We start from the raw sequence: 72089 nt of genomic DNA on the forward strand, positions 1-72089 counted from the left end.
CAGCCGCAGCCTCCGTCCGTGCGCTCTGGACACAGACGCCAGACTGAAGCGCTTTACGCACGGCGCGTGAAAGCCGAGTGGAGGATCAGAGGAGGAGAGGCTGGGCGAGCTGAGGGAGGATGAGGAGCTGAGGAATGCCTGAGAGAGGTGGGGGAGAAGGAGAAATGGTTTGAAAGAGAGAGAGGAGAGAAGAGAGACTTATTGGGAGAGGGAGGAAGGACAGGAAGCTGGACTGGAGGAAGAGGAAGAGAGGGAGGAAGAGGATGATGGCTGCAGAGGAGGATTTCACCAGAAAGTCCATAAAGTAAAGAGTGTGTGTGCGTGTGTCTTTGAATGTGTATTTGTGTGTGTGTGTGTTTGTGGGCGTGTGTGTGTTTTGTGAATGTCTGTGTGTCCGTGATTTTTGTTAGTGTGTGTGTGTGTGTACACTGTGTGTGTTTTTTTGCATGTGTGTGTGTGTGTGTGTGTACAGTTTGTGTGTTTGTGTGGGTGTGTCTGTGGTGTTTGTATGTGTGTGTGTGTGTGTGTGTGTGTGTGTGTGTGTGTGTGTGTGCAGGAATCAAGCAGCACGAAGCTATTTTCCAGAAACATTGTGGATTATATGGAATCAGGTTGCAGCAGAAAACAGACTGTTGGATGAAGAGCTGCTAAACGTGTTTATTAAAATCACAAAGTTCCACTAAACTCCACCGGACTCGTAACATCCAGCGAGCTGATCGCTGCCTTTCAAGACAACCCGTCCAACTCCACCGGGAGCGTCCCAGAGGCGTCTCTCCGCTCTGCTCGCCGAGTTGATTTATGACAGATTTTGAGCCAGACAGGAAGTTAGCCACAGGAACACTGCAGAGAGTCCGGTAAATTTTCAAAATAAAACCCCCTGTGCAGACTCCCGATTACATAACAGCAAACACAATTAAAACCGACAATAACTTTGAACTAAGAAGCTCGTTCACCCACGTTAGGCTCACAAACATCAAGGAAAAATAACCAAATCTGCAAAATCTGAGCATGTCAACAAAACCAGGCAGGTAAAACGCTGCCGGTGGAGTCTGAAACCGCGTGGCGGACAGACAAAAACACGTCGCAGACTCATGCACGTCTCATGGAGACGTGCTGGTGGAGTCTCGGGGTTACGCTGGACTTTGTTGTGTTTAGATTCAACTGTGCTTTAAACAGAATGCCATTGTTAGCATGCTACAGTTAGCATAACATGCAGGTTAAAACACAAGCGTGCTAGCGATAGCAGGATGTCACGGAGGTGCGATGAGTAGTCAGACGATCAACAGAACCATAACCCACCTGAAATATTCTGCACCAACAAACGCTCCTGGCACTGCCGCTAACGTAACTTCACACCTTTTTATGGCCGTTTTCAGTTTGTGCTTCAGAGGAACCGGAGTGTGGGTGCTAAAAACTTCTGACAGAACTCATTTGGAAACGTCGATGGAGGCAAAATCTGGCAAAGTGTCATGAAAACAGACTCAGCCGATGAATCGTGACGTACATGAACCACTGTAGCCTCCTCTTCTGCAGCCTCCTCTTCTGCAGTGGTATAACGGCACCTGATTGGAGAATTGGCGTCACTTACTGTTTATCTCAGTGAACCAACTCCTCATGTTCACATAACACTTGTGGATGAAAACTTGCATAAATTAGCATTTTCTTTTGCCAACTTTCTGGAAATTCTGTTAAATTTTGCCCCAAATTTGGATGGAAAGCTGCTTCCTGCCTGTGTCCAGCCGCACAGCCAACAATGTTGAACGAAGCCAGCAGATTTTACTAAATATAATAAATCTTTGAGTGCATCCATGGAATAAAATGACGAGAATAATTACACATCGGAATAAAAGAAAAAGAGCATTCTGTTGTCATTTCTGCCCCAGTTATTCACCTACCTCAGCCACGGTGCAGCACACTCCAGTTAATACAGCTCACGGAAACAAAATAAATGATTTTCTGGGTTCATTGGGTAAATAGTTCTGTGCAGTAAAATAACTTCCAGCCATGCATGAAAGTAATTTGTCCTCATTCATGACAGGCTGAATGAAACGCGGAGTATCGAGTTAACTAACACGCTGTCAGTCATGTTTAATAAGTCCGCTTCAGTGCACAGGGCCGCATTTCAGCAAAGAGCCACAAGGCCTGCACGGGAAACGCCGTCGGTCCCGTCCGAAAGAGCCGCAGAGCACTCGAGCTGTTCGCTCCATGCAGGTGATCGCACGCAGGTGAAGTGTGTTCATGTGCCCAAAATGTGCCCAACATAAAGAAAATGAATGCATAGATTGATTGATTGATTTCTTTATTTTCGTGTCATGCACACAAATGTGCCCAACCCACATGGGTTTACAAGACACCAATATATTGACATTGCAGCAATACATCCTAAACAATAATTCTGCTGCTCAGTTCTCAAACTAAATATCTTGCCTTCTATCCCAGGCCCGGTAAAGAAATTTTGCCATGAAAAAGGTTCCCCTTCTGAAACATAGTTCAAGTTTTTCATGGTCATCCAGCCAAAAGAAATCAAAATAAACAGAGGACATCTTATTGAAAAGTACCTCTCTGATATCTGCGTATACAGGACAGTAAAACAGAAAATAAACCTCATTCTCAAACAAAGTCTGTCCTTCTCTGGAGTAGCATGAAACCTTCCAGTCTCTAAAGCTAATGGTAATGTTCCTGAGCGTAACTGTGCACACAGGGATCTCTGTCTTTTGCTTTAATTAAACTGTACATAAGGTTCCACACAGTAGCTGTCCTTTATAAGACAATAAGTACGCAATTTTGGTTTATACCAAATGTCAACAGACCATTTTTCTATTATAGAAAATAAATGATGAATTATTCAAATGAAATAAAGATTTTAGCTCATTAGCCCAGGGGTGAAGATTGGAGATGCTCCAATTAAATATCTTTTTTGTGATTCTCTGGTTGGGCATCTTCACCAGTCTATTCCAGAGACGAAGCATTTGGCATTTATGTCTGATGTTTGGAGGTTCCCATCCAATATCTCCAGTAATGGCCAAGACAGAAGCAAATTTATGGACTCCCAGAAATGATCGAATTGCTCTATAATGCACTGTATTGCAACATGTATGAATGCATAGAAATGCAGGTGCACTGTTTTGATGCCTTCAGCCAAGGAACCAACCGTTCGACCAGTCATGCTCCAGCTGGCACACGCCTGCCGCACAGTCCACATCACATGTAGACACGTTTCATAAAACTCAGTGCTGAAGTGTTCCTCTCAGTATTTTCTGTCTTCTCCTGCACAGGTTAACAGAAGATGAGCTGCAGCTTCAGGTTGAATATGCTGTGAGACGCACACAGTGGAGATAATCTCAGTGAATCACAATCAGATTTATTTCTTTTCACAGACAAGACGTTCGGTGTTTTGGTGCATAACAGTAAACGCAGCGAGAGACGTTTCCTTGTGTGTCGAAATGTGAAGTGACGGCTTTCAACACACTCACAGCTGTTGTGTTCACTGTAGCTCGCTGACGTGAACACCACCGTGAGCTCACGTGGAGGGATCCAATAATGCAAAGGCTAATTACAGTTGTTAAAGTGTCAAATTTCTATATTTTGTATATTTCGCGGGAGGTGAGTTAAAGGATAACTTTCGTTTTTTACAACCTGGACCTTATTTGTAGCATTAAATACGACCATTTGGACACCCAGACAACTTTGGTGGCATTTGGAGTCGTTTTGAAGAAATTAGCCCCAGAGGAGCATATTCCAATTCCGTTCATATTCAATATTTTGTTCTGATATGCTGGTGCTATTCCCCTCTGAGCCCGTGGTGGCATGTTATCAACATCCGGCCTCTCTAGACAACTACCTCTGACGTGGATGATGTCATTTCCGAAGCAGCCAGCCACAACACGGCTGACTCTGCGGCGGTTTATACGGATATACGCGCCGCTCCTCTGGGGCTAATTTCTTCAAAACGACTCCAAATGCCATCAAAGTTGTCTGGGGGAGTAAATGGTCGTATTTAACGCTACAAATAAGGTCCAGGTTGTAAAAAATGAAAGTTATCCTTTAAGATGGCAAGTGCATGCTTGTAAATGTATTTGTGCAGGTAAAGGTGCGTTTTATGTGGTGCAGCTACATCCACTGTGTGTCTTTAGCTTCATTATTAACCAACAGGATGCGATGAATCCTGTCCGCCTCCTGTTTGTTTGGCTGCGCTGTAAACAGAGACACCAGCTGACCCTCTGCTGCACCCCTGAAGCTGCTCCAGGCGAGTTTGCTGCCCCCGGTGGTTGATAGGCGTCATTTTGACCAGAACTTTGGAAATGAACAACTGTGATTCCAGAAAAGCAGTGACGCTGTGTAAAACATGAATGAAACAGAATGTTAAGACTGGGAAAGATGTGGAACGCTCCAAACACACCTGTTTGGATCATTCCACAGGTAAACAGGTTGATTGGTCACAGGTGATAGCATCATGATTGAAAGGCTCAGTGGTTCACAGCGAGGATGGAGTGAGGGTCAACACTTTGTGATTGGATAAAGAGATTAATACCTGGACTCAGGAACACTTCAGGAAACTCAGTTTGATTGGAAATGATTGATTCTGGTCTTATTGAAGGTTTACACAGCGTCTCTACTTGTCGTAGTAGTAAAACACACCTGCTGTTCTCACCAGTGACCACACACGTCGTCATATCAGGCAGAACTGGAATTGTAAACTTCACATTAATGCTAAATAATGCAGTTTCTCTGTATAGCTCTCCTCTGAGAAAGCTCACAAATGAGTTAAAAACACACAACATATAAAAGATAAAAAATAATGAAAGAAAAGACAGAAAACAAGAAATGAGACAGTAAAACCTATAAAAACAGTATACATGCATAATGTACGCGGAGTAAAGAAAACCCATGATAAAGCCTGACGCTCATGTATATTGATGAGGATGATTAAAGCTGCGCTGCGCCGCCGTTTCACAACAAAAGTGCCCTGAAGAGCCCCGTGATGAAAGTCAATGCGACACTCAAAGAGGAATTTGAAAATTCTGGAGTCAACCAGCTGCTGTGGGTCAGAGCTCGCATCAACCAGTCATGTGTGAGTGTTGACAGGAAGCCTGGTCCACGTCTTCTGCTGTGTGTGTGTGTGTGTGTGTGCATGTATGCGTGAACACGTTGCATGCTGTGAAGATATCGCATGTCAACTTTGTGTTGTTCAGTTCGGTGATACAAAAGTGTGCGTGTCTGTGTGTGAATGTGTCGTATCAGTGTCATGTGCATGTGTGAAAGCGTGTGTGTGTGTGTGTGTGTTGGCAAGGCGCTAATTCAAAGTGAAAGGAGTGTGCAGTGTGGTGTTGGCGTGCCAGCGTTGTGTGTGTGTGTGTGTGTGTGTGTGACTGCAGAAATCACTCTGAGGATGGAGTCAGCGGAGCGTTCAGGTGCAACAGCACAAACTGGACTTTATTTCCACCAAGTGTGACTGCAGAGATCAAAATCCACCTCCGGCCAGGAGAAATGGATCAACGGCATTTGTTAGGCGACCGGGCCTGCAGGTATTCACCAAACCTCCAGCATCGCCTAGTTCACGAGGACGCATGTCTGAACTCCGCTGTGCTAAATCCTGATGACCAGAACGTCCTGTTTTCTTCCATTCAATAAAAAACATTAACAATATTTTTGATAATGATTTTGACTGCAGTAAATGATAACGTTTAAGATCTCGGTTTTGGCTTTCAGGGGCATCAAAATGGCCTTTTTCAGGTCTTTATAGTTCAGGCTTAAATCACATTTTCTGAATATGTTATCGTTGCCTTGGATTCCGTACATGTGATCAGTGATTTGCAGGACAGTAACATTTAAATTTGCCAGTTTAAACTGGTCTAAATTTAGTTCAAGAGTGAAAGCTAGAACTAGACATTTAAAATCTGTCAGGAAGGTGGGGACTAAGGGGAACTGAGGGATAGAACCCAAATGCAGACACACAAGGGGGCGCTTGATTCTAATGAACAAACAAATTTATTTTTACACAAGACAAGAAAATCCAACACAACTAGAATTCAGGGGACTAGTGACTAAAGACACATAAGGGGAAAAAGATTCACACAACACATGAACACAAGACACAACGGAGAAAAGGACAAGACTATGAGTAACTATCAAAGTATAAAAATAAAGAACAGAAAACACAAAGGGCTATGAAAACGGAACTAACCAACTGAAAGAACTAGATAAGAAAAACTAGCAACTCAGAATACACTCATAGGAAACGGAGGAACGAGAATCTAAATAACAAAAGCAGTCAAACAGAAAATCACTCTTTAACGAGGAGAACAAATCGGCAATGCTATAACTTAGACAGGAAAACAGAAACTAGATTATTAAAGTTACAAACAAATATCTCTCATGAAAGGACTATAAGCTGGAACTCTACTAACATGAAACAAGGCATAAACAGAAACCAAGACAAGAAACAAACCTACGGAAACTGTGGCAAACAAAGGACAAAGACAAACCAATGAGACAATCACATAATTCACAGAGCAGACACGAACAAAGAAACACAACAAAGAACTCTCACTTACAGGGCTAAGGCTAGGACTATAACTATGGCAAGGTGACATGGACAACAAGGGGCAGCGCAGAACATCTAGGTGAGGCAGACAACGACTGGGGGGAAGACACGGACTTAAATACACAAGGACCGAACACTAATGACGCACAGGTGAAACACATCAGACAATCACAAGGGCGGGAAAACACAGGAAGTAAAGTAAAACAATAAAACAGGATGTAAGAAAACCCAGACAAAGACAACACACAATGGGAAACTTAACAAAACCGGCGTGCAGAGCACGGGTCATGACACTTTCCTGTGTAACTAATAGGCCAGGTTAATGAATCAGTTACCCTCAGTCACTTTGAGAACAAGCCTTTTCAAAACAAAAGCACAAGCAGCTGCTGTGGCGACACTTGCTGTTCCTGCTGTTGCAGAAAGTTGCAGGACTTTCTGGTGGCCTGGATCCTCTCTGTCAGAGGAAGGACTGCACTAGTCTGAGTGTGAATAACAGACTTAAGGCTTCATTTAACACACACCAACACACACACTTATATAATATGCGTAGGTCATACACCGTTTTACTTTCCTTTAACCTGATATTTTTTTTGGATGCTTTAATATCCATCAGTCAGTCTGAGGGAATTTGATTTCCCACGGTTGTCATAAAGCTGCTTGCAAACACTCACATGCTAACACCATCTTGCACTCCCTCTCTCTCACACACACACACTCTGTCTGCACACACGTTTTAATAGACAGTAAAGCTCTCCTGCAGCGCTGTTGGAAACTTTGTAATGTGTCCGTGGTCTATATTTGTCCCCGCCGCAGCACACTCGATTCTTTTCCATGTCAGCGTTTGAAGCTTCGCTGTAATGAGCCTGCCAGTCCCAGAATCAGGGATTAAAACACAGAGACGACGCAGCACAGATGATGATGACAGCTGCCTGAGAGAGCGGAGAGGGAAGAAAGAGACGAACGAAAGGGGAGAATACTTCTTTTCAGGAGCGACAACATGCAGCTTTTTGTCTGCAGGCAGGGAGCTGTTTAGTAAGTCGAGTGCCTCCTCGCAGTCAGCTGAGAGAGTGAAAGTGAGAGCATCCTGTCTATATACGAAGCACCAATGTCACTTCGTACACTTCTGTTCCTCAGCAGCTTTGATCCTTCACAGGAGTGTTTCGACTTTCTACTGCAATGGTCAGGCCCAGCTTACACTGGAAGCTGAAGCTGTCTGGACATACTGCATGTTAGCATCTTCCTTTTCAGTCACCCAACAGCAGCTTAGGAACATGAACAGTCGCGCAGGCTGTGGAGATTGTTGTACGATTGTGTAAAGGATTTGACTACACGGGCTCAGGAGCACGTCGTGAAGCCATTGTCAGCAAACACAGCGTCACAACTCAACCTTTGAGGAATCGGGGTTGTGGGTTCTCGCGGGGAACCGACTGCGCCACAGTTTGCTGAACCTTTTTGAGTGACACTTTAAACGACAGCTGAAACAAACCAGAGTAAAGAATAGAACTGCTCGCTGGTGTTCGCTCACTTACTCTTGCTATTTGCTGGCTTTAATCATTCATCAGCCAGTCAAGTTTTCCCGCCCTGACAAGTTGATCATTGAATGCATAATTCAACAGAAACCTGAACTGCTGAAGGAGAAAATCAAGAACATTTTCCAGGAATTCAACTGCAAACCCCTCCTTCCAGTCTGATACTGTAAGATGGATCACATACATACTGCATGTTTTGCTGAGCATGTTCACTCAGTGTCAATGTGCAAGATGTTTTTCTTTCTGTGAGAAGAAGCAGAGGAGATATACAACATCAAACATACCTGTCAGTGGTAGCTTTGCATTAAAATGATGCGTTTGATGCATAAAGCTGAAAGCTGTATGTTTCTTAGAAACACAAAAACTATTTTTGCTGCATCACATGTACCGGTTCCGTAGGTTTGGTCCTGGTTGCCGTCCGTGCCTGGATGGAGTTTTCTTTATGAAGGAGCAGATTTAGATGTCGGAGCAGCCTCTGTTCCTGCAGAGTAGGAACATGCTCAGTGTTTCCTCTTTAGCTTTAATTTCACTTCACGTGATTTCACATGTGTCAGCAGAGAGCTGAGGAGCTGCTGGAGCTTCAGGTCCAGCTCTGAGAGGTTAACGTCCACCATGAACGTCAAAGCACACAAACACACCTGCTGTCACTGAGTTTCCATGTCAGGTTTTCCTTCATCTCCATGAATCATTCCAGACAAACGGACACTTTGGAACAGTTTTACTCTGTCTGGTGTTAGCAGCTCCACAGCAGCTGGTTTTAGCATCTTAGCTGTTAGGTCGCTCAGCACTAACCTGCCTGCAGAACAGTGTCTCTGTCAGGATGTGGTCTGTGAAGGCTGCTTGTTGAGCATCAAACTCCACTGAAGAGCATTCGCTTCATCCATTTGTCCTGCAGCTCATCCAGTTTAGTCTGTTTGTAGCTGTAATGACTCTTAAGATCAGCTTTTTCCATCACTGAGCGCTCGTCCCCTCGGGCTAACTGAGACACTTACCTTGTACTACAACAAAAATAAATCAGCGTTTGTCCATTTCTCTTTGAAAGCATGACACTCTGCAACGACACATGTTTTGTTGCCAGGCGCCATGATGCATTGACGTGATATCACTCACGATGTACGTGTTGCATTCAGGGACTGCTAACAAAAACGTCTGCTATTTTATCTTATTTTATCACTGAAAAAAGGCAATTGCATTTTTGAGCTTATGAATTGCCACATGGGCCACGTCAAGTGGTCTAGGCCAGCAGTTCTAAGTTATGTAATAACACTGCAGAAATACTAAATCTGTATCTGTCAGTGAAACCGAATGTTGCCAAACAATTACTCAGTCAACTTTCCCTTAAAAGGAATATTTAAAAAATTAAAAATATATAACTGCACAGTAGTCCATGTAAACGGCGCACATGTCACTGGAGCTGTCCTGTTCTTACAAAGCTCCACTTCGGCTGTGAGCCTTTAGGGAAAATGTTTCCTTTTGAAATCAATGAAAGCTCAATAGCCGCCTGTCTTGTGCTGGTGTTCGATCACATCTGATAGATCAGTTTAAGCTTACCGCAGTTTCCAAAGCACACACACACACACACACACACACATATGTACGCACGCAGCACATGCACTCACACACACACACACGTTCTCCATCAACTATTACATCAAAACAACAAAGAATGAAGCCGATATTGTTTTCTGGTGTGTAGGCGAACCCAAAACAGCATCAATGAATGCCAATCCACCTACGCTTCAATGTCTGACTAAAGATGGCCTACAGTTTCCAAAGCCGATATCTGTTCCATACAATTTAAGGGAGCTAAACCTGCACACACTGTAAATACATATAATAGTGGCGTAATTGTCAGTGATGGAGCTTTTCCTCCTTGGCCACAATGAAAGTCTGGTGCCAACATCAAGGATTAGCTTGACGTTGGTGGAGATCCATCACAAAGCTCTCTGTGGTGTGTTTCACATTGTGTGTGAGGTTCAGTGACAGTAAATCATTGTCCTGATGATGGTAGCGACAAGTAGAGCTGCCTTCCGAGCAGCTTTGTCAGTCAATAACAGTTGACAATACCACCGTTTTTTTTCTCATGTTTTCCTACACAGTTTTTGAGTATCATGTGCAATGTCTCAAAGTGTTTTACAGGCCGATGGTTTGTGGGGACCCTGATCACACACTGCATTGTGGGGACTCCATCTAATGACAAAAGGTAGGTCCTCACAAGGTTAAACTTTTAATCATAATTTGTGACTTCTGTGTGAAGTACGGCGCTGAAGGCAGGATGTGGTTATCTTAGGTTAGTGTAGCAGAGTCAATCATTTGACTTGCTGTTGCTTCTCTAGTGGGTCCCTGCAGACCCTTACCAGTCTGATGTATCCAGTCTGTGTGGGAGGTTGATCTGTTATGATCTGTTGCAAAGAGGGCTTCAAATTTCCATAGCAAATGCTTTCTGTGATATTTGTTGTGGGTTATTTGTTCCAGAGTAATTTCTTGCGCTCATCACATTATCTGTAGCATTGCTAGCTTCTCCTATGCTAGCAGGTCTAGCTTGCTAACCAACAGCTAGCTAAATTACTGCCCTTGTTGTAGCATTTTCTGGCATAAATACCATGCAGTTGGCTGTGAGAGACCTAATATAATTATGTTTTTATCAGGTACATAAATTGAGAAATGACAAATCTGCCACCGGTCTGCTGTATCCTGTCCCCGTGCACTTTCTGGATTTGATGCTGCAAAGTTTGCTGTGGGAGACCCAATAGTAACAGCACCTGACTCCTAAATTATTGTTTTGACTATATTTTCATAGTTTTGGAAGCTCATACCTGTTAATCCATCTAAACTGCACAAACTTTATGTAGCCCTCTTGGCTAGGTCTATTTTGAAATAGAAAATGTAGGTCACTGCCTTTAATTTACACTCAAAATATGTTTTATTGGAAACATTCTAACTGAGCTGGCAGATTTTTCCAATTATTTTAAGATAATAACAGAAAAAAATGCAGTTTTGCAGTGTGACAGAAGTTTATGTTTCAGTTTGTGTCACTGTTTCCTATTTCAGTACCTCCTCTTGTGCCCAGTCAATAGCAGCACTACTCAAACATCAGGATAAAGGCTTTAGCAGAGACTCATGCTGTTTCGACTCTATCATTCCTCCACGGCAACCTCTGCAGGACATCAGATGTCAACATTTTAAAGCTCCATCCCATTGAATTTATGATCACTCTCTGTTTTTTACTTTATGACAGCTGCTAATCTTGCTGCCATCAACATGGCTGCCTCCCAGCAGGACCACCATTACTATGAGAATCTTTTCTTAGTCAAGAAGGATCCACTTGGCTTTTGGCTGCTGCCTTTCCATTAATAATGATACTTTTTACTTCTTTTTTTTATTATTGGCTTTTTTAGAATGGAAGGTCCCCAAATCTCCAATTTTGAGGCTACTTTCAGTGTAGAATTTGGAAACTTATGAACAAAGTTTCAAACAAGCTGCTGCAGCTCAGCCAAGATTCTGTTTTAATCTTTAACAAGATATTCCACTTTTATTCAACCTGTTAGTCTTATGACTTCTCCTGGAAATAAAACATTTCTATATCTATATTGTCACAGCATAACGGTACTATGATCACGTAAGTAACCAAGACTAGATCTGAAGGGACATATAATCTAAAACAGACTTGGTTCTTTCAAAGTTATGTTGCTTTTTGGACACGGTCTACAGTCTTTATAAAAACTGCTGCTATTTTATGGTCCATTATTCAACACAAAAACTACATTTTAAATATAAATTTTTCGATTACAAGATGTCACAACAGAAAGAGAGCACACAGTCAAACTTGTTTGGATGAGTGTAAATGAAAAAAGGGGGCAAGTGATGTAAGAAAGCATAATTTCAGCTAGTCAGAAACAATATTACCTCAGAGTGCTGAGTGTCTGTTACGGTGGCACTCCTAATATTTATTCATGTTCTTCTCATTACATGTCACAAATTAAAAAAGAAATGGCTGAGGTGGATAATTTGTTTTCCAGCTTCCATTTGTCACAGGAAGAAAGGAAAAGTAGACAGAAGGAAGGTACTGTGGATGAAGAGTATGTGTGCATACATATTTAATGTACACGGAGGAGTGAATGTTGAAGGTTTGCAGGATTTCAGATGATAGTAACCACACAGGACAGCAGGGAGGGGATGTGACGATGTAAAGGGCTGTCTCTGTGACAGGTTGAGGTGAACTGCATTAAATGATAAAAATCATATCACAGCAATGAATGACATTCAAATTTAAAAATCAAATCACCTTTGATCTCGTCGCCTAACTGTCAGGCACTCTGTCGTGTATTGTATACATGAAGTGGAATGAAGTTGTGATTGTATCAGGTCACCTCTATTTTTTGCTCTTTTTGCACTGCTGCTCTCTTGATCCTTGCTTTTCCTCTCCGTAGCAGCACATCGACCTCCTGTCGGGAATGACATGAGCAGTATCGAACGTGACGGCGTGTTGGTTCGCTCTCAGCTCGGTTTTCGGAGAAGAAGCCTCGACTCACGACTGCCGAGCAGCGAACACAGTTTGAGACTAACTGGTGAACACGGTGGAGCATTTAGATGTTTCCCTCAGGAGCTGGTGGAGACCAGCTGACAACTAATGATAATGTTGCTCCGTAACTGCTGCATGAGCAGGTTCAACCAATCAGCTGCTGATATGTCATTATATTTTCACTCTGCATTAGATGTCAGCTCAGTGTGTCGTTCTCACACTACAGTTCAAGTGTGGGCTTGCTCATCTGGTACAGACCGCCACAAGGGTTTTGGGGAGGAATGAGCGCCAGTCCCTCCACTAAATATACGAGCAGTTTGCTCTCAGGCGAGCACGGAGAAAATCATCTGAATCATCTCATATTCTCCACACCGGGCGTGGAGAATATGAGATGATATCGTAGCCCGGTGTAAACTCAGCCGTTTTAAAAACTCATTTGTGTCTATCTCAGTTGAAGTCTAAATAATGTTGCCGGAGGCCGCAGGGGTTGTGCAGTAGTTTCATGGTGTTCGTGTCACAGACTGTGTAGCATGTGCAGTAAGTGTAACTTGTGGTTGTGCCTGTGAATATTCTCATTCATCCAGGTCATTGTAAACTTCAGAGCATTCAATCGTTTGCAACTGGACCTCGTCAGTTTGTCTTAGAAGACGTTTCGCCTCTCATCCGAGCAGGCTTCATCAGTTCATGCGCATCAGCCTAGATAGGACAGCTCTAGTCCAATGAAATGGTTTTAGGTTCAAGTATTTACCCTCTGAGTGAGGCCAACCCCCAAAACCAAGGATGGTATCACTCTATTGTGAGGCAAGCGATGTTGTTTGCTTTGTTTTAGCCTCTGAGGATAAACAACGAAGCCATTCACACAATGACAACAATGGGACTCTAACGAGGCAAACGTCTGTCGTTGGCGCCCAAGGGTTGCACCCTACCCCGCCCTAATGGGGGGATCGTTTGCCTCACAATAGAGTGATACCATTCTTGGTTTTGGGGGTTTGGCCTCACTCAGGGGATAAATACTTGAACCTAACACCATTGCATTGGACTAGAGCTGTCCTATCTAGTCTGGTTGCGTACGAACTGATGAAGCCTGCTCGGATGAGAGGCGAAACGTCTTCTAAGACAAACTGACGAGGTCCAGTTGCGAACGATTAAATGCCCTAAAGCCAACTTGTGGTTGTGATTTGCTGCTTTGTTTATACGTTTCTTGTTTTTTTATTGTCACTAATATGGAGGCAGATTTTCATAGTGTGCTGGTATGCTAATGCAAGGCGTTATGCTAACGATGAACATGCTAATGGTTTGTGTAAATGACCCCCGCATGTTGTCAGTGTCATTATTAGGAGCTCAGTAATTTAAATTCACATTTTTACCATAAATGATCTTGTGTTCCTGTAATTTGAGTTTAGCTCCGGTCCAGGTAGACCCTGTAGGACACAGGATCATCGCCTACTGAAAAATGAACTGCCCTGTCCCTCACAGAATCAAAATGGGACACGATTTGTCCCGCATTTTTATGCACACCCTACTCCAATGTGTACACAATGTTTTCACATGTTTGGAATGGCATGAGAAATAATAAAACCAGAAGAGTTCAATGACACATATCAGGGAGGTGAACAAGCTTTTTCTTGTTAAGCTGGTGAATACCTGCAGCTCAAGTCTGGAGAGACTCAGGAGAGAGGAGATCAACACCACTCTCCCGCCTGTATGCTAAACGTGGAGAAACAACCAACAGCTAGCTAACTTGAAGAGTTTACCAATTTGATTGTGAAATGTGGACAAAAATGTGAAAAATGTCAGTTGACTGTTTCTGCACCCGAAAAGCTCCTGGGACCAGTAACTTGCTGGAGCCTCCACTGGTTTCCTGGCAGCTGGTTCCAGCTGAGAAAGTCTGCTGTGTAGAATCCAAATCAAACAAAGTGTGAGAGCAGAGCTTGATGCTAAGATTGCCTCATATGTCCTAAAGTGGACTATAAAACCCTTTTGATTCAGGAAGCATTTTGTCCTTTTCCTCATGCAACATTAACAAAGTTTCCTTTTTGTTTTCTGGTGCGTAATGACCTTTTCAGCCTCCGCTGCTCAGACACGAATGAAGTTTTAGCCTTTTAATCCTGTTGTCTTTGAGTTTATCTTCAGTGAGAGAAGGCGGTGAGAAGCTCCGAGTAATTCTTCTACAAGTCTTTAACTCTGGTTAATGAGTATCTTTTCTCTTTTGTGAGCTTTTGTCAGATCCGAGCCGGCCTGTGAACATCGTCTAAAAAACCGTAATCATTAGCGGCAGCAGCAGGGAGCCGTGTTTGGCTGTGGAATGGAAACTCCGACCTGCTGAGAAGTGATAGTGAGGGGGAATGAAAAGACGTCTGCACAACTAAGAACACTTTGAAGAGGAAGCCTTCTTTTTTCTGGTTTTGTTTTTGTGTTTTCGGAGGCGAAACTGTCTGACGCCATCCTCTCCCACAATGCAGCAGCCCGGCAGGATGCGACAGTTACTGCAAACGTTCTGGAGTTCAGAGATGTGACAGTCCTGAAAACAACAACCGTAGCTGTGTGGAACAATGCTTTCTGTACTTTGATCAGGCAATAAGTACGTGATGTCATGTGAGCAGATACATCGTTCATGTTCAACATTTTCCTTCTTGTCAAAGACGAACATACGCTGTTCTGCAGAATTATTGACTAACAGTCCCCAACAAATATGCTGTTTCCTCCTGTTTGAGCAGCCGAAAACTACAGCGTCCAGCGGTTTTGAGCCATTTTAAAGATCTGCATATTCAGTAAGAACCAGTGGGCTCAGAGGTGGGTGTCACAGACATATATTACATACTGTATATATATTTCCTGATCATAAAATGAAGGAGTTTGTATAAACCGATAATTATCGCATACACCTGCACTGGTGTTTTTGATTTGTAGCAACATCCTATCTAATCATGAACAGTAAATCAAGTCAGTTTTATTTAAATAGCCCAAAATCACAACGAATCCATCCATGGATGCATTTCCTGCTGCTTGCCTGGGCTGGGCTGACAGCAGGCTAAGCACGGTGGTCCAGATGTCCCTCTCTCCAGCAGTGCTTTCCAGCTCCTCCCGGGGGATCCAAAGGCGCCAGGTGACATATATAATCTCTCCAGTGTATTCTGGGCCTCTCCTGGAGTCTTCTAACAGCTAGACGTGCCTGGAAAGCCTGCAGAGGGAGGCCCCAGGATCCCGATCAAATGCAAGAAATCACGAATTTACGACAATATAGGCCGCCCCCTGTAATTAGATTCGTTTAAGAAAAGCTGCTCCTCCTTGTGGAGAGTCTGCAGCCTCCATGAGGTGCCATGCATCACAATAAGGAATGGATCAAATATGAACTTTCACACAAGGTCAAGTAATATATTTAGTTCTGCTTCGACATCTGGGCTCATCACAGCAGACTGTAACAGAGTACTAATGAGACTGCAGCACCTGATGCTGAACTGTGTCCTGCTGCGCTCCACCTCTGTAATAATCACTTATTAGTTGCGTGGAGGAGATGTCAGATGTTAGAGCGGACTTTCCTTCCTGTGCTGGGGATGATGTCTCATTTCTGCGTGCCAGCACGGATCTGTGCAGCCATTAATCACGGCGACAGTATCAGACCGCTGCCTCGCCGCCACATAACGAGACGATAAATGAAGAAGACAAACACCAACAGTTGGGCAGCAGAAAGAGGGAATTCTTCAGGGTGGGGTGATTGCTGAATTGTTAATTCACCGTTTTGAATTATTGATCATTATCCTGAATTTCTACATGTGCGGATTAAAATGTGGTGAATGTGGCTTCTGAGAGAGCTAAACATGAATCTCCCTTTAAAAATTAACCTTTTTTTATGATTTTTTTCACTATTAATCGTGTTAGAATATGTGTCCTGTCAGTGGTGGAATCTCATTTTGTCAGGAAATTCACGGTTTTCATTAGAAATGAAAGCAGGTTTATGACGCCGTTAATGGAACATAATCGTCTTCATCCCCTTGATGCTCAATGTGAAAACTAATCACGTCCTCAGTCAAACATTCGCCTGGTTTGACTGTGGTTTAAATAGATTTTACGTACATTCGGAAAGCCCCCGCTGACCTCGACAGCTTCAGTTTACTGTAGACAGTTGGAAGGTGTTGAGGAAACAATTCATTACAGGCAGCGACGCCACCTGTCATGCTGTTTACATGTCTGGTTAGCAGGCTGATGATGAGGGCTGACATGGAGGCATCGCTCCAGAGTCACAGGTGAGAGAGGAGAGCAGGTGGATGCTCCATCCATGTAAACCATGTGGTGTGATAATGAACAGAATGTGCAACACCAGGACTCACCTGGAATTTAACATAATTCAGTTTTCTTTTTAGTTTTGACATTTCTCCAAGACCTGTTCTTTTAAGGTGGAATTGTCCGTTTCTTACATTGTGTCAGGCTCAGGGACTCAGAAGAGGACTCAGACGCAGAGATCAGTACACACAGAAGTTTATTGAACACTCAGGAACCAATTCACGAAGTGTTAAACAAACCGGCTATGAAATTAATCTAGGCAAAAGGCTATATCTATAATAATATCTATAATAAGAAAAATAACAACGAACAGAAAACACTCACTAAGAGGAATAACTAAGGAACTCTATGGCTATAAAAACTAGAAACAAAAAACACTCCCGAAGAAGGCAAACTCAAACAACTGTGAAAACTGAAAAGGCTGAACAAAACTAGATAAAGAAAACACTGAACTCAAAATCAACTCCGAAATAATGGAGGAACTAGTATCTAAGAAAGAAAACTAATACAACAGAAAATCACTCTATGAAGAGGAAAACAAATCGGCTAAGAAGATTACTGAGAAATAAACCAAAAAAACCTGAGTTATCAAAATTACAACAAAAAACACTCACGAAGAGGAAACAAGAGCTTACGACAATAACTGTGGCTGTGGTACGGGCAAGGGAGAAGACAGGCTCGGGTGGATCCCTGACGGACAAAAACACACTGGCACAAGACAGGGGAGACGCAGACTATTTAACACGTGGAGGGTAATCAGGAACAGGTGGAGACAATAGGTAATCAGGGCGGACACACGGGACACATGAGGAAGGGCAAGTGCTCTGAAACGAGAGGAGAGTTAGACCTTCAAAATAAAACAGGAAATGACAAGACAAAACCCCATGACAAGACAAACCTCACCGCGGTTTGAAACATTGAAAGATTCATCTTGAACGATGGAAGCTATGCTAACCGGCCCGGAGGTGGTTCAGTCTGGCTTGGCTCTGGAACTGGAGAGTGGCTGGTTCAGCACCAGTCAGCATGTGGTGTCGACTGGTAGCCAACGTTCAGCTTCCATGCAGGAAGTGAGTCCCAGTAAGTAAGGATGCAGAGGTCGCTGTGGTTACGGGAACTGGATGAGGCCTGAATGTGCATCCATAAAACTAGACTTTTGCTTTTGCTCACCCAAATAAAAAAAATAAAAGTCTTTTTCTGTTGCCAAGAAATAACAGCTTCTTAGCACTGATTTCATTCAAATATAACTCGCCAACCCCCCTTTTCCAAAATCTTAACTCTAAGTTCATTTGTTAGCTTTATCGGGAATGTTCAGCCATATGAGTTCGGTCATTTATCATGGAGACGTGACCTATAATACAGGTAGTACCTGGAACACCTTAAAGGTTCCTCACCTGAACATTAGGAAAATTAAGCCCATTTTGAATGCAGCTGTACAACATAAAGACAAGGCCTGAGTTTGAGTCCCAGAGTTTCAACAATGGTGGGTGAAATAAAATGCAGCGAGCACTCAGCCAATCAGAAATGTGCAGCCCTGCAAGCCCCACCCTCATCGGGGACTTTTTGGTTGATAAACGCTGGTCCCAGCTGTCGGGACCGGCTGGTCCCTGAGGAAAGTCCCTGAGGTGGAAACATGGCTCACATGGACCTTGAGTTAGGATTAAATGTTCACAAGGTCAGGAATGAAACTGAGTTTTTTTTCATTCCTTTTTGCTCCTATAATTCCCTTTTTCTTTTACTTTAAGTCACAGGAAATTAATCCAACCTGAGGGATTCATCATCATAGAGTCAGTGATGAAGGCCAGTGCGCTGTTTTAATTCGCTGCTCTCCAGGTAGTAACGAGGCGTTCTGGAAAATGTCGTACATCAGTATCAAGCACGGACGTAGGCAGAAACTCTGCGTTACAGTCCATCTGTTCTGCTCTGCCGCACTGAAAGAATGAGCCGTGCTAATGCTAATGCTAACGGCAGATCCAGGGGGAACGTGTGAAATTGTGCCTCAGGCGGCTGGTTTCCTTCTGGGGGGATTAAAGTTGGTGTTCGCTGCATGAAAGTGAAGCACGTTGGGATTCTGCTGCTGCTCATATCTGCGTTGACTGTCTTTGGGAGCGCGACGCCTGATGATAATTACATCTCCTCAGTTTTTAATCTCATCATCGAATGACCACCTCCTCCTCCTCCGCTGTTTTATTACTCTCCTGCCCATCACCCCTCCCCCCTCTGAGCTTCATCGCTTTCCTGTTTCCTGTCGTTTCATTTCTTCCACCTCCTGCCTCACGTGACTGTCCTCGTGGAGACGTCCACCTGTCAACCATCCGTCCACCCGCCCTCTTACGCTCCCTGTTACTCCCTCTCTTCCCTCCATTATGTTAACGCCTTCCGTCCTTTTATCTGTGCATCGCTCCCTTTAGAGCTGTTTGCTCGTGAAATTACCACCAATTCAGAAATGACACATGACCTCCATGTCCAAGCTGTTACAGCGTGTGTGTGTGTGTGTGTGTGTGTGTGTGTGTGTGTGTGTGTGTGTGTCATGTTTGTGGAATCAGCAGCATCCAGTAAAAACCTTTACTGGGAAAAAGCAGCAGTGACTCACAGCTGGTGCATCGCATAAAACCAGAAGCACGAGTGTTACAAACTGTGAAATGAATGAGTCGTTTCTTCAAACCTCCACCTCCCGCTTCTTTCTTTCTGTCGGAATTCAAGCGGGGACTGGTTACACTGGGACAGAGAGGCTGACGGGACTGGTTACACTGGGACAGACAGGCTGACGGGACTGGTTACACTGGGACAGAGAGGCTGACGGGACTGGTTATACTGGGACAGAGAGGCTGACAGGACTGGTTACACTGGGACAGAGAGGCTGACAGGACTGGTTACACTGGGACAGAGAGGCTGACAGGACTGGTTATACTGGGACAGAGAGGCTGACAGGACTGGTTTTAAGTTCCTTTAAGAATAAAATAATGTAGAAGTTGAACCTGGAGCTGTTGGAGGACGACACTGACAGTAAAACTCACATTTTTGGACCAAACTGGTGTGAAAAACACTCTTCTGATTGTCGCTGCAGGTCAGTTTCATTGAGTTTGCGACGTGCGAGCTGCGATTTACAACCAGAGGCCATTAACGCTGCGTTCAGCGGAAACAAACACCGTGCGTGAGCATGTGACAGCCCCGCAGGACTCTTCTGCAGATCTGTGTTTCACATCACATTTTACAAAACGGACAATATCTGGTGCATTTTCAACAAAGTGGGAGCTGGAACAGCTTTTCCCTTTCATTTGAGGATCAATGTCCATTTCTTCACATCCAGTTTTGCAAAAACAATTTGAGTTTTTCAAGTTAGAGACAAAACTGATATGAAAGCATCAATCAAATCATGATTGTCAAAAATCAGTGGCATCATTACTGTTAGCGTCACTTTTGGAGAAAAGCTTCATCTCACAATGATAATTAAATACAAATAACAGATATCGTTAGGCGATACTGAAATACCTTTTTTATATAAATCACATTTAAAGTGCAAACAGCAACACTTGAAATGACGAATGAATGAAATATAAGAACAAACAAGACCGACAACCATTCAAACCACACACACACACACACACACGCACACGCACACACACACGGTTTGTTCTTCATCACTGTGAAACCAAACAGATGGCGCTGCCGCAGTTTGGAATATTAAAGGACACATTTTGGCGCGCACATGTGCTCCAGACCAACCACATCTGGTGCAGAGCTGACGTCAGGCGGCTGTTTTTGGTTGGTCGAGTGACCTGCGCTAGCCCAGGCGACCGGCGGAGGGTCGTTTTCACCTGCGAATATCAAGTCAAACACTAACGGTTCTATTTCGTATAGGCTTTGCCCTCTAAGGCTATCGCTAGTGGGTTTATCCCTTGCGCGCCTGCGCAGCACTGAAAAGAAACTTAGTCCACGCCCACCTGTTGGTTGGGCCCCACTCGCGGTCTCATCCTGAGTATAAATTGCGTTGAGACCACGTAAACGGCTCCCATTTTTCTTCAGCCTGTAAGACAAGCACTGAACTACAAGAGCGTAAATTCCTTCTACATGTCTTCCAGACAGAACAGCATCAGGATTTGCCCGGCCTGCCAGGTCGGGTACATCATGCCCTTCGACCTGCACGCCCATTGCGAGTCCTGTCTGGGCCCGGAGCACGCCGGCCTCGCCTTGGCTCAGCAACCTTCGTGCCCATGCTGTGCTCGCCTTCCTGAAGCAGAGAGGCAACGGAGAGCGGACGCTCTGGTTGCCGCTGCGGAGGATGACTGGCCAATACGTGAGGTATATTCGGTCGAAGAGGCTCTGAACATCCTGGACCCGCCTGAGAGACCAGAGTCGGACGACTCTGCTCCCTCTATCGTCGGATCGCCATGCGGGTCGCCCATTCCCCTCCTTCCCCAGATGGGTGAGCAAGGGTGTGAGGGCGTCTTGCCTGGGGAACGCCCAGAGGACTCTGGGGTCCCCACTTCCGCCACCACCGCCCTGCCATCGGTCGGCGGTCTCGCCCGGCTGCTGCCTGAGATTATAAAGACAGCAGCGGCCTACAAAGACCTTAAGGTCCCGATGGCGCAGGAGGTTTCACCACCGGATGACATGGCGGGCGACCTGCCCTTGACCCAGTCGGCCAGGCGCGACGCTGTATGGCCACGTTTTCCCGCCATTGTTAAATACCAGGAGGGAGCGGCAGCGGAACCCCGCTCTTTGAGGGCACCGGTGGCCACATACGTGCCTTTCACCAAGGTGGAGGGCTTCACCGATCATGGTTTTCCACCTGTTCCTCCACTGGAACCAAATCTGACGGCCTTTTTCGGAGTCCGTCAGGCCAGCACTGTGGCAGGTCGACGCCCTGTCCCGCCCTTGGCCAAGGACCAGCTGACTTGCCGCTTAGCTGATCGCGCTCATCAGTGCGCCTTCCAAGCCTCGGCAGCGGCCAACAACTTGTCACTACTGGCCTTTTCCCTGACCAAGCTAGCCGCTCGGTCTACGACCATGTCACCGGAGGAGGCGTCGGAGATCAGCAAGGCGGCCACAGCGTCGCTTACTATGTGCGCCTCTATTGCAGTCTCTCAAGCCAGGATCGCTGTGTGGCTGACCCAGATTCACCGCCACATCTGGCTGCAGCAGTCCTCTGTTCCAGAGGCAGCGAAGAAGGACTTCTTGGAGGCTCCTGTCAGCCCGGACGGGCTGTTTGGGCCTCAGTTTCACGAGATGGTGGACTCTATGAGGTCTGCGGCGGAGGAAGCGGAGAGCATTCGCCGTCACGTCGGCTGGGCTCGACTTACGGCTCGCATCCAGCGCCCCTATGATCAGCGGCGGGACCGTCGCGACCGGCGCGACCCCCGGCAGCGGCAGAGACGCCCCCCGGCGGCCGCCGGAGCTGCGTCCTACACCTCTACGTCTGCTCCTCCTCGTCCTCTTCCACGAGCAGTCCAGCTTCCTCAACCGGATCTCCCTCCCACCCAGCCGACCCTGCGGAGGGGTTTCAAGCCTCGACGTGCGGCTTGCTCCTGGACCAACCCTCCGTTGGAGCCACCGAGGAAGCAGGGCAGGAGGCAATGAAGTTTTGGGGGGGGGTGTGTGTAAATGTTCCAATTTGTTTTGAAATAAAACCTGAACATCACTTAAAGGGCTTGGTTCCTAGCTCAACACAGTCTGTCCCTGATTCGGCTGAGTCGGTTACAGCTGTCACATACACATTCCCCACACTACAAGAGCATGCAGCTACTAACCCCTCGGTTAGTGGGCACATGTCAGATAGACACATCCCACCCTCCACAGTGTTTTCTCCTCCGAGAAATAGGATGCGTGATTATGAGCCCACGAGCAGCGTCTTTACGCATCGTGCGGACGACACACGCCGATCAGCGCTCAACGTCTCCTCGCATCCGTGTCGGCCGCGGACAAGGGTGCACGTCCCTGTCCGTCACGTTTCTGAGCCCTTTGTCCATAAACGTGTCGACAGTGCGCTCTTGTCTGTGACCGGCGTCTCCTCTCTTCCATCTCTGGTGTGTGAGAGTGTGAATGACCCTGTACAGTGCACTTATGAGCACTCTCCTCCTAAGCGTCAGCTCCTTGATGTCGCCTCTGCCATTTACTTACCTTCCTCCCGACGGGACCCGGTAGCGAGTGTGGGTAAGGAGCAGCCTCTGGAGTCTTCCAGTCGGCCCTTTCGATCCGAGCCCCCCATGGGTCACATCGGAGTGTACTCCAGTATATGTGACGGCGGCGAGGGCTCTGAATTGGCTCGTTTCCATGACAACCGAGGCACCGCGACAAAATGTACGCCCGCTTTCAGAACGCTGCTCGGAGTGGCGGCGCGTGTGTTCAATGGACAGCTGGATGGAGAGGGTGATCAGCAAGGGTTACACTCTGCAGTTCGCCTCTCCCCCCCCGAAGTTCAACGGGATACTGGAGACATCCCTGTCATCCCGGGAACAACGCATTGCTCTTCAGGAAGAGCTGCAGGATCTTTTGTCGAAACAGGCGATTTCCGCCGTTTCTCAGGGGGAAGAGAATCAGGGGTTTTACTCCCGTTACTTTCTGGTTCCAAAAAAGTCGGGAGGGATGAGACCCATTCTCGATCTGTCGCTGTTCAACAAGTCGATAATGACCAGACCATTTCACATGCTGACGATCAAACAGGTGTTGGAGTGTGTGCACCAGGGCGACTGGTTCACCTCCATAGACCTGAAAGACGCATATTTTCACATCCCCATCATACCGAAACACAGGAAGTTTCTACGCTTCTCTTTTCAGGCGACTCAATATCAGTACAATCGCCTGCCGTTCGGCTACTCTCTGGCTCCTCGCACTTTTTCCAGATGTGTGGAAACGGCTCTGGAGCCATTACGCAGGATGGGGATGAGAGTTTTATTCTATCTGGACGATCTGCTCCTGCTGACCCGGTCCAGGGAGGAAGCTGCTTTACAGACGGTGAAGCTGGTGTCTCACCTATTGAGGCTGGGCTTCACGATAAACTGGGAAAAAAGCTCCCCTCTCCCCTCTCAGCTTATTGTTTATCTGGGAGTGGAGCTCGACTCTGTCAGCATGAGAGCGCGGCTCTCACAACAGAGGGTGGAGACGCTGACGGCTCTCCTCCACCGTGTCACTCCCCACAATGTGGTGACAGCTCTGTCGGTCATGCGTCTTCTAGGCATGATGTCAGCAGCTCACGTCGTGGTTCCTCTGGGTCTCCTCCATATGAGACGGCTACAGAGGTGGTTCATCCGCTTGCATCGACCCCGTGCGTCAGCGGAGACGCATGGTTTCCATTCCCCAGTCTGTCAGCCTGGACTTGGTTCACTGGAGGGATCCTCGCATCCTAGCAGCGGGGGTGAGTTTGGGCAGAGCAACATCGCACACCTCAGTGTTCACAGACGCGTCTCTTTCAGGGTGGGGAGGGACGTGTTTGTCTCAAGTGGTAGCGGGACAGTGGCCAGCGCGCCTGTCTCTCCACATAAACGCGCTGGAGTTACTCACGGTGTGGAAAGTGCTCAGACATTTCGCTCCCTCGTTAAAGAATCAACACGTGTTGATTTGCACAGACAACAGGGCGACGGCTGCCTACATAAATCGCCAAGGCGGAGTCCGATCAGCGCAGCTTTTAGGCATAGCCAGGAAGCTGCTGTGTTGGGCGCACACGCGTTTTCTGTCTCTCAGGGCGGCTTACATTCCCGGAGAGTTGAACAAGGGAGCGGATATCATGTCGAGGGGCGGCCCTCGTCAGGGGAACTGGAGTCTCAATGCCGAGGTGATCTCCCAAGTCTGGAGCAGGTTCGGCAAGGCGAAGGTGGATTTGTTTGCGACACGGGAGAACGCACAGTGCGCTCTCTGGTTTTCCCTGAGCACTCGAGATGTTCCTCCGCTGGGGGTAGACGCATTTGCGCATCGGCCATGGCCGAAGATGCTCCTGTATGCTTTTCCCCCCGTCCCGTTGATACCTCGCGTCCTGGACCGAGTTCAGGAGGAACAGCTGTCAATGATTTTGATAGCCCCAGAGCGCACAGGCGCGTCATGGTTTCCATGTCTACTGCGGCTACTGTCAGGTCGGCCGTGGCAGCTCCCGTGGCGCGGAGATGCTCTGTCTCAGGCAGAGGGAGAGATCAGGAGCTACCCGGTAATAGGGCAGCGCTTGTGGGCTTGGCCGCTGAGCGGTACCGTTTGGAGAGTTTAGGTCTCTCATCGGACGTGGTACGCACCATTCAGGGCTCCAGAGCTGCGTCCACTAGGGCATGCTACACAGCCAAGTGGACAGCTTTTCAGCGCTGGTGTGTTGAGAGGGATCAGGACCCTATTGCGTGTCCGTTGCCTCATGTTCTTTCTTTTTTGCAAGGGTTGGTTGACAGGAATCTAGCTTTCAGCACGATTAAGACATATGCTGCAGCTATTTCGTCTTGTCACGAGGGTTTCAGCGAGAGGTCAGTGTTTAGCCACCCCTTAGTGAAATGGTTTTTGAAGGGCGTGCGGAGGTGCAGACCGACGTCACGCCCCTTGGTTCCCCAGTGGGATTTAGCACTGGTTTTACGCGCGCTGGTCAAGGCTCCTTTTGAGCCGTTGGATCAGGTTTCACTCAAGTTGCTCTCGGGCAAGACAGTTTTGCTTTTAGCGTTGACATCCGCGAAAAGGGTTGGTGATCTGGCTGCTCTCTCCGTGGCTCCGTCTTGCCTTAGAATCCAAGGAGACGGTAGCTCAGCTGTTTTGCGCCCTAATCCGGCTTACATGCCGAAGAACATCAGTAGTTCCTTCAGATCCAGGGTGATATCTTTGGAGAGTTTTTTTCCTCCTCCTCATAACTCTGAGGAGGAAGCCAGGTCTCACCTCCTTTGTCCGGTGCGCGCGTTGTCTTGCTATGTTCAGCGCACAGCTGCGTTGCGCCGCTCTCAGCGTTTGTTTGTGCATTACAGAGGACGTTCTTTGGGTTCTCCTCTGTCTGCACAACGTCTGTCGCATTGGCTCTGTGAGACTATCGCACAGGCCTATACCTCCTCCGGTGTGGATCCACCGGAGCGCATCAGAGCGCACTCCACCAGAGGGGTCTCCTCATCCATGGCTTTGCATGGTGGGATGTCAGTAGAAGACATTTGCACAGCCGCTTCTTGGTCTTCTCCCTGTTCGTTCGTTCGCTTTTACCTGCGTGATGTTTCACGTTTCTCTATGACTCATTCTGTTTTGAGTGTTTTGTCAGAATGATAGATGTCAGGTTTTTCGTCTGTGCGCTTTATTCTTGCGCAGGACGCATGGAGAGCTGCCCCTTCCGCCCTTCTCTTGTTCGCTGGACCTTTTTACGGTATGTAACATTTGTTCTTAGCTCTCAATACTGTGTTTTCCAGCCTCATTTCACATGAGAAAGTTCATGAGGTGTCATTATGGTGCCTGTTGTGGTTATGTAGGCGCCACGCATGACGCACCGACAAGGCAAGGTACGGTGTTGCTTCTCTTATTGTGGCAGGCGGGGTTTTTTGCATGTGCTTGTGGTACCGAACGGACCCAGTGTGGCATGGACTATATCCTGCTTCGCCCTTATCCCACTAGCGATAGCCTTAGAGGGCGAAGCCTATACGAAATAGAACGTCAGTTACGTACCGTAACTGCAGATTCTATGAGTATAGGCGCAGCCCTCTAAGTCATGGGCCCCACTGGCTCCGTAGACGGCTGAAGAAAAGCTGTTATGGGAGCCGTTTACGTGGTCTCAACGCAATTTATACTCAGGATGAGACCGCGAGTGGGGCCCAACCAACAGGTGGGCGTGGACTAAGTTTCTTTTCAGTGCTGCGCAGGCGCGCAAGGGATAAACCCACTAGCGATAGCCTTAGAGGGCTGCGCCTATACTCATAGAATCTGCAGTTACGGTACGTAACTGACGTTTTCTTGTCGCTGAGCGGCTGTGAGGTTTGAAATGTTTCGGCTGTGAGCCGGCAGACTACACCTCAGCATCTGCATCTGCCCGCTGAGAAGCAGCGAGCGTAAGTGGATTAAGAGTGTTTCCTCTTTAACTCTTTGTGTGGAAAGACAGAGAGTCTTGAAAGCTCGGCGCTGTCAGAAATGTCAGAAAACAGCCGCGAGGAGACGTTAATAACACAGGTGAGCTCCTGCTTAGCTGCTGTTCACCATCTCATCCAGTTTCCTGGATGACCGTCGTCCAGACGATCCTGCGATTCCACCAGAAGCTCAGTGAGAGTACTCACCTGGTCTGTCGTTGATGGAAGTAGATAGATGGATGGATGGATGGATGGATGGATGGATAGATAGATAGATAGATAGATAGATAGATAGATAGATAGATAGATAGATAGATAGATAGATAGATAGATAGATAGACTTGATTTATCCCAAGCTGGGAAATTGCAGTGCAGCAGCAGCATCACACACAGTGAAATAAGTGAAAATAAGACTATAAACAACAAACTATACATAATAAAATATAAAAATAGCGAGCAGTAAAAAGATTATATACATAATAATAAAATAGCCAAATAGTAAACAGTAGTAAAAGTATTGCACACAAATATCAAATGCTAATGAATATCAAAATAAGAATATCAAAAGCAAATGGCAGTGAAAATAAAGTGTACCGTGACTGTAAGAACAAACTATATATAATAAAATATTGAAATAACAAGCAGTAAAAAATTATATACATAATAATAAAATATCAAAAGTAGCAAACAGTAGTGATAAGGGAGTTTATTTTTTAGCTGTTATTGTACAGTGTAATGGCATGTGGCAGGAAAGATGTATCTGTACCTGTATCTGTCCCTTCGACAGCGGAGCTGTAGCAGCCTGTGGGAGAAGGTGCTCCGCTGTCTGTCCACTGTGTGATGGAGAGGGTGCTGATCATTGTCCACGATGGATAGCAGTTTATTCAGCGTCCTCCTCTCCACCACAGTCTCAAATGACTCAAGTCTGAGTCCGAGTACAGAGCCGGCCTTCTTGATGATCTTATCAAGTCTGTTGGTGTCGCTGGCTCTGATGCTGCTGCCCCAACAAAGACAGCAAAGAAGATGGCAAGTCTGGCAACAACAGACTGAAGTTGATGGATGCGTGAAGCTGCCAACTTTCAAAAAACAATGCAGCCGTGCCCGGTGGAATTCTGGGTAAGAGCCACAATGCACAAATTACTGCTCGGGCTGCTACATGTTGACCTGATGAAGTCAGAAGATCAACGTCATCATGTCGTCCAGGTTTCACGGCCAACCATACAGTGGTTATAAGGAGTAATATTTCAGTCTGGAGCCACATGGTGGGCCAACTGCCTGATCCGGCGGACTGTAGACAGGCTGAAAGTCCCCAGCATCCCGGGCATGGCTATAAGTCCAAGTCTGCTGGCTGAGCCTTTAAAAACTGCACAGAACGTAAAGACACAGACTGATGATTCGGACCGTAGACGTGAGCGCAGATTGACTTTTCCCTCCTGCATCAGTCTAACCATATGCCAGAAGACCTAAACACATTCTGCACATACTGTTTGTCAGCTTATGCTTCAGCGAGTCAGCCGCTGACTGGGAGCGTCAGCAGATGAATGAGTGCACGGATGGATGGTTGTGCAGCTTAGGGCCTCGCCATCGGAAGATTCAGTAAGTGCGTCTGTCTCAGGGCTTCGTGTTCGTCAGTCCGAGGGTGGAATGAAGCGAACGGACGATACATCTCCGAGTCGCTGTTCAAGATAAATACCTGCCATCGTTCTGTTTGGCGGCTCGGTCGCAGATCTGTCACACGCTACCCGCTGATGCTGCCGATGATGTAAAATATGTAAAACGTAACGGCAGCGGCGGCTGAGCTCTTGATAAAAGACGCTCGTCTTGTTCTCGTGCTCCGAGTGCTTCAGCTGAAAATATAGATTAAATGCAAACGCATGGCTGAACGCGTGCACGGCTTTATGTTCAGATGAGCTGATGTGAAGCGGCTTAGTTAGGATGCAGTGATGGACGATGTTGTTGTCAGATGCATGGAGGATGAGATGGAGGACTGAAAGCGACACATGCATGGTGTCAGTGATGTGGAGGTTTGCTCTGGTTTCGTCGTTTTTAACCGCGGACATCGCTTTCCCTTGAAGCTGGACGCGGCGTTTTGCACGTTTAAAGCCAAGAAGCAAAAAAGAGGACGGGAGCAGGAAATGTTTTAACGAGAGCGACTGCATGTTCACACTGAACGTATCTCTGCTCAGAGGGGCTCCTCTTTGTATTTCTAGCGGTACAAAGTGGATTCATCTTCACTGCTGCGTCTTAACTCGTCTGCAGCAGCGAGACGTAGAGGTCCTGACCTCCTCTGCAGGGGGGCCTGTAATTAGTCTGTCTGTTCTTTTCTGCCATCCTCGCCTCTCTGCTCTGGCTTCCTCTTAATTCAAAGTCCAGTTTTTCTCCTCATGAATCACCTGTCCTCATGTGACACCGTTAGAGACCTCTGAGTGACAGACTCTGCCTTTTTCCTCCTGATCTTGTATCGTTTCGGGCGCAGCCACTCACACCTCACCTGACCTCCCCCGCACACCTTCACACCTGTTCCCACTTGCCCATCAGCCCAGAAACAAACACCACTGCACCACACAGATGTATGGAAGCGTGCCGTGCTGCGTTCACGGGACATTTCCAGGTGAAGTTTTTGTTGCTCACCAGGCTGGAAATGATTAAAGAACAATCCCCCCAAAACCTTGGCTCCTCTGATCCACCTGAGGTAGAAATAGAGGAAACTGAGCTGCAATGTTGTTCTACTCAGACAAAAATCACTCCAACAGCAAAGAGTGTAATGTGAGTCATGTTTTTTAACGAGTTTATTCCAAAAATACTGCATGTTTTCTTTGCTCATAGTGGACCTGGATGGTACAGTTTCTGTAAGATGTGACTATAAAGAAACTCCTGCCAAGCTGAACTCCCACCAGGTTCCCTTGGCTAATATCACTGATTCTGAGTCCACCATCAGCCAAACGCTGAAAGGACAGTGTGTGTGTGTGTGTGTGTGTGTGTGTGTGTGTGTGTGTGTGTGTGTGTGTGTGTGTGCAATGTCCTGTGGACAGATGAGTCGAACTTTTTGGCTTAAATGAGAGGCGTGAAAACCATCATAGTAGTCAAACAAAAGAACCACATTTCAACCCTGAATCACGTTGGCAGCGTCATAGTTCGAGGCAGCTTCACTGCCTCAGGACCTGGATGGATCAGGACCTGGATGGATCAGGACCTGGATGGATCAGGACCTGGATGGCTCAGGACCTGGATGGATCAGGACCTGGATGGATCAGGACCTGGATGGCTTCCATCACTGGAAAACAGAAAATAAAAGCATGAACTCTGAAGTGAAGGAGTCTGTGTCTGTCCAGTAACAGAAGCTTAAATAAACCAGTCTTTGGCTTCCTGACTCAATCGTTCCAACATGCAGACAGCAGCTACACTGTGGAAAGACCTGACGTGAGTTCTTGAAGGAACGTGTCCAATCTGAAGCTGTTCTACTGGACAAATGGACGAAACTCCCAGCCAGTGTGCACTGACACTGAAAAACATGGCATTACTCCTGCTGGGGGGAGTCACACCAGCCACTGAGAGCAAAGGTTCACAAAGTTATTCCATCACAGTTTAGTGATAAAGTTTTCAGTCAAACACAGAACACTGAAAAGGATGAACATGGTGTCGTCAGTTTAGTGGAGTAGTATTATTGCTTGTGGTTGGGCTTGGATTCCAGAACAGGGACATAAATGTCTTCCTCCATCACAAATGGCCTTGGCTAAGGCGATCGCTACACAGGAGGCTAGCTAGCCTGTTTTGAGATGCTAATAAATGATTGGTGTAACCTTTCAGAGACTGTTTCAAGTCTGATTCGCTAATAATGTGTTTTACATCACTTGTACATCACTGGAACAAGGTGAAATGAAACTTCGGAGGTCAGCCAGAACAAGACTTTGAGCTGCTGTTGTGCTGCTCTTCAATCTGTTCTTGTTGAGTTCGGTCGGTGCAGTCTTTGGCTTGCAGTCGACACTTTCACACTTAGCTTAGTTGGCTAGTTAGGCTCTCTGACAAACCAAAGGAAAAACCTGAAGAAATCAAGACCTTTAAAGGACCAGGTGGGAATAACGTGTCTTATACCATGGTCTGGGTGAATACTCGATTCTGATTGGCTGCAGGGTGTCCGTTAAAAAGTGACACCTATAAAAGAAGTTCCGGTCAAATAGCCTGATTGTTCTAAATTACTGCGCTGGCTCAAACGCTAGTTGGTAACCGTGGCAACAGAAACTCAGAACATACGTTAACATACTTGCTTGTTACACATTTAATGATCAGAGTGAGGCTGTTTCTTGCAATAAAAACGATGTAGGAAACTTTCTGTGGACTTTGATTCTTTGAAACAAATTTTCGCATCATCCTCTGGACAAACTCGAGCGGTAAGAGGTGCACTTGTCCTCTGGAATGATACTTTGTAACGTAACATAACTTTAATCAATCATCTCACTTCCCTCCACTGATCAGGCCTAATATAAGAGCTGCGGCCGACTGAGCTGCAGGTTCTGTGGCCAGAGCTGGTTACCTTGGCAACGCGTCAAAACGAGAGATATTAAATAGTCCGCTCAGCCGCTTCTTGTGAAAAACTTTGGATTTTAACGGTAAAAAAAACAACATTAAGGTATTCATAATTGATTTAATATTTATTTTTTTCATAAGTTACCATGGTATAAGCAGGATAATGCCCTTCGAGGTGTCCGTTATCAGAAATGAATGGACTGTCCATTCATTTCTGATAAGGGACACCTCGTAGGGCATTATCCCTTACTTATGTTGATGAGTCAAGTGACTAATGCTGGCCACTCAATTTCAGAGGGTCCTTTGTGGCTGCTGAGGTGATTAGTGAGAATTGAAATGGAATATCGATTCGTTTCATGGTTTCAAAAAGTAGGAGAAACACAGGAATTTCTCTATTGATGTTTATACAAAGCCAGTAATTTTTTCCCTCTCAGTTTTCTCTCCCCTTTGTGTCGGAGCGTTCAGGGTCGAACACGCCGATGTTGTGATGAATGAATGAGTCTATAGGGGAGGTTTAACCCCCCCACCACCAGGAAAAACAGAGACACAAAGACAAAAGAGACGAGGAGACGCCCAGTTCGGAAAATGAGGGAGAAACAATAAGAATTCCAACACAATGTAAAGCAGATGAGAAGGCAAAGACGGAGGGCGTCTCCACGATCGGGCTGGAATAAAAACGAGAGGTTCATACGCAGGCAGAACACACCATCACTGCTTCACCATGCATCACACACAAGTGTGTGTGTGTGTGTGTGTGTCTGATGTGACTTTGTGGGGACTCGTCCTCCACATGGGGACAAAGTCCTCATAAGGTATATCATTAGAATTCAGGGTTAAAGTTAGGGTGAGGATAAGTCTCCAGGAAATCAGTGCAGGTGTCTGTTAAATCCCTCAAAGTGATGGAAGCACTACGCTGTGTGTGTGTGTGTGTGTGTGTGTATTTCCTGCTGATATATCACACGGAGGAAGAAGACAAACGAGGGACAGCAGCAGGGCTGTCATGCACAGCGCTGGAGCGTATATTTATATAATGCAACTCATTTATTTCATTTCATTTCCTGCCACGCTTTGCATCAGTCAGCGTTGTTGTGTCGCGGCCACGTTGTCTCAGTTGCGATGAATTGACATTAGGATGCCACCAGCTTGTTTTTAATTATGTGTGTGTGCTGAGACGTGTGGGGGCTTTCATTTCCATTTGAAAGCGTTGTTGTGCGTCCTACTTGAACATGTTGGCACACTTGCCGCTCTTATATAACGGCCTTTGTGGCGCGAAGAGGAAACAACTTCCAATCTGGCCCTGAGCTTAAACAAAGCCAGTAAGTTCAGTAGCAGTGAGAGGATGTTTTTACAAGCCTCTTACTGTCTTTCATTCACTTGTGTATCTACGAAATGGATCCTGACTGATACTGGAGTTTTGAGGCCAGTGACAACATTTGAGCGTTTAAAGAATCCGGTGAAAATAGGTGAGAATGATCATTAAGATACAAGATCAGCAAAGCATATTTAAATAGGCAGCGTGTTGTATAAAGGGGAGGCCCAGCAGGCAGCAGCTTCTTTATGCTATTTCTGTACGTATTGTTTTCAACCACACTGCTGTGTCTGAAGTCATTTTATCCCAAATTGTTTACGTAACAGCTACAGACCAGAACTAAATTTCAGTTCCAACCACTTACCTTCTGCAGGCGATCCGGCCCGAACACAGGAATTTACTATTTATTCTTTATTGATGCCTGACAAACATTTCTCACTGCAGAGAGAGGAAGGACAAACCAGCGAGAGGGATCTAACCCCAAAACTGTTGTTGATGGTGTTTAACTTGTAACCTGGGTATATATTTCATATATATTTTATGAATTATTTCTCTTTCCCTTGGTAATCTGCTGTTTCCATAATAAAACTCCAAGTCCCATGATGCTCGCCTGGAAGTCAGGCGCTACAGGAAATAAATGTAGTTAATGTTATGGCGTGTTGGCGGCACGAGACGAGCGGGGCTCGGAGGAGGCTTCGGGCGCTTCACCGCGATTACTCAACCCTCACACTGTGCTTTAATAATTCAGTGGATTCGGCCAGGTCTGCCGGGGCGACCTGCAAGGTTGAGAAGCCTGTGAACCGTTCGTCATGAACATCCTTTGTTGACTCCCAGGCACGTCTGTGGTGTGCGGTAGGAGGCTTTGCAGCCACTCGCATCCCCATTACACACACGTTCTCCCCTTTCTTCAACATAAACACTCTTGTGGACTCGGTGGGACTCGTGAATCCCATTGTGTGTTTGGGGAAATTAATTGCATCCTTAATTGGGCTGTAAGACCGGTATGGACTGAACGAGTGGACTGAAATTCACAACCCACTGAACTCCCGCTCATAGCGGCCACATGTGTCAACCCTCTTGTTTTACAAGGGCTCTTCTGTATAAAGTTGTAAATATTGTGTATATACTGTATATCAAATCACTTCACTAAACTTTATTTGGTAGCACAGCATACTTGTGTTGTCCTTGATTAAGCACACGTCCTCTCCTGAGAGACGAATTATTCGTCTTCTGACAATTAGTAATTTGGCATAGCAATTAATATATTGCTCAATAACAACAACAAGTGCAAACTGATTTTATACAGCGTTTGTTAGTGATTTAATAATCATTAATGAGACCGTTAGGGATCATTTATAGATCCTTTTATAAAGGATCCCTATAAGAAAACCTGTTCATCCTTTCAACACACAAATGCAGTGTTGGAAAACTCCCTCCGGTGTTGATGTGTCGAAGTGGGTTTTGTGCGACGGCAGACACCAGAGACCCAGTCGGACCAAAACCGATAAACACTTTTTTCAGGCTTCTGATTGGTCAACTTGGCTTCCTCTTTAACTCAAGGTTGTATCAGCGGAGTCCTACACCTACACCATCATCACACCGCTGCTCGGCAGGACCTGGCTGATAAACATCAGTGTTTCATCAGGGTGTTCTGTAGGAACATATTGATGTGATGGGACTGCATGTGGAACATACTCAGAAGCTAACAGGCCATCTGTCTCTGACTGAGGACGAACAGAAGGTGCAGCTAAATGCTGTTGGCTGCTCTACTGAACTAAGATTCAAAGCTCTAAAAATGTCTTCCAGGGGGCAGTTCATGAAAACAGAAAAACACTCAGCCGTGCTCGAGGCAAAAACCAGCAAGTGTCCAATCAGTTTGTTTCTTTGCCAAAACAAGCGGAACCCAACGCACTCTTTGTGAGAGTACTTCACAGAGGATGAACTCCTCTGACTCCGCCGTTCATCAGGCGGAAGGTTAAGGAGGAGGCGATCTTCTCTGCAGCGACCCGGCGGCTGGTGGCAGATGAAATCAAACCAACTGAAAACGAGGTCTGTTCCTCGCAATGTGCGCCGACTAAAACCAGCGGAAAACAAGAACCGGCACTAACGAGCTCCTCGGCTACCATACCGGTTGGCATAGCAACAGATTACGGTCTTCATGGCAGGTTTCTGTTGAGTCTCATCGCTGCTCAAACTGCCCCCTGTGTGTCTTTAAGATATTTTCTCTTAACGTTCCCACTGAAACACAAGCTGTAGAGCGTCTGTATGATTTAACCCAGCACCAGCTCCGTGGGCAGAAGTTCATTTTTTACTGAATTATTTTCAGCTCAGCGTTTCATGATTGTGATTAAAATAAAAATATACCACTCCTCACCCCTCCATTACCAAGCATGTAGGAGAACCTACAGAGGCCTTTAGGTGCAACATGGCGGACTCTGTGGAAGAGGACCTGCTTCTTCTGTAGGTATGACCATTATAAAATATTGTCAGATGATTATGCACTAATGAGGAAACAATATTAATATTAATAAAATACTCCATGTCTGCCAACAGATCCTCCTAAATTCTACACGCCGGACCTTTAAGTTGCACGTCAATGAGCATTAACTCCATTTTACCAGTCGACTTTTACTGAAACAACAAAATCAAGCAAGAAACGCTCATCTGTGATAAACTGCAGCCACTCTGCTGCTTAATTGCCTCAAAACGTTTTCCTGCAAGGACACATTCACTTTCTTTTTTTGACCAAGTAATCAACAGATGGACTCGCTGCTGGTTGCAGCTATAAACGCTCTCCGTTCAGCTGCTTCTACGCCCTCCTAACACTCGTCTTAAAACTCTTCTAGCATCCATTAGCATGCCCTTAATGCTGATTATTTTTTTTTTACACCATGCTGCATATGGAAGGAGCAGCGTGACCTCTGAGCATTTAACAGGAAGGTTTTATTCGCGTTGCTTTGCATGCCACCTGCTCTTACACGTAGAGAGCCTCTCATACATGCAGGCATTCATTCAACATTCAGCTGAAGATGATGGAGCCTGTGAGGAATTCTCTTTGCCGTCATACTTCATCTGCAAACACCGTTTCATCAAACAGTTTTAACACTGCAGATTGTTTTTTTTTATTAAATTTAGTTTAATTTAGTACATTTAATTAAAGTGAGGAGCACTGTTTGAATGCTACGCAGCCTTTTCACCATCAGTGTATTATGTTAATGCATTCCAGGAGTTCATTACTGATGAAAGGTTATTTACTTTTCCAGTGCATCCACTTTAGTATTGCTAGTGGAATCCCAGAATGCCTTGCAACAGCCCAGGGGCTTGAACTTGTATCTGTGTGTGAGTGTGAATGTGGGTGGAGAGAGCAAAGGTGTTGCTGTAGCTGAAACTCTTGGTCTTCCCGCTGAGCTTTCTGCTCTCGTACCCATCGAGCAGATGAGAATCAGTGCCAGGAATCAGGCTGTAAGTCTGACCAGGACTGAAAATCCTCCGCCATCCCTCCGCAGGATGTTTGGGCTGTAATCCAAGGAAATAAGAAACTGTTTTATAACTGCGTCAGAGTGCTCAGGTTAGCTTTTTTTTTTTGCAAGGAAGTTAATAGCACAGGAGATAAGAGTTCTTATCCTGTTATATTCGCTGATCGGCGAGTCCTGGAGGGAAAAGCTCAGATCCATAACAAGCGGGAATCTACAGCTTTGTGGAAGAGTCAGGATGCGTAATAGGCAGAACGTGGAGCTTATACAACGCAGAGCGTCTGAGATGGAGCCCGTTCAAGCCCACAGCGCAGCGAGGTGTGGTCTCGTTTAAACCTCCGGATCCCTTACAGCATGTAAAGAGGCCGCTCCTCCTCCACAGGAAGCGTCTCTGCGACGATTCCTGACCCACATTTTACTTATCTGCACCAAACAGATTATCTCTGAAAACACTCCGACTCTCTGTGGCTGTGTGTATGAGGTGTGTAGTGTGCATTAAAAATACAGTGCAGCGTTCACTGTACGAGGTCTGTTTGTATGAAGTAAATGAGACAGAACAGCCTGCAGGCTAGAAACCACTTTGCGTGTGTGTGTGTGTGTGTGTGTGTGTGTGTGTGTGTGTGTGTGTCTGCACCTGCTTACTGTATGTGTGTTAAGAAACATGAGCATTAAAAAATGCCCAGCGCACTGACACAACTTATTTTAGTTTGCATACAGTTAAGACAGCTACTACATTTCCTGTGAAAGTGCGGCAGGCGTGCCAGTATTTTGGGCAAACGTAAACGACTTGTCACCTCTGGTGGGCGCTACAGAGCTCCGAACACCAACAGTTAGATCGGCATCCACTCACTTCCATTAAAGAACGTATTTGCATGCTTATATTACCACGCACTGTAACTGTCACCATAGATCCTGCACGCTGTACATAATGTATACAGACATGAATACATGGAGCTGATGATGATGATGATGATGCTGCTGCCTGCAGCTGGTTTATGCACGAGAGGTGTCACCTGCAGAGGTGCACAGAGGTGTCGTTATCTGTATCTGTATTAGAGGTAAGATCTTAAGCCCAAGCCCAAGCCCGACCCGACCCGAATTTCGGGCCGGGTCGGGCCTAAAATGTCAATCTTTACATTCGGGTCGGGTCGGGTCGGGCTTCCCTCTCGCTGACTTTTTTTTTTTTTTTTTTTTTTAATAAATATATGTTTATAAAAATGTATACTAAAACGATACTAAACTACGGAATACTTGTTATAAAATAAATAATTTGGATAAAACAGAGAAGGCTAAACAGGAGCCGCAGAGCCAGAGCATGCTCTGCGCACGTGAACGTCCTCCTCTTAAAATTCTTCCCCTCCGCAAGTCCGCATCTGACCTGCTGGTATCCCCGATATGGAGCAGCAAGAAGTGAAGGATAAACTAAAGACAGGGGAATGGAAAAGGCAAACATGCACCAGTAAGAGTGAGGTGTGGAAAAGCTTCAAATTGATTGTTGAAAATGCTTCAGAAACTTGATAAAACTTGCGTCTCTGTCTATTATCCATCCGTCATTGTTCTTCTTTGTCTCTCTGCCTCTCTCTCTCTTAAAGTGCTGTGCTAAATTCTTAAGGACGTACTGCTGCTGTGGTTTATGGCCCAATTTTCAACCCGTCAAAATGACGGACGGCCTTAAATTTTTCCCATCAACTCCTAAAAAAATCTGTCAATGATGGAAAATTGTCGGTTAATGTAACCTCTGCAGACACAGAAATATAAAAGATGTAAATGTTTATTCAGTCTTGTTTAACTTAGATTTCGTTACAAAAGTCAGGCTTTAATTTGTTATCATAAATCACCCCTCCTCCTCCCGAGTCCTCGCAAATAAAATATGAAATTTCGGGTTTGCTTCGGGCTGGGTCGGGCTTTAATACTCGCGGGCCTGGGTCGGGTCGGGCTGGATTTTTTGGGCCTGATCTTACCTCTAATCTGTATCTGTTCACAGGAGAACATTGTCTGTGCGTTTAGACAGGACCAGAAGTGGAGTTCATCCTGGAATCATGTTAAATGGGGCAAATGTTCTATTTTCTGACCAAATATTCATTAACAATTCACTTGTTGTGCCTTCAGAGCATCACATTGATTAAAATGGCGTTAAATGAATTATGAAATATATTTCCACATCCTCATACTGCACTTTGAATCTCTCTCTTTTCATCTTTATTTAAACTAGCTATCTGAACACCACCACCACCACCCTTTCACCTTTGGGACACGGAAGAAAAAGTTTAATAACTCGCAGTGAAATAGAGTCAATTCACAGTAATTATATATCAGTTGAAGGGGAAAATGTTAAATTCCAAAGATGCTGCAGTCACGTTTCTCTTTTTCAGACCATTAGCAGCCTGCAGGCACCACTAATGTATTATACATGTACAGCACTCTTCCCCCGTACAGCCTCACCATAATTTACCAAAAAAACGTACAAAACTCAAACAATGAATCCAACAATAGATGAAAACAGTTATGGACAGCACAGCGGCTGCAAAAGCCATCTTAGGCTACAGAAATGAGATAACTGACACTTGAACAGCAGAATAAAACATCACCACAGACACACAGCTGCAGCCACACACACACACACCCTGTGGAAAACACACACACACACACACACACACACAAGGATACGATTGCTAGGCAACACAGAGGACACTGATGTCTCTGTGGCTACTCGCCTGTCTGAACATCAGTCTGTGATCCTCAACAATCTGCTGCTGGTTCAACTTTCTGATCAGTTCAGATTATAACCAGTCCCCTCAGCCTCTGTGTCCCACTGAAACCAGTCCCCTCAGCCTCTGTGTCCCACTAAAACCAGTCCCCTCAGCCTCTGTGTCCCACTGAAACCAGTCCACTCAGCCTCTGTGTCCCACTGAAACCAGTCCCCTCAGCCTCTGTGTCCCACTAAAACCAGTCCCCTCAGCCTCTGTGTCCCACTGAAACCAGTCCACTCAGCCTCTGTGTCCCACTGAAACCAGTCCCCTCAGCCTCTGTGTCCCACTAAAACCAGTCCACTCAGCCTCTGTGTCCCACTGAAACCAGTCCACTCAGCCCCTGTGTCCCACTAAAACCAGTCCCCTCAGCCTCTGTGTCCCACTGAAACCAGTCCCCTCAGCCCCTGTGTCCCACTAAAACCAGTCCCCTCAGCCTCTGTGTCCCACTGAAACCAGTCCACTCAGCCTCTGTGTCCCACTGAAACCAGTCCCCTCAGCCTCTGTGTCCCACTAAAACCAGTCCACTCAGCCTCTGTGTCCCACTGAAACCAGTCCACTCAGCCCCTGTGTCCTACTGAAACCAGTCCCCTCAGCCTCTGTGTCCCACTGTGAGAACGTGTCGGATCAGGAGGGCGACACCACGGAGAGACGACTTATGAATCCTCCCCAGCAGTCGAGATCAAATGAACCAGACGAGCTCTCCTCACTCATCACAAAACAAAGTCATTTTCCTGATAAATCGTCAAGTTTATTTCCTCGAGACGACTGATTGCCCGAGAAAACAAGCTCGGTGAAATAATTAACTCCCAGACTCGAGATGATGGCAACAATTGCAAGCACGGCGTCCATTTTTAACATCTAAGTGCATATTAAGACTTGTGGTGGTGCTTTTTCACGTTCTTCACGACTGTCAGTCCCTCTGTTAATTAATTCATGTGTCTGCCTTCATCTCTGATTCCAGTTTCAGGCCTACGTTCTCCTCCTCTCTGACTTTTGCGTTAGCCTGCCCGCTAATTAACGGATTTTAATGTGCTGCAGGTAAACTTCTCTGCGCTGCCGTTGCTTTGATGTTGAAGACCTTTTCATTCTTTGCATCTTCTAATAAGCCGTGAAGAAGAAACTCCATGTGACGCCCTGACTGCCTCTCCTGGTTTTCACTAGAGGCCAGATTCCTACTGATTAGCTGTCGGCTAATGTAGAAATTCAAAGCACAAGTGGCTGGCAAATTAATTAGCTGCTAGCTGACAAGTCTGCTCTTCTTCATGCGTAGTGTATGAAAACTATGTAATGAATTGAATGATTGGACTTAATGAAAATAAATAAATTCTTGCAGGGATTGGTTTACATACATCTATCATCAGCAGCTCTAAAAAACCCCACTGCATACTGCATGCTCAGCAGCTGGTGAACACAGCGGAGCATTTAGCAGCTAAATATTTCCCTCAGGAGGACAGTGTGTATTGCAGTATTCATTACAGTCCTCAGGTGGACACAAACACCACACCAATAGAATGAATAAACTGGTCTGCACGATGCGGAGCTGTTTGCAAACACTTTTTTACATGCTAACATGACATGTGCGTGATTTTTCAGCTTGTTGTGAAGTTCGTTGGCCCCACGTGGCCCAGAAAACAAGCTAGGACATAACTTAAATAAGAAGGTTTTTGTTTTTAGTGCCTATCTTCATCCAACATAATGACCCTTTGAGATTTTATGGAATACTAATTGTTCTGGCTCAAATAAAATGCGACATGGCCGAAGCAGATTATGCTTCAAATCCACTGGGATCTATTGGAAAAAGGCCAGAAATCAAAGGCTAAGTAGGCGTCCTGGCTGATTGCTGTTTAAAATTGTACAAACGCTTTCTTTTAATAAGCATATTTCAAATATTGTCTGGTTTTGAGTATCCAGGCAGCTCCCTCTACTACACATTGTATTTATATCCTAACAATGTGAGCTTCCAAAAAACTTTTAGCCTGAAATATATTCCGTTCTGTATTTGTTGAGGTGAGTGAGCTAAAATTCAAACAAGAAAAGAACAATGCAGAAAAAGCATATGGACAGAGCTTGTAGGCCTTGACATTATTTGAGAAGACAAAAAAAAAATACTATCAAACCATCTAATGTAGCAGCTAATGGTGATGCAGCGATAACAGGCCATGACAGTATACATGCCAGAAACAGCCCAGTATATAACATCACATGGTGGATTTCAGGCCACTTATGAAACCAGCACAGTGTCGTCTCGAGTTCATTTATTTTTTTTTCCCCCACAAGTTTCCATTACAATTGGAATTCTAATCTGCTTCCAATCTAACAAGCGTGAAAATTGGTTTGGTCCATTTGAGGGTTTTCTTAAATTGAAGTTTCCATTTCCAGTTCTTTTTCCATTTGCCGCATCAATGTGTGCAAAGAAACTTCCTCCATTACTTCCTGCTTCTCTGCTTGTATTCAGACGTGTCACTCTGCCTCACTCTATCGCCTCTCAGTCTGCCTTTTATCAGAGCTTTATGCTGTCAGCTGTTGAAATGGAGAAATAAGGGAAGCAAACAGATAGCCACAAGCAAAATGATCATTCCCCAAAGAACACTCACACAGATACGTACACTCAGCCCTGGTCTACAGCCTTTTAATGGTGTTGGGCAGAGAGAGGGCAATCTCTCTGCTCTGTGATTGGCTTGTAGAAAAACCTGTTCAGAGGAAAAAAGCAAGATGAATACTGACCACAATGGTTTTTCAGTTCTGAGCAACTGTTAGTCCCATTCAAATGCACATAAACACAAAAAGAAGCATTCAGAAATGTTCATATTGACATTAATAAACACGTTTGTACATTTTCTGGTGAGGAGCCTCGCTGACATAATCCATTACTCTGACCTTAAACCTAAAGCTCATTCCAACTTTAATCCTGAAACCAGTTGAAGAACAGGACACAAAGCCTGGAAATGTCCTCATTTTCCAAAATTATCTACAGTTTCTTACTGTCTTCTCTTTCTGGCATGTCCTAATTTTACAAAAAACTGTCCTCACTTCCAAAAAAACAAAGTCCTCTCTTTTCACAAATGGCAGCTGGTCCCCACAGAGAGAGAAATACGAGCACGCACACACACACACACACACACACACACACACAATGACATAATCTGTCAAACACACGCTAATGCAGAGTTTCACACAAAGGTCAAAGCGCTCGCTTTTCTCTCCACACACACACATCAGAGCAGAGAGGAAGTGTCATGAGCGAGCCGTGCTGACTGAGCATGCTCAGTGAGTCCATCCCGCAGACACAGATTATAGACAGAACTGATACTCCACTGCAAACGTACCCACAGGGGACGCAGTACTGAGTCCATTCAGGCTCATATACACGTGGAACCTCGAATATGAGCCTTTAAAAATCAGATCTGGCTGCGATGAATGTGATGTGAATTACACATCATTGAAAATAATCCAGAAATGATTTTTCCTTGAACTCAACTGGCCTCATCCACTTCCGCTTCACATCCTGATTTTTGTCAGTAACCCAGAACGACGTCTGACTTTCTGCAGGACTGACTGCAAAGCTTGACATTTAGAGAGAGATCATCTCCACTGCAGCTGGTGGAAAACTCTTGAGTGACATGTTGAGTCACGTAGGCTCGTCAGTTTTCTAGAGGAAGAAGAAAAACCATCAGATTTCTGAGTACACGATCCATACACAAACATCACAGCTCATGGTTTTACGGTCTGCTCACAGCTAGCGTCTCATAAAACCACAATTTTTCTTTTTTTGTTTCATTTTTCTTTAACCTTTGGACAGAGCCAGGCCAGTTGTCTCCAGTCTTTATGCTAAGCTAATCTAACTGGCTACGAGCGGTAGCTTCATATTTATTTTTATCAATCTTCTCATCAAACTTTTAGCAATAAAGCAAATAAGTGTTGTTTCCCAAAAGGTTGAACGATGTCTTTAAGGCTGTTCATGCTGTTATCAAGTGAACCGTTTTCATTATTTTGTGATTAATCATTTAGTCAAAAAAAAAGAAGAGATCATCTTGAAAGGTCAGTCCAAAAGCCAAAGATACTCATTTTATAATGATATGAAAAAACAAAAACTGTCAATTTTCACATTTGCGAAGCTGGAACCACAGTCTGATTGGTGTTTGTTTAACAAATTGTCCCCATCGATTCAGTACATAATGCTTAGAGAGTGTTTGAAGGACGACTGGGAGCAGCTGAACTGTGTGTCTCAGTAAACTGCCCCCCCCCCCCCCCCCCCCTCTGCTGTAAACAGGAAAGCTCTCAGGGTCGAGGCGAGGCGGCCCGGTTAAATACGACTCTGAATACACGGATATGTCTTGATAATCTGCTTAGCGACTGGAAATGTCAGAGGGCTGACGACCGAAGATGAGTTGAGCTGAGTGGGCCGTGAGCAGATCGCCCGCTGGGGGAGTCACCGACTCTGACTGGGTTCAGAGTCGGGATCAGTGGGGGACAGCTGAGCTTTCAAACATAAAACTGCTTCAGATGTTGATTCTCTGACGCATCCTTTTGGTTACAGAGATGCATTTTAGCCGCCTGTGCTCTGCTTGCTCTTTGGCTGCCGTGCCTGCTGCCAAACCGCTCGCCCAAAGGCTACGGTATCACTAGCTGCTACTGCCGTTCATCCAGCTCCGCCCCCACCCCAAAATCCACCTGTAGGTTCTGAATGTACGGTCACCGAGAGGGGAAGTTATCATCATCGCTCCCTGCTGTGACGTTTCACTTTCACATAATAATCCATTACACATGAGCTGATGCTGCTAGCTTATGTTTTGGCCAGTGGGGGGCAGTGGAAACAAGCTGTGAACACAGCAGTGAAATATCACCTTTAAGTTGATTTGGTGAACTTGCTAGCAGCTTGTTTCCACATCCAGCAGTTCCATTATCATTCGTTTGGACTGAAGATGTGTCCAGCTGATGAACATCCAATAATTCATTCCACGTTTTTCGAGCGGTATGCTACGAGACAGGCAACGTGGACTCAGCTGGGCCGGATTTTCCTGTCAAACTGAACATCTTGTAACAGAAACTGGCTCTTCGATCAGCTGTAGTCCAACTGGGTCGACTGTAGTACTCTGGATAAACACATTTGATGGTAGCAGCAGCCTCGAGCTGCATGAGCATTGAGATTTGCCTGTAAGGCTGTAAAACCGGATGGAGGTTTGTGAGTTGAGATGAGAATCTGTGTCACAGCCTCAAATGTGCTGGATGTAAATTGCATTTCACAGAATGGGTTTTTGTCAAATTGTTGGTGCCATCAACAGTTTTGTGTGAATTCTCGCTTTGGGATTTTTCTTTTTCACAGTGGCTTGAATGGAGCATCTGTTGCAGTAAAATGAGACAGTAATGTTTTCCTGCGCTGACATTTATTTGATCTATGCTGCATGTTATCACGTTGACTTTGCTGTGAGGATGCAGAACATGCAGTTTTATTTCGCCTGTTGAGTCCTGTCAGTGTTTCCTCACATGACTCACTACTGTTCCTCTACTTCACTTGCAGCTGTTGTCCACTTTCTGTGCCTGCAGCTATGTTTTCTGACCAAATCTTGATGTGACCTTTCACCCCAGCCCAACTCTGCCTCATTAATTTATCTCTAAGCTGTGTGTGTGTGTGTGTGTGTGTGTTTTAATGTGCATATTGTATGGTGTGTCTCTGTGTTCTTTACCATGTGTCTTATCTGCATGTACTGTATGATGATGTGTGCATGCCTTAGGGCTTGTGTGTGTGTGTGTATTTGACCAAATTGGGTTGCGCCTTGCTTCAAGGAACGTAATGGATTTTCTCACTCCTGCCTGTAAAGTTAAATTATTTATGACAGAGTAATGTGGATAAGAGTGCTGGAGGACGTGCTAAAGAAGCGCAGAGGAGAGGCCAAAAGATAAAATAAAAAGCGTAACTACAGGACATGAACTCCTAGAGACCAAGAAAAAAGGCCTCGTGCTGGTCAGCACGGTTTGGTGACCTTGTACCCGACATCGTTTATTCATTAACACAAACTCAATAAAATGAATTGCTGGTCGTTGCAACAGCCAATGTGAGCATCTTCTGATCTGGTTCAAGGCAAGACCACCGACTGGGCAAAGCAGGCAACTGAGGCCCCAAAGGCTGGTTGAGAAGGGCACATGGACAGAGCTTACGGGGAGATGGGCAAAGGAAAAAAAGATGGAAGGATGGAAGAAAAACAATCTTCTCAAATAATGTCAAGCTCCACAAACTTTGTCCATATGGTCAGTTTCTTGTTAAGTTTTAGCTCACTCACCTCAACAATGAGGAATTCTTAGAATTGTCTCAATGTGAGCTTTTCATCTCGTCATCATGGTGTTTGAATGCAATGAATTAATAATCCAAAACCAGGTTAAAACCGGAAGAAAACCACTCATGGGAGCACATAAAACACATGTTAAAATTATTATTAAATCAAACCTTTATTCAACCAGGGAAGTCCCGCTGAGGTTACAAAACCTCTTTTTCAAAGGAGCACTGGCTGAGATAGCAGCATTACAGCGTTTCAAGCCACATTCAAACGTTAAAAGCACAAAAAGGAAGGAGGATCAAGCTAAGAAAGCAATTACAAGGCCCAGTTGGATTTGCAACCAAACCCTTGACTGCATCTTTAAATGCCCTAATTGGGATCTGCTTGGCTCTGTGTGCAAGGGGCAGAGAACAGAAGGATGGACCCTATAACCTCTAATGCACAGTGGAATCAATTAACCACCACTGAAATTACATTTATACAACATAGAGCAGATGTCCACCAGGTGACTTACACACATTTACTAAGCCTTAAGGGTCTGTCTTGTAGCGAGGCCCGGTGTTAAACTCTAGTTTAAGTATCTTTAATACTGCACTTGATGTGAAGCTCTTTTGGATGCATGTTTGGAAAATGTAAACATTTGAGGTGTTTGACCATATGGCCGACATTGCTCTTCCAGCCCAGAATCCCTGGTAATTACATCCATATAGGTTAATCCTGCATGTGTGGGGGCTGGGGTGGTAGAAGACTGGCGTTACTGTGCTGTCACATCCTCAGCATGAGTCTTACTTATGCAGGTATTTTGGTCATTAAGTTCCCATCATTCTCAGTTCTCATTCTTTAATTACCATACATTAGCATGCTGACATGTTAGACTAATGTGGTGAACATTATATCTGCCAAGCATTAGCATGTTAACATTTTGCCAGTATCTTAGCATGCTGACATGAGCATGTAGTGCAAAGCAATGATATAAGTACGGCCTTCCAGAGCTTCTGGCTGGATATTTTTATTTGCTTTGAACCAAGCGTCATCGTTGGCCTTTTCTGTTGTTTTGCTTAATCGGAGTTAATGAAAGCATGTAGATGTAGAACAGAAGACACCCAAGGATGGAGCCTTGGGGAACGCCACGTCATTTTTTTTTCTCAGATGCTCTTGGTGCTGTGGTCAAACCCTGCCTGGAAAACATCAAACAGTTGTTGTAAAGCCGAGAAGGTGTTGAGTTGTAGCAAAAAAGCCTTTTCAGTGATTCTACATAAAAGCTTTGGAGGCTTGATTGGGACCTGTATGAGTTTATTAGAGAGGAAGGAACAAGAAGAATGTAGCAGCCCTTGGCATCAATAATCACAGCGTTGAGTTCGACTGGTATGACTTTATTCTTCCGTTAGGATACCGTGAAACTAAAACCACATAGCAAAGAAAAAAAACAAAATCAATTCCATAATACATCAACATTCAATTCATGTTTAAATTACAACAACAAAAAATAATATTTCGCGTTTCCTTAAAAATCACACACACTGCAATTGGTACAAAAAAAACATCAATCTCTAATAATAATACAACCCCCCCCCAGCAGCCCATTAACACAAAGATAACGCATACCTCTCTTCGCCTACCAAGGGTGCAAACTAGATACAATAGCCTTGTTGAAATGGTCAAATACCGGTGTCGGACCAACTGCACTCAATGATAAACAAAAGAAACACATTCACATAAATGTTGGGCTTATTGTCAAACATCACGAAATCCTAATTTTACTTCTATTCGTTTTAATTTTCAACTTACTTTGTACGATTCACTCTCCCGACTAGCTGCTCGGAAACATGCAAACCTGGCGTGTGACGTCACTATTTGATTTTCCCTTTAAACTTTCTAGGGAGCGCCAACCCGGGAACATTAATAACAGTGAAGTGGCCCTTCACATTTGTAGAAAGTCCCACAAGTTGGTGATGAGAAGACGGAAGAGGAAGAAAAGACGTGAGAAGACAACAAGACGATGGTCAGTGTTTGAGGTAATAAAATATGAATGTACAGGATATTCTCCTGAAAGTCTCCAGGGCCGTAACTGCAGCACAAAGTTCTGAATGTGACAACAGAATCAATCCTCCATCTGCGGCAGCGATACGCCACCTCTCCAGCCTCATACACCAGGAATCTGCTGCTCCTCTGGTTCCTTGCTGGTTCATTGGAAAGGAGGTCACGGTGGATTCATGAGCTCCGATAATCTGACGCCTCCCTCGGAAACAGCAGAACATCGAGTTCTGGCTGACTGGTGTGATGCGTGCAGAGGTGTGTCTGTGGCAGCCTCATGTTGTTTTCAGGTGATATAATGAAGGTAAAAACAGTGACATCCTGCATCCTGGCACAGCTCCTCTCAAATCTCATTGATCAACATATGAGTGCTGCTGCCTTTGAAGAAGGTTTTCATAGAATATATATAAAGCAGCTGGAGACAGCAGATACTGGCAGAAAGACTTCTATTCATCTCTATAGCAGCGCAGACTGATGTTCCTTTAACCACAGCGAATGTTTTTTATGCAGATTTAAACGCACCTTCTGGCTGGGAAGCATTTAATTAAAATGTTTTACTTACATTTTAGGCATTTTTGTGTCCTGGCTGTGTATTTGCTCTGAACATTTAGTTTGCCGTCGTTGATGAAACCATCAGATTGGCAGCAAAGCGACGTCGCTCCGGACAAAGACAGAATCAATGTCTCAGAAACACGTCTAAGACACATTTCCCATCCAGCAACAACAACTTGCACCTGCACGCTGTGCAAAGACGGGCAAAAACAGGGTCATGGAGTGCTGCTTGTGCTCATAAACAGGGCCCCTATTCTCAAATGTTTTCCCTTAACTGTAAACCACTGCACACCGCACTTTTACCTACACCTCCACCTCCACCTGCACCTTCTGTGTACTTAACATTTAAGTACACACACACACTTAACTAAATTATATACATTTTAGTATATTAGCACATTTCATTTCATTGGTATTTTGTATATTTTATTGGTTATTGTTTAGTATATTTTCATTTCTGGTATATTTTTAATTGCATTTACAAATATTTTTATTGCATGTTGGTTCATTTTATTCTAGTATCTTAATTTTATTCTATCTTTCTCATTATCTTGTTTCTAACATGGGGGTTGCAATGCAAATTTCATTGTCATGTCATGCTCAATGACAATAAAGAATCTTGAATCTTTTTCTTTGCCTCCCATGAAACTCTCCTGTTTTTTAAGCTGTGCAGATTTACACGACGCTGACTGACAGCAGTCTCCTCCTGGTTAGCTGATCTTCATGCTGCCAGAAACTGCATCACAGCGCGCTTCATGTGAGGGGCTGCAAAGACCGACATCGCGTGAGATACTTATCAAACACCAGCCCGTTAATGTGGGACAAACTGAATGCAGGAAAAATGCACAATGGGAAAATCTCAGAGCAGCTGTGGTTCATATTTAGACTGCGATCCCTGCTGACTTCCAGCGATTGTCTGTTTTCTTGCCAACAGAAAATAAAACTAAAAATAGGCATAAATTTGTCCCTGGACACCGGAGGATTTTTCTCTCCTCTCCGCTCCATGTCTTCCTTTACTTCGCCCCCCCCCTCGCAGACTGAAGCCTGACAACAATCACAGCACGTTTGCTTCAGTAGCTGTCGTCCTTCAGACGAGAGGCAGAATGTTTGCTGTCATGTTTGCTTCTGTTTCATCAGCCCTCCCGTTCACACACACACACACACACACACACACACACACACAGGTGTGTTATGCCAGCCGCCTCGTAGCCTCCATGAATCTGTCTCGGCTCTCTGCTGTGGATTAACTGCCCCTATAGGCCCCCTGTTTCTGTTCCCTGCCTCCTCTCTCTCTCTCTCTCTAACTCATTGTGTTTCTCCCTCTCTCTATCTCACCGTCTCTTTGTTTCTGTTTCACATTTGCGCTGCTGTCTCTCTTCCCGCAGCCTGCCTCGCTTCCCTCGCTGTCACCTTCTATTAGACAAGAAGCTGTCAAATCCAGAGCCAGAAAGAGAGAGAGAGAGAGAGAGAGAGAGAGACCGAGGGGGGGGGGGGGGCAAAGTGCATGAAGAAAGGTAGAATGACAGATGAGATGGAGAGAGAGGAGAGAAAGAATGGCAATAAAGGAGAGGAGGACCGACAGGACGGGGGGCTTTCAGGTGGCGTGACGTCCCCTCAGGCAGCCGTTCTGCCTGTCTCCAGCTCTTATCTGGTTTTGATCCTTTCGTCGCTGATCTGATTGTGTGTTTACATACCTCGGCGTTGGATCTAATGAGTCCGCTCAGACCTAAAACCAGGAGCAAGTATTTCATCTGTTTTCATTGTTCGCCATATAGGCCTGCAGCAGGGTCACCTGGACAGAGACAGAGCCAGTAATTGGCAACCGGCATCCCGCAGATTATTAATGAATCAGAAAATCTAATATTTCTCACGAGTGTAAGAAGTCCAGTCTGCCCTGACGGTGGTCGTTGATGAGTTTGCCACCCCCTGGCAACAAGCCTAAAAGTCTCTGCAAACGGGACTCTTCTCCAGCTCCAAACCCCTCCAATCCATGGACCCGCCATCAGTCCACTCAGCTCTCAGGCGGGTCAATGCCTGGAGCGGACTGGCCAGATACGGGAGGTAACTCCAGAATCACTGAGATCGTCTTTTAGACGCAAGAGGCGTCACATGGTTCGTTTCTGTTTGCCAACTGTTGTGTTGAGTCTCAAACTGAGCATATTTGTTTGCTGAACAGCAGTTTTTAGTTTAGATCAGGACTCTATCGCTGGGAGTTTTTCCACTAGGCACTGACGGCCTCCTCGGTGGAGATCTGAGAGCATCTAATTAAGTGTCTAATTATTGTTAATGACAGTGAAGATATTAAACCGTAACAGGCTAATTAGGCCTAAATTGGCCTCACTCGTTTGGTTCACTGTTTGCTTCAACCGAGTTAAGAGAAAGAAAAAGAAGGACATGAAAGTAAAGATGAATCAAGACTGGATGAAGACATAGACAGCTGCAGCTTCGTCCCCGTCACTGAGGACCAGTTATCCACAGGCACATAATCCCATCCCACACTTACAGCTACGTACCACGACCACACACACACTAACAGAAACACACTGAAGTGCCGTGACGCCCAGAAGCTTAATGAACAACATTTATGTCCAAGTGAAATTAAATTAGAATATTTGCTCCATGGAATTTATCCAACAAAGCTGAAATTGCTCACTTTCAAGCCCTCAGAACACCATCAACGCTTCCTAAAGTCCGTTACCTGGTGTTTTTATTTATCTGTTACGATTTAATTTTGCTTGATTTTATTTCTTTGACTGTGTCTGATGTGTGTGGAATGTGTTATATAAAAAAAACTTTGCTTTCCTTACAAGGTTTCAGATGGTACATTTAATGAATTCTAGTTTCAGCACTGTTAATATTAGTCATTTTTAAGTTGGGAAGAGTAAATAAATTCAGTGCTCATTAGTATTGATTATAACGATCTGTGGAAGTGAACTGGAAGGATAAAGCACATCCTCCTAAGAGATCTTTGTTATGTAGCTCGGCTCATTTATTCAGATAATTAAGTCATAAAGAAAGTCAAGTGAATTTCAGCAGGAGGTTGTTCCAGAGCTGGGGGAGCTCTGAAATTATTTGACAAGACAAACTGTTTTTTTTTTTTTTTATCAGTTTGAATCAAAACAGCTGAAGTCAAATGACGCATCTCAAAAAAGGTCCAGATGAATTTCAGAAGACAGGAGCCGTTCCAGTTAAGACGCAGATGAAGTCTAGAAGACAGAACTGGTTCCTGTTGAGATCCAGCTGAGTTCTACACGACAAGACCTAGATCTGTTCTAGAAGGCAGCAAAATCCAGTTGGATTCCAGTGGTGAAGATTAGTTTCCAGTGAAATCCAGATCAGTAGTTTTTTAGATGAATCCCAGAATAGAGGGCGAGTCGCCTTGTAGCGACAGATGAGCTTTAAAAACAGGGGTTTTTTTTAAAGACCTGGATCAGTTCCTAATGACACTCACTAGTTTTCATCACGATCCACATGGTTTCCAGAAGAGGACGGTACCTGTTCCAGAGGACAGTACTAGTTCTCCTGGAGATCCAGATGGGTTACAGAGGAGAACACCAGTTTCCATCTAGACTGAGTTCCAGAGGAAAGGAGTAGTTACCCTTGAATTTCAGATGAGGTCCCTTCGATAGTATTAGCTGTCATTGAGATCCAGATCATTTCAGAAGAAAGGACTAGTTCTGGTTGCGGTGCTCTCATGGTGATATTCTAGTACCCAATGAGGCCCAGATGGGCTACACTGAACAAAGCTGGTACTGGTTTCCATTGTGAACAAGATGATTGCTGAATGAGACAAAAGGAACTGGTTTCTGTCAAGAACCAGATGAATTCCAGATGATGAGGCAAGTTCCCATCGAGACCCATTCCTGCCAAGCTCAAAATTAGTTCCTGAAAACAAGACAGGACTAGTTCTCATTGAGATCCTGATGAATTCCTGAAGCTCGTATTAGATCCAGTGAAGCTCCAGAAGAGCTGCTGACAGTAGGTCTTGTTCCCATGTGGACCCAGACGAGTTAAAGAAAGGAGCTTGTCAAGATCCGAAAGAGTTCCTGAAAGCAGGACAAGCTCACATTGAGATCCTTTGAGCATATGAACACAGGACTAGGCTTTGTCAAGATTCAGAAGATCTCCTGAAGAGCAGGGTTGTTCCTGTAGACACCCAGACGACTTGGAGGAGACAAGAAGGGACGAGTTCTCTCTGGGATTCAGATGACTTGCATGATCTCAGGTGTGTCTGTCTTTGCTGGTGTAAGAAGGGCCAAGGTTTTTTCTTCCTGAGTGGGTTCATCACAGGCTACCAGGCATAAGGCCCCCCTGCTCCCCGAGGATTAATTATCCAGAGCGTGCAGCACTGTGTTTTTTTTTACTTATTTCAGCAACAAAAAGTAGGTTTTTTTTACACATATACTTCCAAACTGTTCGCTTTTATTGAAGGCCAACAACTTTTACTGCCTTTTCCCTCCTTTCTCTCCGCCTAATAGGGTTCGCAAATTAAAAAGGCCACACAACATTTGCCTTCCTCTCAAGGGGGCTGAGTAGTGCTTTGGTAAGTAAAGACACTTCACAGTTCATTGATGAAAGCCCCGTCGACACACTGTGACTTCTACCATCTCAGGGAGTTAATCTGCAACGGCTGTGAAATGAGAAGATGACTGAGACAAGCTCAGCAACGTTTGGGAGATTGTTTCCTGGTCACATGTCCAGACGCTCGCAAATGAAAAGACATTTATTCAAAGATATTTTCCATTCAGCACGGCATTACTCACTATCCAAACCCTTTATGCTCTCCACCAGAAACCACACTGATTTGCAGTAATTGCAAATAAAAACGTAAAAACAACACAAATCCTTATTGAGTTTTTTTGTGTAACAAGTGATTCTCATTACTTTAAAATCCAAGGCCGGGGTTATAACCTCTGTTTTGTTTTCCTTCTGCTCAGCGGGGATGAAATCCACCACCACACACACACAAATTCAGCCTCTATTAGCAGGTTGTTAAGAGATCCAGGAAAGCTCTGAAGGAAACATGATCTTTCCTCATGAGAGAGAGAGAGCGAAACGGAGAGGATGGTGAAAAAGGTGGATACAGAAGGAAAGAAGAAAAAGTGAAGGATGCAAAGAGAAGAAAGTAGACATGAGAGAAGGCTGAGTGGGAAGAGAAAGGACAGACGGCTGGATGAATGTATACATACATTACCAGCATCTGTCGACCCCCCATCAGACCCCCCACCCCCCCCCCCCCCCCCCCCCCCCCCACCCCCTGCCCGGTCTCTCTAGACATCCTTTGCTCATTCTGATCAATATTATATCTGTGAGCAGAAGGATTTAAAAACTGCCTGTACAGAAACACGTGGTGCTTCTCTCTGACAGCAAGCCAGAGGCAACCGATTCAACGACAGATGAACAACACGGCGACGCGTCAGGTGACTCATGCTCAGGTAGACAGCCTTGTGACAGGTAAACGTTACACATCAGCCCCAGCCAGATTCAGCTGTTCGTGCCAGAAGATTTGGGCATTTGTTTGTTGGATCATCTCACAGTGTGACTGAACCCAAAAAGCAGCGTTTGACCCTTTAATCTTAGATGCTTTCAGAGACGGGGTCATGGTCCTGGGAATCCTTCAGCCTCAGAAACAGGAGGCAGGCTGACACCTGGGTGCAGTGATGAAGCTCGGCTGGAACTGTTGAATTATTTTTGCCGTATTTGCCGCACAGATGACCATGCAGGGTGCGATGCGTGTCCTCTCTGTGACGACCTGTTCTTCAGAGCATCCATACATTAACACAGCAGGCGTAATCAGGGTGGAAGCTGCTCCAGCACAGTGCAGATTAGAACATGATTGGCTTCATTCATCATCGTCGTCATCACAAGATGATACATTTTTACAATCCATCCTTGAACACCTCACGACAGCAGTCGCACTGACAGAGAAGGTGCATGCGTATGGAGGCCAAGTCGCGTATAAATTCACACATACCGAACCTTTACATCTGAGAGAAAGCTTCCTGTCCCTGTTGCATTCTGATCAGACATTCACACCTGCAGTACGTAACAACCACAGACGTCGGGTCATCGAGGGAATGAGGAGACATCGTGCCGACGGACTGTCCTCTTTCACGTTCTCACATTATCATTTGATGCTTTCTCATTTTGATTAAAGGGACTTCAGTTACTTTACTGGTCTAATTTTACTCTGCTGATGGTGAAAGTTCGTGTTCTCTTGTTGGACTGAAAGAAAAAGGAGAAAAAAGCCGTTCTGTCAGTTTCTAAGTGTGATGTCAAACACGTCGAACGTCCAAAAAGTTCTTCAAGTCTTTGTCATGCTGGTGCAGTTCAGAGTGTGAAAAACAGAAAAGATGAGGAGGCACAGTTAAACTCCACCTGCAAAAAGGTCGATTCTAAGCTGGCACATGTCGGAGGCCACATTAATCCTCACTTATTCAAACTGGTGTCTGAACAGGTCCTTATTTTATTCTTCTTTTATTTTTCATCTCACAGTTGTTGTGCGTCCTCTCTGGAGTCGGACACATTTACATGCAGCGCTGACCCTCACTCGCTTAAATTCACAGCCAGTCTCGTTTCTGTCTCCTCGCACTATCTTCTCCTTCCCTCAAATACATATTGAACCAGGAGAGAGGCTCTCGGGCGTGGGGGGGGGGCCTCTTCAGACGGCCAAACTGAGCTTCCTGATTCATTCTGTTGAATAAATGACTCTCGCCACGGGCGTCGGGACGGCGTGCAGCAGTCTTCACGGGTCTCAGAGTCTTTCAGAATAAAACACGCTCCTGGATGACGTCTTTTTGGATGTCAGTCGTGGCTGATGTCTAGCGAAGCTCCTGCTTTGACTTTTTGATAAATAAATTAGCTGTTTAGCAGATGAAGATTTGTGCATATTTTACTCTTAAAGAAAATCAGATTAAAACCATTTTGGGCTTTTTTGCAGAAAGCAAACGATGCGCAGATGTGAAGTCGAGATATTAAGTTTTGGACCACAGACGGTGTTATAAGACCAGCGATGTGAGTGGCTGAGAGTTTATTGACCACCACACCATCTGAGTCATGTTCACCTCCATTAGATCACATTAAATGATATATATGTTGTGTTATTTGGTCATATAATACCAGTGTTTACCCGCGTTACCCGCTGATTCCTTTTCAGCAGCAGCACAGCAGCATGTGGCTTGTCAGGCCGGGACTCAGACGCAGAGATTTGAATTCACAGATCTTTATTAACTCAACCCAAGTTCCACTTCGCTGAGTGTCAAACAAATAGGCTATATACATTATACTAGGCACAAAGGCTATAACTAGGAATATAAAGGATAAGAAGCTAACAAAGAAACACAAAACGCTCACTAAGAGGATAACTATAGAAAATACTATGATAATAAAATGACAAACGAAAATCACTCCGAACGGAGGAAAACTCAAAGAACTAGGATTAGCGAAACTAGGTAAGGAAAACTAAGAAATCAAACACAATCCTGAAAAACGGAGGAACTAGAATATAAACACAAAAACAGAAACAGAAAATCACTCTAATAAGAGGAAAACAATTCGGCAAAGGTCTATGACAGGAAAATAAATCAGAAACTAAAATATTAAATTTACAAAACAAAAACACTCACGAGGAGGAAACAGGGGCTTACGAAACAAGACTGTGACTGTGGCAAGGACGAACGGGGAAGACAGGCTCGGGTGAATCGCCGACGGACAAAGACACACTGGCACAAGACAAGGGAGACGCAGACTATTTAACACGTGGAGGGTAATCAGGAACAGGTGGAGACAACAGGTGATCGGGGCGGACACACGGGACACATGAGGAAGGGCAAGTGCTCTGAAATGAGAGGAGAGTTAGACCTTCAAAATAAAACAGGAAATGACAAGACAGAAAACCCCATGACGAGACAAACCTCACCGCGGTGTGACATGGCTAATGTAGCAGGTGTGATCTGCTGCTTGAATATCACACCTTGAAGCTTGTTATGTGCCCGAATGAACCCTTGAGCCGAGAAGCAACAATTTTAAGCCTGTCCTAAAATCCTTAAAGGGTAAATCGAGCGTTTTTAAACTTGGTCTATTCTTATATATTAGAGGGTGTAAATGACATTAGTTTGGATCTGAACTAACCCTTTAAAATATCACATAACAACACGAACAGACTGACCGATTGAGTCAGCGGTAGACCAGCAGCACCCGTGTTCTACGAGGTAAAATGACTGTTTTGTCAAAGGAGTCTGGTGGCTGTGAAGAGAGCGATAATGGCTTCAGTTCCCTGTTTGAAAGGGCTGTCTGAAAAGGTCCATCTCTGCGAGGATGCTTTCCACCACGTTGTCAGACACTTAACAATCAGTCAGCAGCAAAAACAAACAGAGTGGATGTGCTGTGACGGGCGTATCTGCCACCAAAGATTACCTTCGCTGTAGACCGCTTCCAAACCTTTCGGACCTTTTGAACTCCAAAATCAGGCCCGGTTCAAAAATACCAGAATTACCCTGAAAGGAGGACACATCAAAGGAACACAATCACAAAATAACATCACGAACTGATGTGATTTGAGGCTGGAAGAGTACCTGAGGTCTGAGGAGAATCAGGTGTTTCAGTAAGGGTTCATGTTACAGATAAAAAGAAGACCAGAAGGGTAAGGCAAGGAGGGAAGGAGAGACTAAAGAAGGAGAGCAGAGCAGGAGGCAGGAGAGGAAATGAGGATCTGTCTTCATGGCGTAACAGGATTATCGGTGGTGAGACAGGGGAGGCGGCGAGGCTGCGATGACGAGCCCAGATCAGATGCTCTTTGATGCAGAGCGACTGTGTGATGTCAGGTGATGCGATGAGCGACTCACTCAAACACTCAAACATGCCGCCGCCCCCCGCCAGGGGTCCACGCCTGTCAGGAGATGAAAGTCCAGACAGGCGTCATTGTGTGTCTTTGTGTAAATACTTCAGATGAGGAGCCTGAAGTCGTTTTCCCACCACAGATACCAGCTTCTCTTTGGACCATGAACCAGCTGGATATCAGCAGCATACTGGATCTTCATTATTCATCATAAAACACCAATTCATGCTTTTTTTAAGAGTTTTCCCTCAATAACCTCCTAAATACTGATTATTGCTAGTAAAGCAGGAAGTTATTGTACATTAACTACAATCTTAATAACAAAACCTGAACCCTTAATAACCCTTAATAACCCTAACCCCCAGAATAAGGCATTAATGAGTGCTTTAAGTTAATGGTGAGTGTGTAGGTTAATATAAAGTACTAGCCAAGAATCTGTAGTCATCACCACCAGTCAAAACCAAGATTATGTCTGTAATAATCTCCACCAATCAGAGTCCAGACAATGAACATCACATGCAATTCACGTGTTAATTTACCTGAAACATGAAGAATTCATTTTCACTCAAATGTAAAGACAGACAGGAAAACTACATCAGACATATGTATTTAATTTTAAAGCTTTTGGGATGAAGACGGGAAAATCTGCTTATACACACACACACACACACACACACACACACACACACACAGTCAGCCTGACAGCTGGATTCTCAAGGGCAGGATAAGAGTAGTTAGTATTTATGAAAGTAAAGGCACTCTTCACTATACCGTCTTAATGTCACACCTCCTACTGTGTGTGTGTGTGTGTGTGTGTGTGTGTGTGCGTGTGTGTGTGTGTGTGTGTGTGTGTGTGTGTGCGTGCGTTTGACCTCATAAATTGCAGTAGCATTGATTTTCCCTTGAGGGTGGATGGGAAGCTTTGGATGAAACTCACACACACACATATTTATAATATATATGCATACACACACGCGGTCTTTTTCCTCATGGCAGAAGCAATTTCCACCTCTGTCCCAGTCAAACACATGCACACACTTAAGCCTCTAAGCTCCGAGTGAAATGAGAAATGAGAGGAACCACAGCGACTGTGTTTTTTAAGGTGGAGCGACAGTGATGATGGTGCTAAACGCTCCGTTTTCACAGAGCGCTCGTCCGTGCGCTTTAACGGGACAGTAATTTGACTGAATTTCCATTCCAACTGTGCTTTTTTTCATTTAGCCTGATATTGTGTTCACGGTGTTTGTTGTTGACCAATCGGGAGAGAGCGGCGTCAGTTTCATTCAACACAGAAGCTGCGGTTGTTCAGCGGATCATCAGAAACGTGTTGATGGGCAGATCTGTTCCTTCTGCTTCCTGTTGTGATGCAGGTGGGTGTAAAGGTGGGAGCAGCTGTTATATACATACACATTAAACATGCACATGAAGTCAAGAAGCCGTGGTAGAGAGGGGGGCTTGTTATTCACGAAAAAATGTAGATGACCTTCCTCCAGCAACAACCCTCAGATGCCTCAGACTGAGGCGGCTCACCAGCCCTGGACCCCGCATCAAGCTCTGTTTATTTAAATAAAGTTTTCAGCGGAACGTCCATCACAGCGATGGCGTGAACGTTTTCTTCGCGCTGCCTGCAGAGAGCTTCAGAGTTTCAACCTTCATGCTTCTTATCTTCTGTTTTTCAGCACATCAACATTTGAAAAGGTCGCTTCTGTTTACTTTTAATGAATCATCAGCTTCCTGTGTGGAGCTACAACCATCCCAGACTGAGTCCTTCTTCTTATTATTATTTAACACGGAGCATCGGGTCGAGTCTGGACACTCAGGCGATGTGACCTATCCGAGGTGGATCCCAGTCCGGTCTGGACTAGATGTGGACCTAGATCTGGACCTAACAAGCTCTGTGGCTCCCTCAGCACCGCCTGTCTTCACTCACCTTGCTGCGGGGATCATGCTGCTCTTTACATCGTATCACACCTGCTGAGTGTTTCACCTGTGTGATGTCACGCTGTGTTCGAGCCGGTCGTCTTGTTCACCTCGGCTCGTTTCATTAGAGTTTATTGACGTTTGAAGTGTTTTTAACAGGCGTCGACCAACATTAACGTCCCCCATAATCCTCCAACAGTCAGAAGAAAGTCCACAGATAAACACTACAGCAGGGGTCACCAACCTTTTTGAAACTAAGAGCTACTTCAAGGGCACTGAGTAATGCAAAGGGCTACACTTTGATAATACACTTCTGAAATAACAAAGTTACACAGTGTACCTTTAATTTTATATTATTATTAATGATATTCTCTGTGAAGACCCTGATGATCCATCACAATAGTTATTCAGAATGATTAAACAAGGTAGGAAACATTTCAATATGCAATATCCAACTGTTTCATTTTCAAATGATCACTTCATGTGACATGTACTGAAGTGTCTCTCCACGTTGTGCCGCTCAGCCGTCGCCACAGTCGCACCGCAAATGAGACAGTTTTCTTTCACGTTAGTAAAAAAGAACTCTTCCTCCCATTCACTGTGGAAATGAGAAGTTTTCTTCCTTTTTTCTGCTGTTTTTGTGGGTAGAAAACGCGTTCGTCTCCTCGTCTTTGCAGCGCTCATGACCTCATCTCAGCAAAGCTGGTTTGTCATGCGCACTAGACTGACCTCCGACCCAGACTACGTCAGAGTTCGTATATTAAACTTTTTTTATGATATACATTTTTTTACGTTTTTATGTATTCGTTTTTAAATTAACATCACTGTAAATGTAATTCAAAAAGAATAGCAACACAATTAAATAACATTTTAGACAGAGCTAATTCGTGATTAGTGCTATTTTTAGAACTGGCTTACGGGCGACTGATGTGGAGGCTGTGGGCGACCTGGTGCCCGTGGGCACCGGGTTGGTGACCCCTGCACTAAAGAAACTCCTCGACATGCTTTAAGGGGACTTTTGCATCAAACAAGACGCCTCCTGAGTAAGTAACCTATTACCTTCAAACGGCAGTAATAATTAATTACACATTAAAAAGTAACTTGTCCACAACTGGTCTATTTGCTCTGTGGGTTCAGACTGTTACTGAGATTCTGATCTTGTTCTTTGAATATTATTGTCTAATGGTCTGAAATATAAAAAATAATAATGCATGAGAATATTCTGATAATTTAGTGAGCCCTTGAAAAAGGTTTCTCCTTTTCTGCTGCCTGAAGCTGAATAAAGTGTCTCCTGTTGACATGAGCGACGGTACAAACCGGCTTTTTATGCGCAAACAGGCAAAATTTTTTACCTCTCGCTAAAAGAGAGAACCAAAGGATCGAATTGTCCATAAAAGCTGAAACGCCGCGAGAGGGAAGCTGGCTTCGTGGGAAACTGCTGCTTTTATTTTACATGTTTAAAATGTGGCATCAGTAAAAGTCCTCCTCACTCCCTGACTGAAACGATGAAGAGGAGGAGAGCTCAGGGAGGGGAGACAGGATTCTGTCATAACAGAAACACCCTTCTGCAATGAATCTCTCTATAAACACTTTCCTGCAGCTCTCCAGCTGCCGTGCATTCATGTACGCGGGCTTCATGTACGCGCAGGCATGTTCTCCCAGCATCGTTAGCTGGTTTTGCCCTGGGTTTCGCCTCTCAGGCCACACGGAGGCTGCACGAAACCCTGCGATTACTGGAGCGTGTTGGCTCTGCAGACACGACCAAAGACAATAAGATAAGATAAGATAAAACTTTATTAATCCCACACTGGGGAAATTAAATTGTTACATACAACAAAGGATAGAAGAGAGACAAAGGAAGATTAATAAAAGTCAATAAAAAAGGGATACAAAGTAAGACAGATATATATAAATTACATACAAGAGTATGAGAATACTGTTTCCACAACAGTAGAAAGAGGCAATCAATAATAAATGCAGTGTTATTACCACTGCACAGTAGAAGACAAGTAAAAAGAAATGTGTAATATGACACAGTATGTAAAGGACATGAGCGAACGTTGCCATAAATATCATCAACGCAGTCTTGCTGAAGCTGAATAGGCTCAAATGCCGGACTTTTACTTGTAACCGTTACTTGCAGCATCATATCACTGGACAGCAGGTGCAGACGTCAGGCGGACAGAACAGGCGTCAGGAGACAAAAGAAGAAGAGACCACAGAAGACAATAAGAACCACAGATGGAGCCTCACGGCCTTCAGTGTGTGCCTGCAGCGGGACGGTAACACACAAGGTCAGTGTGTCAGATGGCGATGCGCATCAGAGCATGACGAGGGTTTGACAAGTGGAAGAGGGCCACTAGAGACAGGAAGAGAGGGACGGCAAGAGGAAACAGAGCTGGAGAAAAGACACCAGTCGTGTTTCAACACACACACATTAACATTCATTTATTTTGACCCTTTGGAGAAAACATTCATGCTGCCAAAGAAAAGTCTCTTTTAGCCTGAAGAAAAGTCCATCACAGTGATGACAAGTATACAAGTACTATTTGTACTACTAATATTTTGTACTTGTGTACTTGTGAGGACCCTCACTGATAACATGAATTCTGAACGGATAACTAATCCAACGTTAACTCTAAAACAAACTCACAACACTCAAAAACAATCCTTTGAGACAGCGAGGACACGCACATTCAAACTGTCCTCACTGTCCGCAAATGTCTACATAATCCAAAGACGTCCAGCCCTCACAAAGCACAAACACAGAAGCAAGAGCACACACACAAACACACACACACACACCCAGCCTCACTATAACTCATTCAATTAGCATGTTATCTTTCCAGCTGCCAATCACGCTCTTTGACGCTGGACACCAGGTTCCACCTTGGGCTCCAAGTCAGCGTTGACTTTGTCATTACCTGACAAAGACAAGACTCAAACTTTCCTTGAGATGAACAACAACTGTATAATGTGCTATGCTACTGAAGGATCATAGTAATATTAGAGGAATACTACAGGCACAGTGTGTCTCTATGATCCTCTCACTCTTCCCTCGACCAAATGGTGCTACTTGTCAGCGTGTGGAGATAAACATAAATACATGAATGATGATTTTGAAAAGGCTTTTCATGCCACAGTGGATTTTTCTTTTTGCTGCAGTACTGCAGTTGGCCACTGGGGGAAGATTGACAGCGAGTCTAAGTCTCTCACACTGTATCCGTGTGTGTGTGTGTGTTTGTGTGTGTGTGTTGAGAGATAAAACTAATAACTGATTAAAGGAGATTATAATTATAATTATAATCCCACTCTAAAGCTTCCCGACACTGTAGGTCATCTGTGCATCTTTCAGTCTCCTCCTCACGCACACTATCACAGATACGATCATCCTCCCGACTGTGTCAATATGAGCTCGGCTCCATCGGGTGTTGTGCTGCGTGTGGAGTAACTGGGAATTACTGTCAATATTCACATGACTGTCTGTTTATTATTAAAGCTGTGTGTTTTAATGATTTCTCCTCATTGATTTTAATTTCAGGCAAGTGAAGAATGATTTAAAGTTTTATTAAAGTTTGATTCAGTGTATTTATCAATAAATTACAAATCGATTTCAATTCAATTTCAGTTTAATAAAGCTGATGTATGTCTTCACAAACTTCATTTGCCTCAGTTCTGATTGATGCACACGGGGCTATATTACCTCAGTGTTGTCAACAAGTCAACTGTCAGGAGTTATTAATACCTCCGACCACCAGGGGGCAGCAACAAGCGTTCCTGCCTGTAAGATACTCTTGATTTGTCTACATGTTAACCAAGCTTTGTAAGAGTAGGATATAAATATTTAGATTTGATGAATCCAAGTTTCCTCAGATGATATTAGAAACATTACGATCAAGCTAACATTAGCTAAGCTGTCTTTTGCCACTGTGAGGTTGAGTGACATCCAGAAATCCAGACAATAATATAATCTGATCTAATCTGATAATCTAATCTGACTATTCTCTTCTGCAGCTTCCACTATTTTCACCTGAGACAAAAGTAAAGCGTCCCGAGCCCACGGAAGGGTCACTAATCGTAGCTGTGTTATTTAATCGGACAAATTAGCTAGGTTTGTAGGTACCACTAAAAGCAGAGGAATCACTGATCCTGAGTCTGACGGTGTTATACAGGTGGAAACATGCATCGTAAGAAACACAAACTGTACGAGGTTATTTACCAAAAGCGCAGTCCCTCCCCAGCCTGAGCCCTTCTGTAGCTGCTCTGTGCAGAGTCTGAGCTGCTCTCCAGTCGGGATCTCAGGGGTCAAACGGAGTCCTTTAAACCGTGTGGCGTTCAGGCGTTGAACACAGAATGAGGGACTGCCCATTTGCTCTCCTGCATGTTGTAGTGTGTTTGTACTCACGCTGATGTGGACGATGGAGTGACTCAATCTGTACTTTTCTGAAACGCCTTTCCTCCCTGAAAACTGCTGAGAACGCTGTAACAGACATGACATTCGGAGGAAGAGACATTGATCATTGACTGAAAATGTGTATAAATTCATCTGCTGTGACCTCCCGGCAGCGCTCCTCATCTTCCTCTTCCATCGTGCCTTATTTCATCCCTCCATCTCTTCCACCTCTCTGAAACAGGTCACACGTATTGACACCTTTAATATGATTTTCTGACCTTGTCCCTCAGTTCATCTTTCACACCGTGACGCTGCATTAAAGGACACTCGATGAACAGACGGCAGTCCTCCGTCTCTGTGTCTCTAAATCTCCTGTCCTCTCCTCCGTAACGAGCTCGGCTATTGATTATCTCGTAGATCAGCTGACTCTATTGATGGCGCTGGCGTCCTGACACCACTGGAACCGTGACCTGGCGGAGAGAGTGATGATCCTCTTGTGGCTATTGACACAGGAAGTAGATCAACCAATTAGGCCGCCAGCAGGAGGGATAACGAGGGTGAAAAATGAAGATGAGAGCCTCAGTGGCCTGAAAAAAAGCTTTAAAAGAGGAAAACTGAAAATCTGTGGTTTCATCTAAAGCTCAAAAGTTGTTCAAAGTATTCAAATTAAAAGAGAAAAATGGTAAATACATGAGTTATTTAAACTGAAATGATATTTATATTATTACGTTATTAATATTATGAAATGGCACAAGGTCGAATTTCCAAACCAACGTCTCAGAGAAAACGTAAAAGGATGAAAACTTTACTACAACATCAATCCATCAATAATAACAGTATGAAATATGCAAATTATGTGTATGATGCTACAATAAACACACACACATGCACACGATTCCCACTCAGCTCACCGCCGCAGGTGAAGACAACACCTGCGTGGCGCTCGGAGAAGCTTGTCGGTGAGACGTTCGTGTTTTTCAGCCATGTTTCTCTTTCAACATGCTGTCTGATCATGTGACTCTTCTTCCTGCGAGCCACAGCTTCAGTCACGTTACATCACAGGGTCGCTGTATGTGGGGGGGGGGCAGGAGCACAGAAGCACAGGCGAGCTTTAATAAATGTCAGCGAGCTCGGTGCTTCTCTTCTCTGCACATCTGATCCTTGAGGCCTGTGGTTTGAAGCCCAGTTCGGCTCTGAGTCCCACCGTTCCCACGACAACAGCTCTGATTCCTCTTCATGATCCTCAGCCAGGGGGGGAGGAAATAAATGTATCAAAAACAGATCACAGAACCCCAGCTGTATTTAAGCCCTTCCACCATGCATCCATTGAAAGAAAACCACTTCAAGGCCTTTGGGTTTTTTTTCCAGATTTACAAACTTTCAAGGATTCCTGGAGGCCTGGTAGTCCCGCGGGGCCGGAGGTCTGAAGCTGAAGGGTTTGGATTATTCAAATCCCCCTTTAGATCTGTGTACACTGGTAGGATGTCTCATTTGTCCTGCAGCTCCAGAACATATACAGACTGAGTAAATGACAAATCTGCCTGATTTTTCAGACCCACAATGCAATGCAGGACAGAGAGAAGCTCCACAAAGCAAGGAAGCAATGAAATGTTGGTCAGATGGGTCGAGGAAAACAAGAAATATCCTCTAAATACAAGCTACACTCTCTCTCTTTAACTGGCGTTTTCATTCCAAAGTGGCAGTTTGATGACCATCTGCTCACATTTTACATCGTTTGCTGTCCATGGATGAAGGTAGTCTTTGCACGTCCGAAAATTCATGCACGAACACAAAAGGATCTGAAACCGGAGAACTGGGATCCCAACCAAAGCAGAACTAAGAACCTGGAGACACAAACCCAAACTGCAACCATCTCCCACCTTAATTCTGTGCAACGTCTGATAAACTTCTGGGTTTAGATCATATCGGTGGCTTCAGAAATTGCCTCTGATGAAGATATTGGCCGTTAATTGCTGATGCAATCAATAAATGGAATATAATTGGTTGACCAGATTGTAGGTTAATGCATCTTGAAGAAAATTGATGTGCTTTACCAGCGTGCCACAGAAGGCTGACCGAGCCACTAATGACTGCGCTGCACCACGTCATTTTATACATCCCGGCTCTGCCTGTGCAAAAGCACTGCAAGCTAAGTCATGATCTGCAGGCAGTCAGCAGCAGTCACTCATACAAAAGGCTGTACGGCTTTGGAATAAACTCTGTAATGACTCAAAGTGCTTGAGATCTCACACTTAGCAAGACCGCTAGCTCGTTGGCTAGCAAGTTAATGATTAGCTTGCAAGCTAAAGAGCTCATGCATTAGCTGCGTCTGCTCTATTTTTTCTTGGAAAATTTTTACGGCTTCCTCAACTCATGAAATTAAAATGAACATTAATCAGTTTGTTAATCAGATACTGGCTCAGACACTGCACATTAACAGCGATTTCTTGCCCCAGGTGAAGGGGCTCAGGTATCTGAAGGTTGGGAAGTTTATCCAGAAACCTTTGAGTTTAGTGCTAATTATCAATTATTATGTTTCATACGAACACAGTGAAGATTTTTAACACTGTAAACCATTAAACACAAGCATCTACTACCCAGACCCAAGCTGCATGCATCTATTATGTGAAAGCCCGGACCCAGACCCATACAGAACTGAGAAATGCCAGACCCAAAGCGAACCAAACCCGTCTATTATTTCATAGCTGATTCAACTAGCACCAATTTGAAGTTAACCTTACGTATGCAGCGTTAGTAGCCTCCTCCCCCGGCCTGTCCGTGATTCACAATTCATCTCTTGCTGACTAAAACAGCAAGATGAAGATAACTTCGACTGTTTGACCTTTTGATCGCTCCTTCGTTGCCACGGCTCCTAATGGCTGCAGACGCTTGGCGTTGTGTAGTGATGGATGATGATGTGAGCAGATTTCGTACACTAGCTGCCACACAGGCTAGCCGCAAAGCTTGTAATTTTTAATTATCCCCGACTTCAGGCCGATACCTCTGCTACCTGTCAACCATTTACCCCGCCAACGTTTGAGCTAACGGGCTAAAACATTCTTTTTGCTTCTAGTAATGTTGCACCAAACGGAATATATTTTTCTAAAAGCCCACAAATCAAATCATTGTTTTAATTGAAAGCCAAAGTAGGAAAACCACAACAAATCTGCAAAGACAAGGCCCAGATCCAGTCCCTGCAGCAAAGAGAGCTGAACTGCACAGGCATCATCCTACCAATGGAAAAAGAGCACAACTCTGAGAGTAACTGGAAGTAAGAACACTGAGGACAACTGCAGAGGAGGACATGCAGCCTTCAGCTTAATGAACGTAAGAAGGGAAAAGTGTTTTTTTCTGAAAAACGTGTTATGACTCAGCCTTCAAGGCAGAAAGACGTCTGACTGCACAGCTATGCAAAAACCAACATCGAACACAGTACAAAGCCTCACTTCAGGAGGCCTCACCCAGACTATCAGCAGAGGAAGCTGGTGGTATTTTCAGGGACATTACAGACACTCATATATTGAAATGAAGGATTTGAGTTCATTAGAGCTGCCATCAATGTGCAACAGACTGAGTGAAATCCACCCATCAGCCATTACTGCTGAGAAAACAGAGGAGGCAATTTGTAGGTTAAAAGCCAATAAATCCGCTTGTGGTGATGGTTTCCCATCAGCAGTACACAAACCTTCAGGGAGGAGCGGAGGTCTTTCATGCCATCATCCTCTCCCATATGCAGCCTGAGAGACAGTGGATTCACATCATTATGGAGCGAGGACCCATCTGGACCATACCATCAGATCTGCACGTTTTCTTTCATTAACTACATGATGTGTACATTTTATCCTGCGATCATCCTCGATTGAATCTGCATGCTGATGTCTGAGCGGTCAACGCGAAATTCAGCTGAAGGGTAAATCCGGTTAAATCAGAATCTGACGCTGAACCGGTTCTCGACTGCAACCATTTCGATTCCCATTCCAGGTGAGGATCAGTGACGGTTCAGAACAGGTGTGTTATGTGTCACCCGAGCATCGGTAACAATACTGACAAGCCCGCAGGCACGAGGTTTCAGGACTCAAATAATGCAGACTCTTAACACAACAGCGAGGTTTCAAAAAAGGAAAAATTTATTCGTAAAAGTCGCTCAGGATATCTCACAGAGTAGATTCAAGATTCAAGAGTCTTTATTGTCATTGAACATGTCAATGAAAGTTTCATTGCAACCCCCATGTTAGGAACAGATAGTAAGAAAGATAAGAAGATTAGAAAGAATAAAATTAAGATAACTACAATAAAATTAAATAAACATGCAGTAAAAATATTTGTAAAAGCAATTAAAAATATAACAGAATGAAAATATACTAAGACAATAAAATATACTAAACAATAAACAATAAAATATGGAAGTGAAATGTGCCAACAGAATAAAATATACAAGCAGAATAAAATATACACAGTGAAATGTACCGACAGAATAAAACATACCAATGAAAATGGAATGTGCCAATATACTAAAAAAAAAGAAAGAATATAACTTAGTTAAGTGAATGTGTGCACCTAAAAGTTAAGTACACAGAAGGTGGAGGTAGAGGTGTAGGTGTAAAATGCGGTGTGCAGTGTTCACAGTTCTCACAGTCTCTCACTGCAGTGAGGGGCTGCTGGGGGTGATAGCTCTGACAGCTCTGGGGAAGAAGCTGTCCCTCAGTCTGTTAGTGGTGGTGCGGATGTTCCTGTACCGCTTTCCTGATGGTAGCGGTACAAACAGTCTGTGGCCCGGATGGCTGGGGTCCGTGGCGATGGATCTCGCCCTCTTCCTGACCCGGCCTTCATATATAGAGTCTAGGTCAGGGAGGGGGCAGCCCACGATGCCCTGTGCAGTTTTAACCACCCGTGCCAGTTGTTTCCTCTCCTGTGCCGTGCAGCTGCCATACCACACTGTCACACTGAGGCAGAGGATGCTTTCAGTCGTGGTTCTGTAGAAGCTGACAAGAACCGAGAGGAGAGTCCAGCCCGTTTCAGTTTCCTGAGGAAGAAGAGCCTTTGTTGTGCCTTCTTCACCAGGCAGGAGGTGTTCATGGACCAGGAGAGGTCAGATGTGATGTGGAGGCCCAGGAACCTGATGTTGTCCACACGCTCCACCACTTCTCCGTCCATGAGGAGGGGGGCGTGATCCGTCTTCCTGGACCTCCTGAAGTCCACAATGACCTCCTTGGTCTTCCCTGTGTTCAGCACCAGGTTGTTGGCTGAACACCACTGTACAAACAAAAAGGATTTTTAGGCAGGCAAGGAACAAGACTCTCAATGGCTCAAACGACTAGATGACAACGTAACAAAGGAATTGATTCTTGAAACTAGAAAAACACAAAAAAGGTTCACTATGACTGCTCACGAACTTTTCAAGACAAATACAAGGAGACAAGGATCGTAGAGAGCTAGGTAGATCAAGGCTGGTACATGACGTGGCACAAGACAATCCGGCACAGGACAAAGGAAGACTATATATACACGAGGTAACAAGGAACAGGCGGAGACAATCAGACAGGCGGGAAGGACACCAGGAAGTCAAGTGGCCTGAAACGAGAGGAGAGTGAGGTTTCACAATAAAACAGGAAGTGTAAGACAAGACATAACAAATAACAAGTATAACCAATGTATCTCGTCCCTTTCCATCTGTTGAACAGTTTCTTTGCACCCTTCACGTTCAGAACATGAAAATCTGAATCAACGTGTCAGCTGAGCGAAGCCGAAGCTTTAAACCTCCGAGCTTCTCTCACTGACAGTGGCACCGATTGTTTGTGTTTCTGGTTAAAAGCTGATTAAAAGACCACAAAATCAGCAGAGCGATGTCATCCTGTGCAGATGAATCCACCTCGTTGTCCTGTGTCCGTGTCACCTGGCTTCGCTGTAATCTTCCGCCTCGCCGCAGCGTCCGGACTCTCGAGTGGCGATCCATCGGTCAAGGGCAGCGGGGGGGTGAAGAAGAGCTTCAGTAACGAGTCTGCGATCAACGCGCGCTCGGTCAATGCTTCCTGAAGCAGTGACATTTAAATAAAGATCAGCACAGCACAGATCACATACTTTGTTCACTGAGTTCTAATCAATCACATGATCAATACTGGGCGATGTGAGGGAGGTGACTGGCAGACTGTCATTAACATTTCTGTCCTGAAGGTATTGATTTCATATTGTGGTGCTGTACAGCTCGACATTAGCAGTAAAAATCAACCAACCTGACACTGATCCTCCTTTGAAAGGTACAATAAGGTATTTATTACCCCACATGACAGCACAGGATTATTGATTAATGCCAACACGATCATCAGCTCGTGTGTTCATGGGTTTTTAATGTACTTCCAGGCTTCAAATGTATAATAATACAAAGTCTTTTTTCATTCACTAATTCAAGTATTGCTTCTGCTTTGCCATTATTTTCACAGATGTCAAGCTACAAATTAATAAAACATGATTTCATTTTCATTCTGGTCCTCACAGTCCTGGTCAAACCCACCACCGACCTCACTGTCCTCCGGACGGTTGTGTCTTTTCCGAGGTGAACGTTTAAGAAAAGTCTTGAAATCATTGGCTCACTTTGGTGCAGCAGATAATGTACAACGCGAAGATGACAGAAATGCTCTGTTTCAGTTCCGCCTGTGTAAAGGTTTAAAGAAATGAAAGACCGTGATCTAATTCGCTCAACACGAGCACATGACTCATTCATGGATTTATCAGGTGGTTGAATGATTATCTTGTAATATTTGATATGTGGTTTTTCAAGTTAAGGTCAGCAGAATGAGCAGCAGGACGTTACACATGGCGGGTTAAAGCCTCCCACATTGGTCGAGCCAGCTGTCAATCACTCTGCAGCCGCGTCCTCTTGCTGCTTTCTGGACTTTTTTCTGTCCTTGTTTCTGCTCTGGCTCGCGCCCTCGCTCAGTTTTCCAGCTGTGGTCAGGCTGCACCTTTCACACCTGGCTGATTTGAGCTTAATGCTTTGTGTCTTAACGTTAATGAATGCACGCAGACGTCTCCAAAAATATTGTTCGTGAAATGTATATATGCATAGATGACTCCACAGAAATATTTTGAATTTACTAAATGTAAAAAAAAAAATCTGCAGATAAAAAATAAAGGTTCACAAAAATGTCTGTTTTAAATAAATCTACAAATATAAAGAATAACATAACTTCCAAATATGCTTTGGATGAAAGTTGCAAAAACCTTTCTAAGATAACACAAGCTCAGATAAAGAAAGCAAACCTCTGACTGCTCGATGAAAAGGGAATATTCTGGCAAATACCAGCATCTGGATGAGACTTTGATACAGTAACTGTCTCAGCTGTTTGTTTTTACACTTTTCAGCTTTACAGGTGCTGGTAGGTGGATTTCGGACCGATGCAGGCTAGCTGTTTCCAGTCTTTATGCTAAGCTAACCTAACCGGCTGCTGTAGCTTTATATGACGGACAGATGTGTGAGTGGTGTCAATCTTCTCATTTAACTCTCAGCAAGAAATCAATGAGGATATTTTCCGAAAAGTCGAGCTGAGAGTCGAATCAGCAGGTGAAACTGTAAAGCTCACACAGGTGAGCTGTCAGGTGTTCCTGTGATTTGGTCCCGCCCACGGAGGACTAATTACCACTGTGTACATACACAGATTAAAAATACACACAAAACACTTGTGGGTGCGTTACAGTCATACCTATTTTGCATGAGTATGGTTAGTGTGATGAATATTCATGAACGTAAACATCCTCATTAATATTCATGAGCACGTTGGACTGATGAGTATGTTTCAAATGCAAGAAAAGCAAGAGACGCTGCCCTCATCCCAGCAGAGATAACCTGTGTGTGTGTGTGTGTGTGTGTGTATACATACACCCACGCTTCACACACATGGTTGCCACGGCACCCGGCAGTCGTCCCCGGTGATGATCTGCTGTTAATCGCCGCTCGGTTTGAGATGACCTTCGGTTGATGGGGTGTTTACATACTGAAACACACACACACACACACACAGATGAGCATCTTTGAATCAAAGCGCACAGCAGATGAACACACAAACCCGAGCAGGCAAAGTTATTATGAAGCGATGGGGGGGGGGGGGGGGGGGGGGTGAAGGACGAATCTGCACACAGATTGAGTATTTCTACATAGTGGCACTGCTACTGGAGTACTTCATCCATGACTGGTGAAATGTCTCTGTGGTCGCGATCTGCAGCTTCTCTCGGCTTCACGGACTTTGTTTCTGTCCAGACACAACGTCATCATGTCGTTACCGGAGATGAAGCTGTAAAAAGCCTCCGATCACCACCTGCAGAGCAGCAAGCAGCAGACAGACTCACTGAACATAGAGCAGCATTTAGAAGCTAAAGAGCCAATATTTCCCTCTGGAGCTGGAGGAAACCAAACACAGAGCTAAAAGGGAGAGAACACAGGACTGACATTAATCAGGTGACACAAACACGACTCCACATCAGCCGTCATGGTGGTCTGGAGCTGCCGGATGTGGAAATAAAGCAACTGTTTGCCAAGTTTGCTTGTTTCCGCTGCACCCAAGTGGCCAAAAAAGGTTATTGCATGTTTAAATTATTAATACTACACCATTCATATTGCTACAAATTGTAAGCAATCTTCAGGTGAGCTAGATATTTCTATTCAGCCTTTTACTGCTAATGCTAACTATCAAGCTCACGTTTTTACTAACAAGCCTACTTCAGACGTGACACAAAAGGCCAATAGTCCAAAACCCCAGTAGTCTGAAAAGTGTCAGAAAAAACCCGCCCAGAGTCCCTCTGATTGGCTGGTGTTCATTGTTTGGTAAGGGTTAAAAAAATTCAGGGTCAGAGCCAATCAGAGGCAGAGTAGATTCAGGCCTTGAGGGATACAGGTGGGAAAGAAATCTGAATGATGTTCGGTCGGAACATGACATCACACCGCCCACAATGCACCTCACCCTCGCAGACTTTCAGATCTTATCCTATCAGCGTTATCAGGGGACGTCAAACAACGAGAAAACGTTACCATGTACAGACATCTGCGTTAAGATTCCTGTGGGTCACAGAGGGACCCGGTTCACTGACCCGACAGACCTGAAGCACAGGTGTGATGAATCCACTCACACAATCACACACAGCACGGGCTGCTAACAAGCAGCGGA

Source organism: Chelmon rostratus, chromosome 23, assembly GCF_017976325.1.
Source record: "Chelmon rostratus isolate fCheRos1 chromosome 23, fCheRos1.pri, whole genome shotgun sequence".
In the NCBI taxonomy this organism is placed as follows: domain Eukaryota; kingdom Metazoa; phylum Chordata; class Actinopteri; order Chaetodontiformes; family Chaetodontidae; genus Chelmon; species Chelmon rostratus.